At 36.7% G+C, this 72,089-nt stretch overlaps 1 long non-coding RNA gene across 2 annotated transcripts; it reads left to right on the forward strand.

Moving 5' to 3' along the window:
- The first annotated feature begins 32,337 nt into the window (after nt 1–32,337).
- Nucleotides 32,338–56,891, forward strand: LOC147916515 (uncharacterized). 2 transcript variants are annotated; one of them, XR_015553018.1, is made up of 4 exons: nt 32,338–32,547; nt 43,841–43,932; nt 50,529–50,650; nt 54,410–56,891. It is a non-coding gene; the product is annotated as an uncharacterized LOC147916515 (long non-coding RNA). The 2 variants fall into 2 exon arrangements; XR_015553019.1 differs by lacking the exon at nt 50,529–50,650.
- The last annotated feature ends 15,198 nt before the right edge of the window (nt 56,892–72,089 follow it).

A 72,089-nucleotide genomic window follows, 5' to 3' on the forward strand; every position in this document is an offset into this window, starting at 1 on the left:
CTTTAATCTTCCCAAAACTTCTAAGGGATGATATGATATTATCATCAAAAAAAAAAAATTAGATAATTCATTTTAAAGCTCTTGAGCAGTGTTTGGCATAGGATAGCACTCCGTAAAGCATTGCTATTATCAATAATGGTAATGGTAATTACTGTTTCTAGGTTTATATCGTAAACATACCGAGAACACTCAGAAATCTAGAAACAGCAAGTCTAGAAAATTTTGTTTCCTTCATCTTGACTGGAGAGTATGTCAAATAAGGCTTGTATTAACTCGTAGGGAATTGCCATTTTTGTAGGTCAAAATGTTTAAAATCTACAATTTTTAATGGATCCACTACCAAATATTAATCAGAAATTATCATGGCTGATTGAATATATTAAAAATTACATCACAGCACATACATTTACTTTAAAATCTTTATCAGTAATATCCTTCCTTTTATATTGCTTCAGTCTGCCAGTTCATTCAGTGAAGATGTCCAAGTTTTAGAAAGATAGATACGCATAATTGCAAGAGAGAGTGATAATTACACAGAATGATTAGCACAGAACAATTATGTTAAAAGGGAATAAATCAATAAACATAAGGGAAGGTTATTTACATCACTGTAATGTTCCTAAAAATTAGAACATCTCTGAAGGAGTAAAATGTTTGAAACTCAATCACTTGCTTGCCGTAGTATTTTGCAAAGTGTGTTTAGAGAGACGTGCTGCATATAAGAATGTAAGCATTTGTAACTTGAACAGGGTGTTAATTTGCATTCTGCTGAGCTCAAGAGCTGCTTGGGGAACGCTCACCTCCAGGTCTCGCTTGCTTGCTTTCTGTACTATCCTAACAGGAAGTGAGCTCAGTTATTGCCTACATAATAATTTGCATATAATCACTCATATTATTTGGTGATGTTGCTTTTAGATCTATTTTTATGTAAATGAGGAACATGGCAAATCACTCTACAATGAGCCTAAGGGCATTGTTCAGGTTGTACACCTAATTGCTGTCTTTATTACCCACTCCACTTGCACACACTCAGGTAGACTGGGTGGGGCGGAGGCCTGCTCATTTTATCCTAAAAAGCTGTTTAAATTTTAGTCGATGGATGATATGGCACCATGAACAAGCCATGATTTCTATCCTACTGTCCAAGTGAGCTAAAACATGAAAATTGAGTTTATTGACTCTGAAATGAAATAGTTGACTGTAGGTTGCTTTTCCCAGACATCATCATTTACTGTATTAATGATGAGAATTGCCAGAGGGATCAATTCAGTCCACATTTTTTTACACATAGCTAGGATATAATAAATACTCTGTCTGGCTACTCATCTTTGTAGGACAACTTTTGCTTTCTAATAGCTATAAACATGTACATTAATAGTGGCTAAACCTGAATTCAAGTGGTACTTTATTTACTTTAAAACTATAAAAGAAAATTCCCTAGGGTAAATGAATTTCCAGGTATGCAAATATTTCAGAAGAGAAATTTCTTCTCCCTAATAAGGCTTCATTATTCTAAAAATGAGGGCATGTTTTTGCATATGCATAGTGAGGTCACTCTTAGCCTCTTCTATGTTTCCATATATAAAAAGAAAAGTAAACTTGCTCATACTCAAGTCCTGGAAGATGTTTCTTTAAAGACTTTCCTGTCTTAAGAGAATTATTTGGCATGAGTACAAAAATCACTGAGCTTTTATTAAAGTGTCTTTTACACTGCAGTATTTTTAATGTAATCCGGACAGAAGCCAATACATATAGACTAATAAATAACTTAACGTCTTACAGTGGATATCTGCTGTGGTTGCACATAATCAGAATGATTATCTGCCTAGCAGATGGGTGCTTAGCCAGTTGGATAAAACGTCTATTTGAACAGCTTTTGAAAAAAAAAAAAAAAAAATGCCTGAATATCAGAGAACATTTTTTCTTTCGTCATCTATTTCCCATGAAATAACTGAAATAACTTGGTATCTAATTGCAAAGATTCAAACTCACTTAAAGCATACTAATTAAGGAGTAGTTATAATACCTTTTATCTCTTTCCATTTACTCTTCCTCAATTTTACAATTACAGAAATAACACTGAGTGCAGTGAATATAAAACTAACTGCAGAACTCCTCAGGATAATCTTCCCAGCAGTCAGCAGACTTTAGCCATATGGGTTTCACAGTACAGTTCCAAAATGGCTCCTATGCATATACATTTATGAAGAAATTTAAGAAAAGAAGGAAAATATATTTGGGTGATGTTGAGGACAAGTGTTACAACTATGAAATGGAGTTTGCCACAGGCCAGATATCATCCGTTTGTAAACCAGGGGGTATAGGCTTGCCTTGTGTGTGATCAACTGGTGTTAGTTCTTGTTTATCAGCAGCAGTCCTAAATACCAAAAAACTGAGCTTTTAATTTTTTGGTTTGCTTCTTCAATTCAAGCCTGCTGAACGATCTTTCTAGGACAAGTACTGTTTCTCATTAGAATCATGTAGCTGACAGCATGGCAGCCCCGCCTGGATTCCTGGGATCCTCCTTTTAGCCAGCCTGCTCTGTGAACCCCTTCCCAGCGTCCCTGTGTTGCTGCAGGCTTCAGAAGATGGCTGGGAGGGGCTGGCCCCGTGGCTTAGCGGTTGGGTGCGCGAGCTCCTCTGCTGGCGGCCCGGGTTCGAATCCCGGGCGTGCACTGACCCACTGCTTCTCCTGCCATGCTGAGGCTGCGTCCCACATGCAGTAACTGGAGGGATGTGCAGCTATGACATACAACTATCTACTGGGGCTTTGGGGGGAAAAAAATAAATAAATAAAATCTTAAAAAAAAAAAAAATGAAGATGGCTAGGATGCTTGAGTTGCCATGTCCACTCAGAGGGCACAAATGTCTGGAGTTTACTTTCCGCTGATGCAGCCAGGCCAGAAGGGAGTGACTGACAGATGCTTGTGCAATGAATGAATATTAGCAATGTTAAGTAAAGTGGAGAGGGAAGAGATACTTGGTTCAGAGATCTGAGTACATTTGATCGTTTTCTGATTCCTTCTTTTCTCTCTTCCTTGAGGGAATGACTTGTGACGATGCATGACTGCAAATTCTTAGAAACCATACAACCTACCACTTGATACTCAGAAGTGAAATTTAAATGTGAATGCGGGGAGGGGAACGAGGTACATAGAGAAATTTTACCATATTGATCAAATCTTTGTTTCTGTGACTCTACGGGTACATACTCACTTGTAAGTGCTCTTTGCAATTGAGTGTAATGATCCCAGGAAAATCTCTTGGTAAAGGTGACAGCACAAAGGCTAACTTCAGTAGCTCAATGAAGAGAGTGGCAAAAAGATGGTCAACAAGCACTTGAATAAGCAGATAATGCAAATAAAAATATCAAAATCTTGTATTTTCATTTTTAAAGTTTTAATTTTGACTTTAAGTGAAACACATTCATAATTAAAGCTAACTTACCTGCTCTTATAATGAGCCCTGACACTTTTATACTGAATCATTACATTCAGCTTCATATGAGGGTCTAGAAACTTGTAGTAAAATACAAACGTAATTTTAGTCCTAAGAACTTTGCAATCATATGCTATAGAGTTATTAATTTCTGCATGAGAAATAGCATCTTTGACTTTTTTTCTAAGAATGTATTTCATTTGAAAAGAAAACAACACCTTCAAATAACTATGCATGAGATTTTTTAATGATTAAATTGTCTGTCATAATTCTTGACTCTAGTCAGTAAGATACAATAATTAATGAATAAGTTAGTTGCTTTTAATGTTCCACAGTTTAGTGATATACAACTTACAGTGTCTCAGAATCTTTTAGAGCTATGCCTAGATGAGCAGGCCTCTGATATATTGCTTCTTTGGTAAGAGTATAATAGCTGAAGAACAATTACTAGCTTTGTGAGGATGGCATTTTATCAATGGAACTTCCATTAAGTTAGCCTTCCATCTTGTTAATGTCATGCTCTTTTTTCAGGACCTTGACATCATTATAATGTGTCACTGTAGGGGGAAAAAATGCACTTTTTAAGTGCCATAGATATAAATGTGTATTCCTGTCTCTGGCAAATTAGCATTCAGAGCTTTCTTGCTACAGTCATTTTAAGGACTACACAGGAATAATATAGATATAAAAAGTATATCACTTTGACAGGAAAAAATACTAGTTGCCCAACTGCTTGTTAACGTTCTCTCTTTACATATGGCATCCCCAAAAAAGTAGTTTTTAAAAATATTTTTGTGATATTGTCAGCATTCTGCTTCACTTGCCCTAATGGGAAAGCTTAATCTGAATTAAGTTGAATATTCATAAGGATGGCATTTTAAATATCTCTTCCCTGTACACAGAGTCACCTTATTGGTTAGAAATGAAATGCTATAAAAAAATGAAATGCTCTTTCCTCTTCTGTGATTTGATTGTTATTGTATTTTGTGGGGAGAGAACAGATCAGGAAGCATAAATTGTAGTAAGATTAACTGTTATCTTGAATAAGTATAAAATGCTGTTGAAAGTGTTTATGCCTGCATAATGCCAAAAGGAAACATTAAAAATTGAAAATTTCAGGCAAATAGCCAGCTTTTTGATTAATTGGACTACAAGTAACTGATTTGATAGATTACTTTTTCCTGTAAGGAATTGTCCAGTTGTTTGATGAAGCTGTCCAAATCTGTCAACTCTGTAGGTGGCATCTTATTGAATTAGTAAAATATCAATGCCCTCTCAATAAATCTAAGTGCAAAATTCTTTACTAGCTAACCTCAGATATCACCACTCTGGTCATAAGGTGACTACCTCTTGATATCTTCAAAATGGTTAAAAATATTCTCCCACCTATTTGGAGATAAAAATTACAGAAAAAAATATCTTTTCCACTTAAAAAAAGAAATTTGCTGTCATTTTATATTCAGCATATCCGTTCCAACTTTTTACTACCATCTTCCTTGGTTGTCAATAAACATATTAGATCTCCCTACACTCACAAAATTTCTCAGATTTTCTATTATCTTGTAACGTACCAGCCAGGAGTATAAATGAAATCAAATCCAGGAATTGAAAAGCAATGAAGGTGGGATTTTTTCATGTGGAGGAGAGCTATCTAGGACTCGGAGTCCCAATCGTTGTTCCTAAGATTCCTCTCCCTTTTAGAGATGTCTTAGATATTAACTTCTGCTGGGCAATGTGATTGGATACAAGGAGCTATGGGGTTAATCTCTGCTGGATGCCTGACATACAGAACTCAGTAGGGCAATGCTTCTCTAATGTTTTAACGAAAGGAAAACACAGAACGCTTCTCCCAATGCCCTGTAGCACAGCTGAAACCAAACTAAAAGATACCCGCACAGCTCAAGTAAGGATTCATATATTACAGAAGAGAGATACAAAAGTAGAGGGTTCGTTTTTTAGATTTAATAATTCCTTGCTAACAACTCCCACTGGAACACCCCACTTCCTCCCACGCCTCAACTTCTGTTTTTACCCAAAGTGGGAGAAGCCATCTAAACTGTATCACCCAGGACTTCTCAAACATACCTAGGTAGTAGGTTCAATTGAATAAAAAAATAGTAATATTTTCCACCTATTAAAGTCTATCTTCCAAATGTTGCCTTCCTGTGTCATCTTTTATTGTTAAAAAAGACCAACATTTGAATACAAACCAGTATATCTAACATCTTTTCGAGAGAGGTGCATATCCAGCTTCTGGGAAGTTTTGTTTTAAATCTCTTCTAATCCTTTGAGTTACCTTTCTTTCACGTTCCCTTTCCTTTTGTGACTAATTTCTCAAAAGAGTAGTTTTTCTCGCTAATTCCACTGTCTTCTACATTGGGACTGTTTGCAGTCAGGTATCTACTACTGCTTAGCTTGAAATCAACCATCTAATCACAAAATCAAGTGACCATTTCTCAGTCTGAAGCTTTATCAATCTCTCTGTAACTACACATCCAGCTGACTGTCTTCTTAAAACTGTATCATCCCTTGGGTCCAATGACCATACACTGTTCTACTGCTTCTCTCTACGCACAGCTTGCTCCTCTCTTTCATTCTTTACTGACTCGTCCTGTTTCTCTACTGCCTGAGTGTAGTTGGGTTACAAGATTCAAGGTCATGCTGCTTCTAGTCTCTGCTAGTCTCTCTTGCTTGGCAGTCCCACAATTACAACCATCCTGTCTTTGTGAGTGCTTCCTAAATCCGAACAGTGCTACCTCTTGATCAGTCTGGTCTACAATCTACACTATCCTGTCATGATATCTAGCTAAACATTCTAACACACTCCTCGGATACAATGTTTTCAACAATATTCATTTTATTCATTAAAACAATTACTTTTTCTAATTTCTCTCATTTGGTTGATGATAATTCCATGTTTCTCAATTACCTAGTCTTCACATGCCTAAATAATATTGTATTTCTCTCTTTTCTTCACTTCCTAGCATTTTCCAAAACAATTTTGTTTCTGAATTATACCTTGACTTTGTCCTTTTCTTTCAACTCCCTTTTTCCCTATTCAAGTTGTTTTTCTCTTAGTATCTGTCCTTAACTCTTTCATTTTTTTCTTTTTTCATGCTTTTTGGCTATCAAAATAATTCTTATTCATAGTAAAAAAGAAACAATAGTGAAATTTGAAGTTCTCTTTGAGCACAAATACTCCATTCCCTCTACGCCACAGTTTCACGTGTATCTTTCCAAAAATTATTATTCATGACTGCAAATATATTTCCAAATTATCTTCAAAGTAGCTGAAACAATGTACTCTTTAACTAGCAATGTACGAGGACGCGATTTCCCCACACTCTCCTAACCCTGGTGTTATCATTCCTTAATATTTGCCCATCTGTTCTCTTATTGTTGTTTTAATTTGCATTTTATTATTTATGAATAAGATTGAGCATCTATTCATATGCTTACAAGTTATTTGTGTCATTTTTTCCTGTGAAATGCCTGTACATATTGCCTTTTATTTTTTTCCTTCTTCTCTCACTGCCTCAAGCCTCTCTTGGCTTGTAATGATGATTACAAATTGTTTCTAGATGAATCTTACTAACTCACATTTCCAGAATATTTCTCAGTTAAATACTTGAAATTATTGTTTATTTTCAACAGTATAAAATTTAAACCTCTTAGCCTAGTGTACCAGTCAATGTTCTTAGGTACAAGCATTAGGAACCAGAAATCTAAATGATTTTAGCAGAAATGCATTTCCTTAGAAGGCTATTGAGAAACTCACAATTTATGGCAGGACTTGAGAACCATATTTAGAGGTCATACATTTGGGGAAAAAGTATTCAAAATTATGCTACCAAACTCTTCATCAAATGTACCAGCAATGATGCTCTAGTATCACTAATACAGAAAAACTGGATGCTGTCAATGGAGCTACAACCACAGACAGCTTCAGAAAATAAGTGTAGCTGACCCCGCTGCTACCATACTTAGCTGGTCCTTCACTTCAGATTAAAAAATTGGGATGTGTATGTCTGATTGCCCTACGTCCTGTGCCTGATCCCTACATGCCAGAGAAACAGAAAGCAATTATCTAGCACTTTCCACTTCTATAGCTGGATGTGTGCTTTGCTTCACAAGTCAGTGTATTCTCCACACATAGGAAGGGTTTCAAAAGCCATGAACACCATAAAGAATGGCAGACATCTACTAAAGGTGCTAATTCCTTCTCTAATATTCCCTTATCTTTTTTTTTTTTTTGTAAGGAAGATCAGCCCTGAGCTAACATCCATGCCAATTCTCCTCTTTTTGCTGAGGAAGACTGGCCCTGAGCTAACATCCATGCCCATCTTTCCCCACTTTGTGTGGGACGCCGCCACAGCATGGCCTGACAAGCCGTGCGCACCCGGGATCCGAACCCGGGCCGCCAGCAGCGGAGCGCGCACTTAACTGCTACACCACGGGGCCAGCCCCTCCTTACTTTTTTTAAAGGCTATTTGTTTTACTCTTAATATAGCCTATGGTCAGTGTGTCTAGACATACTTTGCTAATATATACCCCGAATTTCCTTCATCCCTCCTTTTTGTTAATGTCATCCTTTCCACCTGGATTACTTACCTTTTGTCATTCTACTCATTTTTAAAATTTCTACTTCAAGCATCTTCTTTTTTTGAGGCTCCCCTAATAATTCCTCTTCCTCTCAACTGTCATACAATTTGAGTCTCCCAAACAATAATACCCATTGCATTCTGCTTAGTCCAGAAATTGTTCTAATATGTGCCATCTTTTCCTATTAATCTGTAAGCACCAATTTTATAGGAACAATGCCTTTTCATTTTTCAATGCATTAAAATATTCAGAAGACTTAAATATCAATTTAAAGAACTCATCAAAAATAGATTTCTAATTTCTTGCCGTTCACTCACTCATTCAGCAAATATGTACTGGATCCCTACTGTATATGCCAACACTCTGCCCAGAGCCACAGATATAATGATGAATAAGGCTGACTTAATGTTTTATAAATTTTAGAAACCAAAAATCAAATTACAACAAAACAAACAAAATACAAGTAAATATTTTAATAAAATTATTTTAATGTTTGAAATATGTTATGAAACCTAAATAATTTCCTATGTAAAGAACAGTTTGGAAGAGTGCAAGAAGGGAATTGGTTTGATTAGTTAGAAGGTTCAATCGGAATGTAAATGAAAGATGATAATTGTGTGGACTAAGATGGTAGCAGTGCCGACGAAAAGAAGAAAAAAGGATTCAAAATATATGTTGGAGAAAGATTGATAGGACCTAACAATGATCTGAAAGTTGCGTACAAAAGCAAATGCCAAAGACTAAACTCTACTGTATTTGAATGGAATTGCTTTTTCCACCAGCACTTTCATCACTATTAACTCCCTGACCTTCCAGCATATCTGCCTTACTCACTTTCCCTACGTTGTACAACCTTTTGTCTTCCTAGGGTGTTGGATATTGCAAAAGATCTTTGTATTGAGAATACTACAAATCCATAATTTTCAATTTCAGTTGATCCTATAACAGTAGAGATATATCAGGAGAAGAAACCACAATTTGAACGGGGAGAGTTTAATATAAAGAATTATTAATTATGAGTAGGGAGCCAATATAAGGGTAAAAAGAACTCTAAAGAATGTCCTAAGGCTGAAGAAGCACAACCAAGGAAGGAACAAATTTGGAAGGGAACCGCCATCCCAAGGCTGGGATTCAGACCTCACTGGAGAAAGCTTGGTTGCAGCACACTGGGTGGCGGAGAACTTCTCTGGGTTGCCCACAGTCACTGAGCAGGCAGGAAATACCTTCTATGGTATATGGGGTAAAGGTGGCAGGCAGGGAACCACGGCCAAAACTGGCAAGTCAGAAATACTTCTCCAGAGTACAAGTGGGCTGAGACTGGCACAGCTATGAGGGTCCAGATGTGCAGGAAAGAGCAGCTGGAACTGGCAAGTAGGAAACAACTTTCCAAGGTGCAGATAAGTTGAGGCTGGGAGAACAATGTGAAGATTTATGCAAAGCACTAGCAGCTTTCTCACTGGCTGGATTGCACAAGGTCTGGGTTGTACACCGTCTTCATAAGTGGGCCACTGTAAATTGGTCACCAATGGTCACTGCGGCTGAGGACTTAAGCTTGCTGAGAGACTGCACACTCTGGGTGCACAGCTGGGACTGAACATCACTGAATGTTCTTCTCCCATGCAATAGGAACAAAAACAAATAAAAGGAAGGACGCCATAACCAGGAAGAAAAACTCATTCTTCTTGTAATGTCCCTCCAGTGTCCCAACTGTCAAAATTTAAAGTCGGACTTGCAGAAAAAAGAAATGCTTACAAGCTGAAGCTCCATTATCACTATGCAGGTAATAAGCATGGGTGAGGAGCTGGAAGGAAATGCACTGATAACTGCAAGAATCCTCCTTTGGCTCCTGGACTTCTGTATGCTGCTATACGTATTTAAACTCCTGTATGCCAATGAAACAACTCTGTCTTCCCACCTAGCAAGATGTAGCTGTCCTTCTTATGAGTGAAATTTTCACCATTCCCTAAATACTAAGATGCACATTCATTGTAACCATCATGTTTCATCACAGAATCCCTGAAAAGTCCATCACCTAAACACTAAATGTTAAAGTTATTCTCCTACGACTTGTATATAAAATAAAAAGGAAGGAAAAGAAGGAAAGAGAAAAATAACATGGTTAGTATACACAATTAAACATGTACCTATCATAAGCAGAGAAAAAATATACAAATACATATAGTTCTTCTTTCTGCAATTGGTCACGAGGCTATAATATTTATGGCTTCCTTCTTCTGCTCCCATACTGTATTTCCCTTGCACTCAGGCGGAACCTTGGTTGTCAATGAAGCATGAAGCACACCTCCCACCTTCAGAGAATCTCTTGGGTTTCAGATACAGTTTTCTTTGCCCCAATTGTATAATAGCAACACAATTTCCCTTGATAATTGAAAACAATTACCCCAGCTAGGGAGAATTCTTTTTTGCTTGTTGCTTGAGTGGCATAAGGTGTTCAGAATGGTCAGAGGGCAGTCTCATCCTCCAATTGAATGTATCCTTTACTTTAACTCTTCCAACACGTAGTACAAGCAGCCACTACCACTTGGGCCATAGATCTAGCAGATACCATGGTACTTGAGTATCTGTGTAGAAAAACATTTTGTGTTGAGCCTGTGACAAATCACCATAAGAGATTCACAGTACTAATCCTTATGATTCTAGAGCAAGTTCATTCCATGTGTAGCAGAGATTACTATTTGAAAAGTAGCTCTTAATAAGTTATTGGATCTTAGTAGGGACTGAGCATATGACAATGAGACATCAATCATGACTGGTAAAACTGCCCATTGTGAGCTGCCTTCTGTAAAACTCACCAAATTGTAAAGCCTAGTGGACACAGGAGGAATACATTGTAAAGTGGAAGTGATATATCAGGGACCAGGCTTGAAGACCAAAGCAAACTGCATGAAGAGGCGGTCTAGACCCCCATGACACACACCGCTAGTGTGTTGATGCCAACTCCCAGTGCATACCTATGGCTTCAAGGCAAAGAACAGGAGAACGAGTCATTCAGGAACACAGAAACAGAGAAACCAAAAGAAATATAGGATGACTGAAATGAAGAGAGTGAGTAGGTGGTAACCACAGATGAGATGAACCTGGAAAGAGGAAGAAAGATCTTTGTAAATCATGTTAAAAGATTTTAAACTTAATCCTAAGGGCCACTATTAAAGGTTTTTAGTCAGGTTAATCCATGAACTAGCACCATGTTTTAGAAAACTTACTCTGGCTTCAGTATAGTCAATGCAGGGTGTGTGGGAGTCAAGAGAGGGAAGAAATGTCTTTTAGGAGGATATTGTGATAATTAGGCATGAGCTGAGAGTAGTCTTTATAACTTCTCATCTTTGCATATGCATGTTTCTTTTGCTAAAAGTTTTCTACAAAAACATCTACTTACTCATTATAAGACTTAACCCCCTCCCCTTAGATTTCAAAGAAAAGTAGCATTTCAAAGAAAAGTTTTTTAACTCAAGGACTAATCTTCCACATATAAACAACTAATATGTCCCAGAATTGGGATTTAAACTCAGTCTGTATGATTCCAAAGCCAGTGTTCTTTCAAAAACATCCATGGGGAAGGTAGACATGTACATTGATAAATTAAAATGCAACATAGGTGAGAATCCCTAACAACGGCAGAAGAAAATGTCACAGAATCATTGTAGACAGACTTATTCCACAAACAGATTAAATTATCATAAAGTCTTGAGAATAGAATTTTGTTAATTTACTTGGGCATTTTTCACTACTACATATTGCTATTTACATGGAGCGCAGTATTTGGAAGACTGCCAATTATAAAAAATTCATTGTTTTGTCTATGCTGCTTAAGTGAAAAATAATACATATGTATATCTACTTTTGTCCTAGGGACAAGATTTTGCTGTCTAGTGTTCATTCCCCAATTTGTGAAACAAATAATATTTGCTAATTATACGATAAACTGGCTTTTAAAAATAGCTGAATTTTATTATTTTCATCTTTATTTTTGTCTTTACTTCTGTTATTTAAAAAGCAGCACAAGCTCATCTGAAAAAAATTTCCATCTACATAGATTTATAGAACGCATATAGTGAAAGAATTTTTAACAATTTGGTGTGTATTTTTCAGACAATGTCTTTGCCAAACGTGAGATTCCATCGTAACCACTATATTTGTAAGACGTTTAAATCATATAAGATAAAATGCTATCTGGAAAAAACAATGACATGTTTCATACACTTCTAGTGGGAATATATAATATTACATTTACTTTGGAAAATTAGTAGAAGTTGTCTAGTAAAGCATAAGCATTCTATAACTCCATGGCAGTTAAATTCTTTTTTTTTTTTTTTTTATAATTTTATTTATTTATTTATTTTCCCCCAAAGCCCCAGTAGATAGTTGTATGGCAAAGCTGCACATCCTTCTAGTTGCTGTATGTGGGACACCGCCTCAGCATGGCCGGAGAAGCGGTTCCTCGGTGCACATGCGGGATCCGAACCTGGGCCGCCAGCAGCAGAGCGCGTGCACTTAACCGCTAAGCCACAGGGCCAGCCCTCCATGGCAGTTAAATTCTTTAGCATATACCCTGAAGAAATTCTTGCAGGTGTTTATCAGGTATATGTATGCTTCTAAAACTATAATTTAATTAGGAAAAAAATCAAATAAACCATTGTCTACACAAAAGAGGATGGGTAAAAAAACTGTGCCATATTCATTGAACAGAATACAACACAGCAGTGAAAAAATGAATGAACTACATCTATCCACATAAAATTGGATTAAATTCACAAAAAATACTGAGCAAAAAATAAGTTGTAGAATATAAAACGTGTTTACATTTATATAAAGTTCAAAGACATACAAATTCAAACACTATATTGTTTAGGATATGCTTATATGAGGAGAAACATAAGTCAAGTCATTATAATCTCAGAAGTCAGAATAGTGTTTAACTCTAAGATGTGGAGGATTCCATAGCATTCTTCCAATTTACTAGAACCATGCTATTTTTTTAAATTTGGGAAAAAGTACACAGGTGCATGTTTTATTATTTTAAAATACATTTTTAATTTATATATTTTTATATAAATAAATAAATTTCTATATAATTTATATTTTAATTGATATATAGTAAATTTGACTCCTTTTGGTGTACTAAGTTTGGTGTACTAAGTTCTAAGTTTGACAATGCATAGAGTTATGACCAAAACACAATCCAGATGTAGTACAGTCCAAACCCCACTGCCTGCCTCCATCAGTGCCCCTCAGTTAGGCCTTTGGAGACAAACCCTCCCTCAACCATTAACCCCTCACACCTACTGATTTGCAATCCCTCCCTAGAGTTGTGCCTTTTATAGCATAAATTGTAAATGGAGTCATCAAGTGTGTAGCCTTTGATTCTGACTTCTTTCACTGAGCATAAAACATCTGGGATTTGCTATATTGTGTCATGGTTCAACAGTTTGATCCTTTTAACTGCTAAATAGCATTCCAATGTATATATGCACCATTGTTGGTTTATCTGCTTTCTAGGTGAAGAACAATTTGAAATGTTTCTAGTTTTTGCCTCATTTTACATTTATTCTTGATATATTACCCATATGATAAATATTTTATGTGTATTCAATACTTAATACAAATTATTTAAAATAAAGCAAAGGCAAACAAAGTTTTGCCCTTTGAAACATCTCAATAATTATAAAATTCATTTAAATTTACATTAAGTATTATAAAACATATTATATGTTGATATTTTAAGGCAAAAAAAAAGGAATTGAGATTTTCTAAGTATTTTGTGATCTCATTGGTACTTATTTTCATGATTTAAGAGAGAAAGGAAAGTATTTCCAATAATACACACTATGGATTGCATTTGGATCCTACGCAAAAACAAAACAAAACAAAACAATTGTACCTCAACCTAAACCTCACACCTTATATGAAAATTAACTCAAAATGGATCATATAGCTAAATGTAAATAATGAAAGTATAAAACTTTTAAAAGAAAACGTAGGAGCAAATCTCCATGACCTGGAATTAGGCAGAGCTCTTAGAAATGACGCAAAAATCACTATTCACAAAAGAAAAAAATATATAAATTAGACGATCAAAATTAAAAGTTTTGCTCTGTTAAAAATACTGTTACAAAAATGAAAAGACAAGCCACAGAGTGGGAGAAAACATTTGCAAATCACAATATGCTACAATAAATTACATCCTGAATATATAAAGAATTCTCAAAACAACACTCAGAAAACAAAATCCCAATTAAAAATAGGCAAAATAATTGAAGAGACACTTCACCAAAGAGTGTATAAGGCTGGTAAGTAAGATGGTGAATATATGTTCAGTATCAGTCACTGGAGAAATTAAAATTAAATCCTTGAGAGATCACTACACACCTATAAAAAGGATTAAAATTTAAAAAATAATAATAATGCTGATACTACGAAGTGCTGGTGAGGAATGTAGAACAAGTAGAATTCTCATATATTGGTGGAGGGTAAAACAGCACAGCCACTCCAGAGGAGTTTTGCAGCTTCTCGTATGTTCAGCAGATACTTGCCATATGACCCTGTAATCCTACTCCTGGTATTACTCTAGAGAAGTAAAAAAACTTTTGTTCACACAAAAACCTGTACGCGAGTGTTTATAGCAGCTCTTTTCATAATGGTTAGAAACTGGAAAGAAATCATCTTTCAACAGATGAATGGATAAACAAACTATGATATATTGTACAATAGAATACTATTCAGTAATACAAAGAAACAGACGATTGATGCAAACAACGCAAAAGCTTGGATGACTCTAAAATGCCTTATGCTGAGCGAAGGGAGCAAGTTTCAGAAGGCTAGACTATACAATTTTGTTTATATGACATTCTCAAAAAGACAAAACTGGAGTAATGGCAAAGACATCAGCGTTTGTTGGTTTTGGGTTTGAGGGGAGGGTGTGATTATAAAGGGACAGCATGAAGTAAATTTTAGGAGGTAATAAAATTTTTCTATATCCTGATTGAGGAGAAGATTATATGAATTTATATACGTACTAAAATTTATAAAACTTTATATTACCTCTTAGTTTTGTTGTATAATAATAAGAAAAAAATTTAGAGTAACAAAATATTTTCATGTATTAATTCCCTGAACCCTTCTCATTTCTTCTCCCACTTGACTTCACCAAAATCGCCTTTATTGACTAATCCTTCCATCTTGACGCCTTCTATTCCCTTGGATTGCAACATCACACTGTCTGGTTTTCCTCTCATCTCTTCTCTAAGTATACTTTGTAGATTCACGCCCCACCTCCCCAACATTAAATGCCAGAGTTTTTCAGAGGTCAGTACTGTTACAAAACCAAGTGGGCTAGCCTCCTGGTGAGTTAAATAAGACTACACCAGTGGAAGTTGTCTGACAAAGTAAAGTGTATTTGCAGCAAATAGGAGGCCACGAGGAATCATTTCCAAAGTCATGGCATCCCAGAACAAAGGAAAGCAGGAACTTTTATTTGGTTGGGGAATGAATAATCAAAAGGGAGAGGCGGGTATTCACTTGCACAGGCTCAGTTGGAGAACATGCTTCCACGTAATGAGGTCTAAGCTCCTCCTGGAGAGCTCTGTGCATTAAAAATAAGGCAAAGCTCATGGGCCTAGCTCTTGTGGTGAGGCTTGGTCAGTTTCAGGATGCCTGGTGGTTATATTTCTTTTGAGTACCTCCCTTGGTCAGTTTCAGGATCACAGGCGGTTACATCGCTTTAACATACAAAAGGAAAAGAAACAACTTGGAAAAACAGTTAATTGCTTCCAAACCCACCTTTGAGTTTCTGAGGCACTTAGTGGTGACAGTACTACCTTTATTTTCCTTTTACTAAATGATATCATCACCTCCCATGCTTTTTCATACCATCAAAAATAACAGTAATTTTCAGTTTTGTATTTTGAGCCCAGACTGATCCTCCATGCTCCATATACCTATTCAACAACTAGGTTGTTCCACAGGCACCATTTTATATAGCACGTTCAAACTGAAATCATAAACTCCCCCAACCCCTTCTTGAAAAGCCTTGTTCTTTCCATTCTGTGGTTTCCTAGCTCAGTGAATCATCCCTCCCCTTCAGATGTGCGAGTCAGAACCGAGGACTTACCTTTGAAATCTCTTTTTACCTTACCTCCCATATATAATGAACCAATAAGTCCTGCTGAATATTTTTCCTAAATAGCTCCTGAAAGCCTCCACTTATCTCCAGCAACACCATCATCTCTCACCAGACAACTGTAGTAGGCTGCTGCTGCTGCTGCTTCTTTTGTTTTGTTTTGTTTTGGTTTTTTTTTTTGGCAGCATGCACAAATAGTTCCTTTCTTTTTATTGTTGAGTATTAGTGATACCAACAGTTTGTTTATTCATTCGCCTGTTGATGGACACTTGGGTTATTTCCAGTTGGGGGCTATTACGAAAAAGCTCCTATGAACATTCACGTACAAGTCTTTCTATAGACATATGCTTTCATTTATCCTGGGTAAAATACCCAGGACGGGACGACTGGATAATATAGCAGGTTTACATTTAAATTTTTAAGAAACTGAAAAACTGTTTTCCAGGATATTTCTATGATTTTACATTCCCACCAGCAATGTATGAGAGTTCCAAATCCTTCTCATCCTGACCAACACTTGGTGTACAGATTTTTTATTTTTATCATTCGATAGGTGTTATTCGGCATTGTGTTCCCCCCCCCTTTTTTTTTAACTGTGTTAGGTTTTTCTATTTCTGTGAAAAATGTCATTGGGATTTGACAGGGATTGCATTGAATTTGTAGATCACTTTGCTTAGTACTGACATCTTAGCAATATTAAATCTTTTGATCCATGAACATGGAGTTGTTGAGTGTTTTTTTTACCATGAAATGGTGTTGAATTTTTTTTCAAATCCTTTTTTGCATCAATTGAGATGGTCATGTTTTTTTTCTTCATTCTGTTAATGTGGTATATTACATTGATTGATTTTGGTATATTGAACAATCCTTGCATTCCAGGAATAATACCTCTTGGTCATGTTTTATAGTTCTTTTAATATGTTGATGAATTTGGTTTGCTAGTATCTTTCTCAGATCTTTTCTGATCCTGCACCTTTCCTTTGGCATGTATGGTCACTTTCTAATTTTTCGCACATATATACGAATATCTTTAATGTCTGGCTCCCAAAAGGGGAAAAAGAGAAAAGTGAAGGGAGGAGGAAGGGCGCTAGCCCTTTAAATCCCCGGGAAATCACTTCCGCTGGAGGTGGAGCTGCGACAATGCGGGGAGACACAACAACAATGGCTGCCCGCCTCTTCGCCTGCACCTCTGTGAGCAGAAGCAGCAATCAGCAATCAGAGCACAAATCCCCAATGTTTGGAGGTCAGGATCCTTTTTACCCACACTAGCTCCCACAAGCTGTGTGTGCAGGTTGCTCCACGAACAGGTGCACGACTGCCTGACACAGAGCTGGGGTGGGGGTGGGTGGTTGCTACTGTGCTAAGAGTGAAATTGATCAAAATTAATCACGATTTACTGACCAAGTCTTGCCCTGGAAGTTGCAAGCCTTCAATAGACTCAGGAGTTCTAAAATAGTTACATCAGACAGATTCTGCCAGTGCAATTGTTGTCTAGGTGGGGAGCTAGATGCCGGGTGCTTCCTCCTCCGCCGTCTTCCCAGAATCCTCTCTCTGCAGTAGCTTTTTAACTCATCTTCCTGCACAAGGTACACTTGTCTGTCTCTAGTCTCTTACCCAAATTATAGTCATAGTAATTATTACAAAATGCGTGCCCTTTAAAATCCTTTCCTGGCTACCACTTTCTATTAGGGTAAAGATAAAATCCTTTGATGCCTACCTTATTGACTTCATCTCATCACTTTTCTGCTCTCTCTTGCTTTTCTAGCCAAATCTACCTTCTTTCTGTACCAATATATCAGTGCTGTTTCCCGTAACTTTGCATGTTTCTTCCATCTTCCCAAAAGTCTCTTCCCCAGTCCCTCTTACATAGTTAATACCTACCCATTCTTAAATTCCAACCAAAATGTCTGTTTTTTGTGGAAATTTTCCAGACACATCACTCTCTTGTGGTACATGTGCACATATATACACACACTGTCAGGGCTGCCTCTGATTTTCTTAATACTGCTTATCTTACTTTAAATTACACACTTATTTGTATGATTAGTTAATTATATTTTCCCTTTCCAGATTTAAGTTCCAGAAGAGCAAAAGCTGCCATGTCTACATTTGCTTTTTGCTGTAACCCCAGGGTCTAGAATAGTGTATGGCACACGGTAGTCATTCAGTCAGCATCACTCAGATATCCCATTGTTTCTGTCATGAGACAGCTGCTGTGGGGAAGGATTGATTTTCCCATTTCTATTTCAACCTGAAGTTAGCTCTGTGAGGGACTCCTATCTTGATCTGTCCTAACTTCCTCATTTGGAGAAAGTCACTGCTGCATCTAACACTGCTCCTCTGCTCCTAATCTCTTACTTCGCAGGTCATTTTTGTCGACTGTGTGTTGTGGCCTGCCACACCTTGGTTTTCCTCACCACTGACCCAACCATGCATGCCTTAGATCCAGGTCCAACCGCTCTGAGTCAGGTATACTGTTTGGGTTTAGCTGGAATGAACTTTTCCTTTGTGTGTGATGACTCTCAATGTGATTTGCCCTTCTCTCACTCACTTTTCTTTTTCTTTTCTTGTAAAGAGTTCTCTAAGTTTCTAGCATGTACGTGGATGACATGACCCCTTGTTTCAGTTATTAACGTATGTTTGTTCCTATTTTCATATTTCTAGAGTAAAGGAGTTAAAGCATCACTTCCTCTTGCCATCTTGAACCAGAAGTCCAGTCTTGTGTGAGTGTATTTATGTAGAGGTGTGTGTGTTGGGGGGGGCATGGTTATTGGTTGTGCCACTTCTTAGTCTCCACTTGTTAGAAGTTAAGTGTTAATGAATTGAGGTATGAAAATATCACTTTTTACCGTAGTAGCTCTCAACAATTTTTGCTCTTCTACATACTTGAGTATCTCCTAAGTTGCAGAAGCTTACCATGGTAGTGAATAACAAAGTAGGAGGGAAGGTTCTTTCCACTCCCCAGCCCCTCAGTAGAATCCTGAGTATGTCAGGTGCTTTCAAAAAGCCCTAATACCAGACACACAGCCCTCCCTCCTTCAAAATCCCTTTTCTAATTCAGGAGCAGCATTGTGGTCATCCCAATAGTTGGACACATAGTGATATCTTATTAATCTTTAGAAAACACTGCTATGTGATCATGTCACTTTCTTTGTTAGACACTATGTCTCTGAATCAATGACTCCCCTTTGACTAGAAGATAATTCCCAGACTCTTGATATGTTGGTACGTAACCTCTCCTCTCTCTCCAAAACTGAACATCCGCGAAACACTGCAATTGATTTGCTCTCTCTGGAGAGTTTCTCTTACCATGTATCGTGCTTGAATTGCCTTCCAATATTCCTGCTAACCCCTCACTAGCCTTCACCCTCTCTGTGGCTTGCCACCGCCACCCACCCAAATCTGTTATATGGTTTCAGACTGCTCGAGTCCCGACTTCTTCTTTAATCATCTCCATACAGTGATGTTTCTGTCCTCTGAATGCCTGATGTGCTCACCACATTTATAGCAATTAATCATGTACTTCTGGTTGCTTCCTCTCCTTCACCTTTTTGTTTTTTTGTTTTTTGTGAGGAGGATCAGCCCTGAGCTAACATCCATGCTAATCCTCCTCTTTTTGCTGAGGAAGACTGGCTCTGAGCTAACATCTATTGCCAGTCCTCCTCCTTTTTTTTCCCCCAAAGCCCCAGTAGATAGTTGTATGTCATAGCTGCACATCCTGCTAGTTGCTGTATGTGGGACACGGCCTCAGCATGGCCGGACAAGTGGTGCGACGGTGCGCTCCTGGGATCCGAACCCGGGCCACCAGTAGCAGAGCGCACGCACTTAAGCACTAAACCATGGGGCCGGCCCGCTTCCTCTCCTAATGGTGCCTTCACTCTCATTTCAACCTATTACTGATATTTAGCTTTCGTACTTATGTCTTAAATTTCCAGATGCATAGATCTTAAGCATTTTAAGAGCAGGAATTGCCTATGTTTCTTTGTATCCTCAAATGCGCCCACCACAGTGGCTTTTCTGTTATGTGTGCTCATAAATTTTATTTTATTTGATTTTACTGAAATTGTTCCACCTTTGCAACTGTGTTCTGCACAATAATTGCTGCTTTTTCAAGAGGAACCATGTCATCTTTTGAGCACAGTATGAAAAGCAGTAACTAAATTGAGGCTTTAGTCAATTATGGCAGAAAGATGAGGGAAGTAAAACCTGGGGAGGGAGGGATGAGTGAGTATAGAATAAAAAGAAAAAATAAGACAGAAAACCAAAATAGACAATTTATCGTATGTCATCATTTCTTGTCTATCAACAGAAAGCAGAAAAGACAATTTTGGCTTGAAGAAGCAGTAAATGGTGATAGGAGGGAGTCAAATTTCTGATGTTAAGGGAAGAAATTAAAAAAAAGGAATGTGAAGGCATGGCTTTTGCTTTTAAAGGTTAACTGTGATTTTTTGTCATTAATGGTATAGTGGGTTTCTTGCACCAATTCCTGAATTGAAGTTAGTAGTGAGGAGGTCATCAATCTGTCTGTCTGTTACTAGCAAAAGCACTGGGCTAAATTCAGCATAAATGAAGAATAAGACAGACATCCTCTTAAAGGTGGAACTGAATGGTAAAACCTGGAACTTTCTGGAATTAAGACTCAAGGAAAAAATTTTTTCTGTTTTATATAAATATGTTCCTACAATTTTTTGACATATAATCCTTTTCCATCCCTCTCTTACCGCTTTATCCTATAGCTCATGAAAGGAACATTATGCAGTTTGAATAAGAAATTATCAGTTTCCATGACCAAAGAAATAAAACACCATATTTTAAAAGCAGTTCTAATAGCCCACTGCCCCACCAAAAATAGAGACAAATACTAAAAATAACCAGTATGCTATATATATATATATAAAATATGATGTATATGGCTAACAGCACCATGTTTAAATATAAGTTTAAAATATTCCAATCTACTCCTTGACATTTTCAGTCATAATGTTCTTTTTCAGTTACAATAATTTAATCCTTTTAATCATGTTTTTTTTCTTTTCCTTTCATTCATTCTAGCTGAATGGAGATTAGTTTCAAATCGTAGGGTGGAACATTAAATGGATATGTTAGCAGCTGATTAAAAATAGTAGATTTCTGGGGCCCGGCCCCATGGCTTGGCGGTTGAGTGCGCGCAGTCCACCACTGGTGGCCCGGGTTCGGACCCCGGGCACGCACCAAAGCACTACTTGTCGGGCCATGCTGAGGCAGCGTCCCACATACAGCAACTAGAAGGATGTGCAACTATGACATGCAACTATCTACTGGGGCTTTGGGGAGAAAAAGAGAAAAAAAAAAGGAGGAGGATTGGCAATAGATGTTAGCTCAGGGCCAGTCTTCCTCAGCAAAAAGAGGAGGATTGGCATGGATGTTAGCTCAGGGCTGATCGTCTTCACAAAAAATAAAATAAAATAAAAATAGATTTCTTCAATAAAAGTTGAACTGAACAGCTAACAAAATGTAAAGTTGTGATCTTTTTGAATTATTAATATGGTGCCATTTTAATGATGATAAGCACAAGGAACCCTCCTATCTGAAGGCATGTAGAAGTTAATACACCTTATTTTTTCCTGCTGTGATGTTTGGCCTCCCTTCTCCTTTGCGTCTTCTTCCCGATTTCCAAAACCAACACCCTCAACGCATACACACACCCCCACACACACATGCACTGCCATTGCCTAATCCTTACCACTTGGTTTCTCGGCTTGATAAAGGTATTTGAAAGCAGCAGCCTCTTTCTTTAGGGTCTGTGAATGGATATGAGGCGCAACTAAGAACAGGTCCTTATCCATGTGCATTGATACCTTTGGCCTTAGGAGCCAGTGGTACATTTCTGACACAAGGAACAGTGTTCAGTGTGCACTGATTCTTCACAGCCACATTTCTACAGCAGCCCCTCTGACCACTGTCCTGATTCTCTGTGAGCAGCAGATACCCTGGGGGAGATGGATCGTGCATACATCCAGCCTGAAGACAGCCGCTAGAAATAAATGCAGAGAAGGCGGCAGAGAGATGCTAACAGGCCCATGAACCCCATCAGTGCTGAGAACCATTATTTTGCCCTAGGGTTTCCCAGGATATCATTATAGACTAAATACGACCCATAAAGTCTTATTGATCATCACATTGCTTTCTTGTGAGCCCTAAGTATCTCCCATAAAAGTGCAGTCTGGCAATCAAACTCCCCAGAGAGGTGGGGTGGTATTTTTGAATCTGAAACTTCAAGGATACTTAATGGAAATATTTATTTTCTTACCTTCTATTTGTTCACCTGTTTCTACCTATGTCTCATAAATTGAACATGACCAATCTTAATGATTTTCCTGACCCTTTTTCCTGTCTCTTTTACCTTCCATGATTTTTTTCTTACAGAGATCTATGTTTTGCAGAACTACCTACAGCATTCCCTGAAACCTACCCCTTCACCCTGACTGTGCAGTGGTAAAACTGCACTTGAAAATATAAACGATGTAAGATTGTGATCTTTCCATTACTCCGGAAATGAAATCATGTTAATCTGAACATTTCTGAAGTCTGGAAACATTAAAATTAATCCAGGTAGAAGACAAATAGGATCAATATAGGAAAAGGAATCTTTCGTCTGTTTCAAATACAATTTAGAGATTATTAAACTACAACAGTATCCAAACCCTTGAATGAGATGAAGAGTAAAGCAAAATTATTTTGTAGTTAAAAGCCATCTGAATTTATTGCACTCTGTATAGAAGTTTATATTCTCTAAGGAAGAAGGTGTACTTCAGAAACTGGTCTTGAGAGCCATGCCTGCATATCAAGTCCTAGACAGAACAATCATCTTCAGCTAAGTTAAGTCCGTCGTTGACCTTCTTTTAAACTAACCTTCCTCTAGGTAGCACCCGTCACATGACTTGAGCTTGCCCTCGACACTCCATCTCTACCATCCTTTTCCTATTGATTATGTCTGGGATATTCTTTACTCTCAATTCTTTCTTCCTATCTGTGTAGTTGTTGATCATTTTGGGTGTTTGTATATAGAAACACAAAAAGAGCCCTGCAAATCAATGGATGTTTTTTGGAGTGCCCCATAGCATAGTAGCTTTGGGGATGCAAATACTAACTATACATGGTCCCTGCCCTTGAGAAACTCACAGTCTGATGGAAAAGTTACCAAAAAAGTGACTTCAGTATACTGTACTATATAAATTAATAGAGACATGCACAAGATTCTATGAAAATTCAGAAGAAAGGTCTCTAACTCAGCCTGAAGGACTAAGGAGTGAAAAAAAAGTTTTCCTGCATTCTGTTTTGAATAACGATTCAGAGTTAGGCATGTGGAAGACAAAATGGTATTTGTTCTGGGCAGAGAGAATTGGGCAAGCAACAACTGGAGAGACAAGAAACTCTACGCAGCTTGCCAGGAACTACAAATAGCTAGAACAATTCTTAAAGTGTGGTCCCTGGACCTGCACGATCAACATCCCAAGAAATTGTTAGAAACGCAAATTCTTAGGCTTCACCTCATTCCTGTTGAGTCGGCCCTAGCAGTCTGTGTTTGAACATGCGCTCCGGGGACTTTGACATTCACTGGAGTCTGAGAACCATTGACAGAAATCAAGCATTATCCAAGACGTGGCTTGATCCTGTTTGTCACAAGGTGCCACTAAATGATTTTACCAGTGGGTGTCACGTAACTAGATTTGAGGATTCAAGAGAAAAGTGTGGTGGGAGCACAAAAGAATGTTGTATCATCTTCAGATTATTTTTAGTCTTATTTTATCTTAAAGGTCCATTCCTCTGAATATTAGTTTTTTCTTCACCTAGCTCAAACGAATATCCAGCTTGACCCCCTGGCGGAAAGTTATTGCTTAAATGCAGTAAAATATTGCTGGTACTGTTTATCTCTTTATGAGAAAAATTCAAAGAGCAAATGAGTATAAACTGAAACTTTTCCCTAAATGTTTATGTATTAACAATACAATTTAAAGAATTTATCTGCCATATAAAAAATATGTAGACTTTATCTGAACTGGTGAGGTAGAATTTGAGGCATTGTTTTACACAGTCAATAGAGCATATTCTCACCAAGTTTATTTCAAAGAATAAAATTCCTGAAACAGTTTTCTACGTGACAAAGTTGTGCTGTTTTGCAACTGTTTATAATATCCAGCTGTGGTCAATATCAATTGTTGGAGTTCACAGATAAAAATGGTAAGTCATAACATGAGGCAGCAGTAGGAGAAAAAAAGATTTTCTTCTATGTCCAAATTAAAGAGCAAGAAATTTGTTTTTGATATTTTCTTCACAGATAAAATAATGCATATGTGATGTGAGACTTTATTTATTGAGTCAATTTTTGTCTTTTGTCAGTATTCAATGAAAAATTTCTCTCTCATAAATTCCCCTCACACTGTTTATTTTTAAGAATATTCTTCCTGTTTATCCTAAATATAAATGTATCTTTGGCTAATATAAATAATCTCTTTTAATCCACATTTCAATACCAATAATTATTTAGTCAGCTCTTTCTTTCAACTAAATTTTTGCTGGTGTGTTAGAAATTAGGCACACTAGAAAATGCAAATGAGTTGAAACTGATAGCAAGCTAGCTTTGCCAGTTTTTGCATAATTTTCTTTGCTTTTCCAAAAGTCACTTTCAGATACTTGCTCCTTACGCATAACAAAACGGTTCCCATTTTGGTGCCTGCTCAGAACCTGTCCTTAGCCTGGAGTCACAACTGAGACAGCCAGTGTGCCACTCTTACATCAGCTAAAACCAATCACAATGAACAATTTATGAAGTGACTTCTTTGTGCAATTGATCTTCTATTTTAGTTTTGTATTATTTAATATATACAAGAAGGCAAATAACAATGTTTGTTAAACATTCTCTATAATTAAAGTATCAGTGATTTTTTCACAGAAATTTTAACTATGCTTCCAGTATTTCTCTGAAAAACAATTATATATTTCTCTAAAAACAATATAAATATTAATGTATTTATTCTTGCAATTATTCAACTCTGTTCATTATGATTCACAATGGGAAGTTATATTTAAAATCTGTCTATAGAATAGAACCAATGGGATAATTACAATGCAATACTGTCTTATTTTATGTTTTAAATAGCATAATGATGATAATAGTGTAGGAATATCAGTAGAGTGCTTTATAAACATTATTTCATTTAATCCTCAGAATTATACTGAGAATTAAGTGTTATACTATTTCATAAATGAATTCCACTGTGGCTCTGAGAATTTAGTCAGCCTGCTCCAAGTCAGACTTACACTTGAGTTTTCACTTTCCTGGGCTGGTCCTCACTTGATTGTGCTACAACTGCAAGTGGTCCAGTTCCAAGGTACTTTTCTACTGTAAAGTAAACTTTAACAAAACTTTCAACCAGATGTTTCCAACATATCAGCAGCATCTTTGGGAGTTTTTTCCACAGAGATGTCAGCATTGTTTTGCAGTGATTGAATGCCACTTATTAGAGGACTCTACATTTACAAGCGCAATTCTGGGCACGAAAGTCATTATTTGGAGAGCCTTCTAGTCCCCCCTTGCATCTAATACAATTGCTGACACATAGAAATACATTGTGAGGACATATGCCTTAATTCTTAAGGTGTATTAACTTCTATAGGCTGGGTAAATACAATATGAGTGGAATGAGTATCAACACATTTCTATAAAAGAAATAATCCATAATCTCTCATTCCATCTATATTTTGCTGTCCCTGCTAACCAATATCACAACTTCATCTTCAGGTAATGACAATTTACAGACATACATACATACACACACACACTCTCTCTCTCTCTAAATATATGTGAATATATATATGCATGCATACATATATATAATTTATTTACTTAGTTCTAGAGCATATTTGTTTATTTCTGCCTAGGAAAAAGAATAGCAGAAGTTTTGGAGTCAGATCGCTCTGGGATACATCCCAGACCCTGTCTCCCATAACTGGTAGTATAATTTTTGGTGAGTTAACAGGACCGAGCCTCAGTTTAACCGTTTATAAAGCCAAGGCAATAATGCCTACCTACAACTGTTGTGAAAGTTGGAAAAATACGTATGAAACAAATGCAGTGCCAGTTAAATGGTAAGTAAACAATATATGGTAGACATAATAAAGCAGCTACTATTATTTTATTAAGATTATCATATTCTAGGATTAATTTCTCTTTTCCATGGAGCAGTCTCATGTGACTTTGTGTTGCCCTTGTCACTTGCCTTGCGTATCACCTGCTCTTCCTCTAGCCATGCCTGGTGAAAAGCTGTGCTAATGTTCCAGGTCTCTAAACAAGCTCATTTACAAAGTGGGTTGCAGCAGGAGGAACAGAGCGATGGGGAGGAGACAAAGCACAGATTTATACCTGCAGTGCCAACACCTTAGGGGCAGCCTAAGGAGTATGTCTACTGACTCCAGAATGTGCAGTTGGCATGGTAATATGCAAAGGCAGTGAGTGAGATTTGTTAGAGAGAAAAAGGCCCCAAATCATCAGGTCAATGTTTCCCAGCATGATTTCAAAGAAAAGTATATAAAAGAAGAGATGTCGTGTTTACTTGCCGTGTTTGGATAGGGATTTAACTCTTACGTGGTAGAGCTGGCACAGCAGAAGGGTAAACAAAAAATATGGTGCACTTGAACAGAGGGTACATAAGGGATATGTACATTACACTAGTTGAGGTTGAAGCAAAAAGTTCCAACAGCAGAAGAGCCCTTGCCAATTACATACTCATAAATCAGGAACAGGTCAGGCCTAGCCTAGAGCACGAGAAGGAGGGTGCAGAAATATTAATTAGCGACAAGACTGGCAGTAGCAAAGTTAAAAAATAACACTAAAAGTGATGGATATATGAAGAGTTTTTATTTGGGGAAAGGCTCTGATGCTATAATAAAGGGCCTGCAAGAAACATCCACCACGTTCCCTGGACTATAGTCCTGTTTTATCTTGGGCCAGAGCACTTGTGTAAAACGGGTGACTTCTAGTTCAGTAGTTTTATAGCTAGTCACTTCAACTTCACAGGAAGGAAAATTAGTAAATCACAGGGGATTCCTATATGTCTCCCAAAGGATTCTCTTCCTTGGTAGCCATAGATATACAAGCAACCACTCAGGACAGACACGGACTTATTTTCTTTGTTATGTAGAAAAAAAAGAACAATATAATTTTCACAGATGATTAAAAAAATAGAAATTATCCATAGAATATAAATTATCTTAGAAAGCATTTCATATATCTCTGCTCTACACTTTGAACACTCTTTCTAATACCTCATTCTGTTTTCCCCTCAGTGACAAAGTAATCATATCTGCTGGCTAACTTAGAACACGTTACAAAATCATCAGAATGGCATTTTGCACTGGGGCTACATTTCAATCCACTCTTCTATATTGTTAGAGAAGTTGGTACCTGGACAATTTCTTACTGTCTCAGTATAAGCAAACTTTTTTACTCGTATGCCTCTTGTACCTGGGAACAAACAAAACATTGTTTTTCTCTGCCCTCCAAGCTGCCAATGTCCTTCAGCACACTTGACGTAGTTGTGATTCTTCTATGTAGGCTGTTGTGACAATGTAATATTCTCTGCATACCTAAGTCCTGCTGCTGTCCTGCTCCAGTTTCCTGAATAGCTATCATAATGACTTGTTAATAGTTCTTCACTGTTAATAATACTGCATGCCTCAGCTCATCTGATCCACGAAGTAAATGTGTGCTGTAGGCAGGGTGGGCCTCTATATCCCCATTTGGGGGATAAGAAAATACAGTTTTATAGAGCATAACTAATTTGCTCAAGATTACACAGCTCATAAATGATGGAATTAAAACTAGAACTCAGGTTTTTGGTTTCTATTCCAGCATCCTCTTCTATAGTTTATTGGTATCCACAACCATGCTAATTTTTACATGATATACAAAGTAAAAGTAAAATATTTTACTTAAAGTCCTAACTAGTTTAGAAGTTATGCTAAAGACATGGAAATTAGATTTTTAAAATTACAGTGCTAATTGTTTGATTCAGTTAACATATGCAAAAAGAGTTGGAGAAAATAGAAATTTAAACATGTTCACGTGCTCAGTAAATGTGTGTTATTTAGGAACAGTGCAGTCATTAAAATGAGGTTGTACTTGACAAAGTCTTATAAAATAAGAAAGAAAATTCAAATGAAACAAAAGGAAGAAAAGAAAAAGGAAATAAAAAAAGGAGATGAAATGTTGGAAGGAAGTAAAGAAAACTAGTAGTTGCTGAGTATTTACTATGACATGTCCTGTCACTTATAGTATCATGTGTAATAGGTAGTGTTATGTTAGGAAGGGGCTAGTTTCAGCAGAGAGTTGACCGGCATCTCAGCCAGGGCAGTTACGTCCGGCCTGGCCTAGGTGGCCATGAACCTGACATGTGCAGAGTTCAAGAGGGAGACTGCTTCACTGGGATGGGGGATTCATGACAGCAATTATTAGGAAACAAGGTTGCATTAATTAGTGTAAGGTTGTACTTGTTCATAAGTTTCTCAAAATTTGCCAAAAACAAGTTTTGTACTAGATAGATATATGTTTTTGTCTTTTTTTTGGTCTGCCCAACATCTATTCCTCCTTTCTTCTGCTATCAGCACCTTCATTTAAGAGTAGAGAATAATCCCTTTCTCATCTCTGTCTGTGTGATTAGAGTGAAGTTGACCGTATTCCCCATTCTGCTCCAAGGAGCTGGACATTTGGAATAAAACTGAAGCAGTAAAGTGGGATCTGAATAATGTTTGGAGATGAACTGTCTATAAAGCTAAAGAGAGAGAAAGAGAATGTGAAGATTTCTATATAAGAAATTTAGAAAAATAATGTTATACTGAAAGATGAGGGAAAGTTATGAAATAGAATCAAATCATTTTGATAAGTAATATCTTTAAATTCCTTTAAAATTTATAAATTCCCTCTAGAAAATTGTGTTTAGCCCACTAATTTTAAATTTTATGTCCAGGACTCAAAATACTTCATTTATTGCCTCTACCTCCTTCCGCTGTCCATTTTTACGCTGTCTGTAAAACAAAATAGATCAAAGTCAGTTAATTTTAATTCTTTTGTTATTTCTTTTTTTATTATTTAAAAATTTATATAGTATTTGCCATGAGAATGATATGCAAGTTATATGTAATTTTTGAATCACCACAAAAAAACAAACTTATGAATCAACCACTGAACTTGAGAAATAGACCCTTCCCAATCTCATAGCAGCACACTGCATTCCCCACGATGCTCTTCTTCACCGCAATTCCTCCCCCCAGACAACCACTATCTGGAGCCTCACCATACTTTCTGAACCTCCAATATGCTTGCTAGGTTGTTTTCTTCTTCCTGGAGTACATCCTTTACAAGTTGTTTTAGAAAGCACAGCAAATTATCTCAACTTTCATTTATCCGAAAATTTCTTATTTGACTCTTGTACTCAAAATATCTTTGGGTGTTCGACTCCTACCTGACGATCATCTTGTCCCAGCAATGTGAATGTATTTTGCCACTCCTCTCTAGCTTACTTTGTTTTTACTATAGAACCCACAGTCAGTCCAAATTTGTTTCACCTATTTGCAGGGATTTTGTCTAAAAAAGAAAAACTCTGGCTTCTTTTAAAATCCTCTGTTCTCTCAATTTTAGTATTAGTCAGCTTTTAATTCTGTTTGTAGTTACATCGGATGTTTTCTCAAATAATTTTTAATATTAATTTTCAAAATTAATTTAGCTGATTTTTTTCTAAATATCTAAGTTAACAAAGCTAATTTTTAATCCTCCTATGAAATATGTTCATCTTTCTCTCTCCTACTTCCCACTCTCCACAGCATTAGTAGTCTAATTTTGACTACTGATACATACGTATATGTGTGTGTGTGTACACATATATATTTTATTTGGCTGATGCATCAAATTCTTATATTATGTTCAATTGGCACATAATATTTCAACTTTCCCCATTATTCGTTCAATACTTTAACTTTCCCATTCCCATATTTTAAATGTTAATTTATTTTTAATTTGGCTGGAGTTTTTCTTGAAGGTGTGTTTTTAAGAAAGACAAGTTGATCTTTCTATGCTTCCATCTATTAGTGGCAACTTATTTGAGTATAGAGTTTTTCATCAAGAACCTTCTTTCCTGAAAATGCCAATAGTGCTCAATCACCTTTTGAATTTAGTGAAACAGAATAGAAGTCTGAGGCTGTTGTTTATACACAAACTTTTATTTCTGCGTGGATGAATATGAATTTTTATTCTTGAAATTAGGTTGCAAAATGAGGGATTGTCAAAAAATTAGGAAAAGAAACTAAGCAGAGTTTAGATCATGGAGAATCTTATTTCTCCAAGATATGGGAGTTTATATTTTAGATTATGGGACATTATTAGTTTTATTATTGTTACTACCATCATTAGCATTATTATTATTATCAGAATACCAGGTTTATGTGGGAGCTCTCCACTTGGCATCCTGTCAGCATCAGTCAGCTATTGCAGTATAGGAAACCACATTAGTGGCCTTAGAACACACACACACACATATTTAGTTCACAGATCTGCAGCTCAGAAATTTGAGTTGATCTCAGCAATGTGGTTGTGTTGTTTGGTCTGGTCTGGAATTGGCTCATCTCAGCTTTACTCATTCAATCATCTGTGGTCAGCAGGTACGTCAACAATGGCCGAGTAATTTATAATGACCTCAGATGAGACAGCAGGGACAACTAGGCCTTCTCTCCAGGTGGCCTGTCATTATTCAGCAGGGTAGCTGGAGCTTGTTCACATGGTGACAAGGTCCCAAGAGCGACAGCAGGGCAAGCTCTAACTTAGAAGCACTTTTCAAGCCTGTTTGCACCATCTTTGTTATGGTTCCCATGGACCAAAGGAAATCACAAGGCTAGGCCCAGAGCCCGGGTGCAGAAAGCACTTCCAAGGAGCCTGGATACAGGGGAGCATGAACAAATTGGGGATATTACTGCATGGATCCACTACACTTGCCTAAATGGTCTTGAAAACACTGGGACACCCTCCTGCAGAACTCCGCTGGGGAGGGAGGTGTGCAGAACCAGTGCTCGTTGAAGCTGCTCTGTGTCTGCCTCACTTCCGGCCTCAGAGTCCCCCTCCAAAAAAAACCAAAAATCAATTCTAGATCTTGACTCATCACAATGCTAGAAATAGAAGTTCTCATTATTATTTATATTTGTGTATTTGTAGAAACATTTAATATATGAGAAGGTTTAAACGGAATGAAAAATACTTGAACTATTTATTCAATATTTTCATACCAGTTTTATTTGATTTCAAACAATTGGTGAAGTTTGAGAAATATTAGCGTTACTGTCTTAGAGCTTCATGACATACGTTGATTTTTCACACTGAGGAATAGAAAGGAGAAATTGTGATGGGAAATGATAATAACAGTAACAACCATTTCCACTTGCTTCCTCTATGCTCAACCATGCTGCTGAGCCCTTTACAGGAATCATCTTCCTTCCTAAGGAGACTGAGTGAGGTATCAGCACGCACAATTCAAGATGCCAGGCTTTGTAGCACAAATAAATGTTTATTAATACATATTACTCAATTATATATTAATATTTAATTAATAATAAAATATATACCTACTTGTAATCTTAAAGTTTCTGTTGTTTGCATTATTAGTTCTGATGGTTCTGTTCAATATAAAGGAATAAAACATTTTTCTTAAACAACTTTAGATGGGAAAGATCTAATTTAATTTACAGGCAAGACAACGTTATTCTTTAAATACGTGCTACATTCTACCTATTTTTAAAACGCCCTTTTGGTAACTAAAGAATGGTTTATTTGTACACCCACCCAGGAGTTCTCGCCTTCCCCCCACCCGTATGTGTTTCTCACCCCTGACTTAAAAGTTAGTCTTTTATAACTAAATGAGTTTTGCTGAAATGAATTATTTTTAAAAAGATCTGTACAAAGTTGAAATTAGTTTTCCAGTTGCCTCATTGCCTTTTGAAATGAAAATTGGCCTAACGAGTAAGAATTAGTGTGCGACATTTCCGAACACGTGTAATTCTCCTCAGCCTGCGGACCGGACCGGCTCTCAGGGAGGGGAACTGTTCTCTATTATCTTTCGCAGGGATCACCTCAGGGGCTTTTGGCATTGTCTTTCTCTTTCCTCCTCCTCTGTGCTCCTGATAACTTGCTGTGGGTATTTCCAGCACGCCACACAGACACACAACTGCTGCTGCGGCTAATGAGAACCATTCGCCTACTTTCTCCCCGCCCCGCGCTCAGAATGCACCGTCTAGAGCCAAGGTCCCGGCGGAAAACGTAACTGGAACAATGACGACAGGAAAAAGCCTGGGTAAGAAGGGCACGGGCAAAATGTGATTAGCACAGCGTGTGTCGCCCTGACCTCGGGGAGGAAGCCGTGTCCCTCCGCGCTCTCCGCCGGCCCTGCCGCCCCGGACGGGGAGGCCGCGGCTCACGGCCCACGTGCAGCGTGGCGCTGGGCCTCCTGGAAGCGCGCCTCCTTAGTGCGTGATAGCTGACCAATGAGCCGCAGGGTTAGATCAGGCCTCCTGCTTCATATTTCGTGTTTTATGTTGGAGAAAGAATGGATTATAATCTTTAAATGGAATTTCTCAGGGCCCTTGTGAACACTGAGAGTCTCTTGAATTTGCTATTGTCAACCAAATTGGAAATTAATTAATTTAGCAACAAGAGTTTAAGAAATGTCTGCATTTAAAGATTATGGGGTGATTTTGTTCCATATGTGTTGAACACTTACTGTGACCAGAGCAACAAAGCACTGTGAAGGGACTTCACAGCCAATAGAAGACTAAGTCCCTTTCCTCAAGGTATGTGGGTCCGTGTCAGACAGATCTTCAAGGGGTGTTTTTAACAGACGTAGAAAATACAGACCTGAGGTTATGAGGCAAGACTTTTACAACTGCAAAAATAATAAGATGAAAACTCTACAAAACATCACAACCTCACGAAGCTGCACACATATGTGTCTTTGGGTTAGATTATGTTATGAATGTCACTTTGTAGTTCACTATAGAACAGTTTCTTTTTATCATAAAAGGAAACATAAAATTCCTTAAGACAATAACTGTAGAAAAAGTAATTTCTTTCACAAATTTATTCCTGACTAAAACAAGTATTTAAAAACTTAAAATCTTCCCTATTGATCTGCTTGCTTCTCCTCCATCCCTCCCATTCTCTTAAATAATATCACTTGCTAACAAGTTGTCTAAACGGGGGAGCTCATGATTATGTTTGATTTCTCCTTTACCCTTACATTCCATATCAACTGGAAGCCACGTTACCACCCCAGCCAGCTCTGTACCTTTGGAGTCCTCTGGCAACCACCTCTTCCTCTCCATCCCCGTTGCCTTATTTTCAGCCTCTTCATGTGTTACACGGGCAATTGGTATGGCCTGTTTGCATTTGACCTCTTGCCACTGCCGCCCACATTCTACTCTGCTATGACCCTGATCTTTTAAAAGACTTCTGATGAATTTCCATTGCCTATAGAAAAAAGTCTACACTTTAGTCATGGTACATGAGGAACAATGGAAACAACATTTATACCGGCTCAGTAGTATGACAGTACTCTGAGGGAGATATTTTTATGCAATTTATTCAAGATTAGAAGAACTAATTACCTTGCCCAAGACACACAGTAAATAAGAGAAGAGCTGATGCTTGTTCAGCTCCATCTGCCTGACTGCAAAGCAAGGCTGTGGGCCACCTCTCCCACCTCATCCCAATCACTGCCCGCCACAGGTCCTTGGCTGGATGGCCCATACATCTTGTTAAGCTCTCTCATCCCTACCCATCTTTCAAAAGTGAAATCAAGTGTATCTTCATTTTGTCAGTTTCCCTGAAACCCTCTCCCAAGAAAGATTATTTAATTATGCATTCGTATACCCATAATATTTCACATATCCCTCTATTGAGCAATTTCAGATTATATCAGAGTTATCTGGTTATTTATTCATCTCAACCATTAGACTACATATCCTTTGAGACCTGGGACCATATGTGAGTCCTTCCTAATATCCATGGTATCTGATATAATTCATATTTCATAGTAGGACTTCAATAAATATATGTTGGATTAATGTGCTATTTCAAAGAATTATAGAGTGATCACTTTCAAAATGCTTTATGTAAGGAGATTGAGAAAGGCATTTTCCGCGAATTGCGTTTGGTAGTTTTGTTTCTTTTTTCTTTGCAGACTCCTTAGTTCATAGCAAATACAGATATAAATATAGTTATTATCTATGTGCAGATACACAAGTATCTCTACATTATATGCATTCATGTATATGTTAAATGCATTATGAACATACATAAAATAATTGCACATATAGTACATATTTATTTTTATTCCAAATAATTTATCAAATAGATGACAGTTAACTTGAACAATTGCTTTCCTATTTTATATCCTATCTTTAACCTGGGAAATTAATTTTTAAAACAATTTCAAAGAAATTGGTAATAATCCACTGATGTTATTCACTTTGTTATGAAAAAAAATATCCAAATCTTGGAAATACATTTTTAAAAGAATCCTATTTGCGCAATAAAGTTTGACTCTAAGAAATATGGTTTTGTTTCACCTATTTACTATTGATTAGGGCCTACATTCTGCAAAGTTATATATTAATTTATAAAAATTGATATGTAGCAAATAATTCCATTTATTAAAGATTCAAATAAATTTCATCCACTAGAAGAGATAAATCCGAATCTTATGGTTTTATTGCCCAGTAATATATTAACCTGTTTTGTGTCTATCTGTGTGAATTTGTTACAGCATTCTTTTTTCCCACAGATTTTATATGTCTCTCCTGTCCCCTTCTGAATTGTATTATTTAGCTTACTAATGAGTGTGATAGGCAGAATAATGCCCCCTCAAAGATGTTCACACCCTAATCCCAGTAACGTGTGACTATGTTACCTTACATGGCAAAAGGGACCTTGCAGATGCATTCAAAGTTATTGAATTTGAGATGGGGAGAGTATCCTGGATTATCCGGGTGGGTCCAATTCTATCAGTCTTTAAAAGCAGAGAACTGTTCCTGACTGGTCAGAGAGGGAGATTCTACAGACAACAGAACGTGTCACAGAAATATCGCAGTGGGAAGGACTCAGTGCCCCGTGGCTGGTTCTGAGATGTAGGAGGCTATGGACAAGTATGAAAGAGAGGCCTCTTGGTGATAAGGGCTAAGGGCGGCCCCCACCTGACAGCCAACACCAACAAAAACAAAATAGGAACCTCGGTCTTGTAACCACAAGAAACTGAATTTTGCCAACAACCCAAATGAGTAGGAAATGGATTCTTGCCTAGAGCCTCCAGAAAGGACAACAGCCCTGCTGGCCTCTTGATTTTACCCAGTGAGACTCATGCTGGACTTCAGTGCTAAAGAACTGCACAGTAATTACTTTGCATTACTTTAAGACACCAAGTTGGTGGTGATCTATTACAGCAGCAAGAAAAAACTAATGTAATGAGTTTAAAAATCTTTGCTATTCAATCTATGTTTGTGTGAGTCACATATTTAACTTTTTGAAAATGATACTTGGGCAATTACGAGGTCTCCTTGAGTGTTCATGCCTCTTTGAAATTGGCTTAAGTGAGCCTCTGAATTATGGATTGAGAAATACTGTTTAATCTTCTCCTTTATCTGGCTTAGAAATTAATGATCTTCTCATAAAATATCCTTCTGCTTAAGGCAAAGATCTCCTGTTTCAAGGATCTTCCGGAAGGAGACCTATTCCTAAGAATCGGCTGGTCCTTGAGAGTGAAAACTGTAAAATATTTCCTAGTGAAGTGTCACCATTTTATATGCCTTGAGAAAAAGAAAGGGAATCCCTTTGTTAGAGCCTTTAGTCTGATAAGACAATATATCCATTGACTACAAAAAAAGGTTTCTAAGCTGAGAGAAAGTTGATAAAATGTCAAGGATCCATTTACAAAATAGATTGAAGAATGCCATTTCTAAGACAGAAGGATGGCGACAACTTTGGGAGAGGCTAGAAGTGCTGATAAGATTCTAAAAGGCTGTGGGAATGATCGTATCTGACTGGCTGCTCCACTCTATGGGGAAGCATTTTACTATTTTACGGAAGTAACTGGGTACAAGTTACAGAGGATGAGAATTTTGTGTCTTTATTTTAATTGGCTGAAGAAAGAATTATGACTATTAGCCAATGTTTATAAAAACTGTTTACTGATTACAAGTATGTAATTTCAGCCAGCTTTTGAGCATTAAGATGGAAAAATACCCTTAGAATATTTGGAAAATTCTTAAAAATAGGCAGATAGTTATATTGTGTTGTTCACTACACTCTCCCTTGAGTATATGAGCTAAATCTTCAATAAGAACTTTGTTTTGCCTAAAGAATTATCTAGAATAAAATTATGTTTATCTTTTTTTCTCATATATCCTTGGGAAAATGCCTTTTATTCGAAATATCATTTTCCCAAAATGCCTTTTATCAAGTGTTTCCATTTTCCTAGAGAGAGACAGAACATACACACACACACACACACACACACACACTTATGTTAATCTATGCTGCCTTGCGCCAGAAACAATGCAATCTACATTAGTAAGAAAATATAGACTGTTTACACATTTAGGCAACTATATAAGATACGTCTTAATGAGGAAATATGTAAGAGCATGGTTATATAAATGTATTCTATTCTAGCCAATGTCTATATCATAGTTTGGCAATTAGTGAAATTTATGAATTATTGGAGCCTTACTTCATATGCTACCTAGAGAATTCTTTTAATCTAAGCCATTTGGAAAAAAGAATTTATCATTGCTAGGAAGTAAAAAGAAAAGGAGAAAAATGATCTTATTTTAACTAACACAGTATGAAAATTTTTATAAAGAGACTTTAACCTTTCTATTTGTACTTTAAGATGTACCATGATTTATTCTAGTGAGTTTGGAATTAAAGTGTAAGTTATTATTTTTGGTCAAATATTGACAATGGGGCAGATTTTAGTTTCATTTTCCATCACTCTGACAATATTTATGTGGAATGCTGATCTTTGTATTCATTTTGCCAAAGTAAAACATGACCATATTCCAAAGGGAAAAATTATAAAGTATTATAAAGTATGTATAATATATAAAGTCTGAGACTTATGTATTTCAACCAGTTGAAGTTTCCCTTTAGAAAATACTTTAATTAAAAAAAGACCAAAATTCTGGCTCTGAGTTAATGATATGTTTCTTTAAAAGGAAACACTGACTAGTCTGTGATTTGGTGCCTCATTTCTGTAACTTGGCGAGGATGAAGTTTCTTAGATCAGTCTAAAAAGAGGAAGGCCCTGATTTAATCTGATTATAGGTTCAAACAATTATACCCTCTCTTTCCCATTTCCTGCCAATCATGTTATCCCTAACATAGAGAAATTCTTCTTTTCCTTTGTCTCAGAGTATATTGAAGATTTAGAGGCATTAATGAGAGCTACAGAGAGAGGAAGAGCCAGAGTGAGAACGAGAGAGAGAGAGATATGCCTGAGAGAGCACCACTAGCTTTGCCCTTCGGAATTTCCCTCTCAGGTTCACAGACAGCAGGGATAACTTTTATTGTTTATTGATTAGCTCTAAAATAATCGTTGAGAATCTGAAATTCACACAAATGTGATTGAAAAATTAGCAGTAGAAGAAAATTTGTCTACATAGGACAAAAGAAAGAAATTATTTTTAAATTAATAAAAAGACTTAAAGAATAAAATGCTCCTGGGAAACACTTTTTCTGTATACAAAAAACTTTAAATTATATACCCTAGGCAGAGAGACAAGCATTATATGAAATTCAGTTGATACTACCAAATAATTAGACATCATTTAATTTTTTATATCATAAACCTAAGAATAGATTCTGTTTTCTTCTGTTTAGCAATTTCTTCAGTCTGAGTTCATTTATAGCATCATTTACCAAATAATTATTAGTTCTCAAGAAAATTCTTCAATAATGTATTGTGCTATTAATTGAAGGTGTATTTCTCAAGAAATATGAAGATGCATCCATGCAATTCAGTCAAGCACAAATCTAATGATATGTACGAGGTAACAAAATTGGTATGTCAGCATTTTGGATATAATTGAAAAGCTTCAGATTGCCATTACCTCTATGCTAAATAACATACATTATCCCCCAGATTACAGACAAGCATATGCCTAATTATTTTATTTCTGCCATGCATTACAGAAGAACTCTTTCTCGAATAATAGAATTAGAGAAAATGTTTCTCTCTGTTTCATCACCCTTTCCTGATCTGTTTGAAAATCATTAACTTCCTAGAGAGTGGAACAAAGAATCAATAGACGTTGGCATAATACCTTAGCACTGTTGCTGATACTTTCCATTTTGTTTCAGAAAAGAAAACTTTCTGATTTATTCAATTTTCCATTGAAAAAAATGTTGCAAGCTAAAAATATGCTCATCTATCTTAAATGTGACTGGGCTAAAAGATTTCTATTCGGTCAAGAAAGTCAGATTTTGGTTCTGTCCATGTTTGTCTTCTAGGAAAGAGATCTATAGCTAGCAAGACGTGTGGAGAACCAAGAATGAATAATACAAATAGATCATATACATGGAGCACTTACATTCCCTTTTCATCCTGATAACAACCCTGTGGGGTAGGGTCTTTTCCCCACATGTTGCTGATGAGCCAGCTTAAGCTGAGCCAGGATAAGTAACTTACCCGGGATCATAGAATTAGTAGATGGAGCAGGACAGGGCCAGACCTGTCCTGCTGCGTCTTTTACACCTAACTACCACACTCAATAACTGCTACCCAACTCAAATTTATTGGCTCTAAAATTTCCACCCTCATAGAAGTGTTTGTATTTATTTGTATTTTTTATTAAGTAAGACTGGGAAAGATGGAGTGGCAGAAACAAAAATCTAAGGAAGTTCTAGAAGGAGAAGAGATTAAAATGAGATATGGGGAAAATTTTTAGATTTTATTTGTGATATCTAATTAAACATAGAAAAATAATGCCATTGTTTTTAAAAAATCAACGGAATGGTTAGGTTTTTCAAGGTTCCATTTCTCTTAATAAAATCTCTACCAAAATAAAAATAGAAGATAGAGTCAGTTCCATGTTTTGAATATAACCATCCAACTTATCACTTATATTTCGCTTGGAATTTCATAACCATAGCAATCACTCAACTTTCTCTGCCACCTAATGATTAAGCACATTCAAGCGAGTCAACAATGGTTGAGCAGCATTACATGTAAGGTGGTGAGGCTGATGTTGTAACATACATGATACATGCCATCAAGATGCTCCCAACCAAGTAAAGGGAATAAAACCTATTTTATTCCCTTTAGCATCTGTCATAGAAGGTAGAATATGAGGAAATCTGTGTCAGGCACGTGAAGAGCACTGATGGCTCAGAAGAGGTCAGTGGAGCCTTAGAGAGGGGACAACTTTTCCACTGGGCCTTGGATAGCAGGCAGACAATATCTGGACAGGGAAAGGAGTAGGAAAGAGAAGCAGGGCATTCCTTAAAGAAAAAAAAACCTGAGAAGCACAGCAGTAGTGAATAATAGAGCATATTTTGTATATTCTAATGTAATTCTCCTGAAGAAGGTGAATGGAAGTGACAGTGGGACCATATCTTGGAGGTCTTTGAATGTCCTATTAAGGAATTTAGATTTAATTACTGCCTTTGAAGGAGATTCAGCAAACAGCTCATATATCCTCTCAAGTTCCCAGCTGGAATCATTCTGTAATGTAACCTAAAATGATGGGTAGATTTATTCAATTTTTGTATTAGAGTCGTAGTGTTAAAAATCACAAGAGATCTGTATCATTAGGTGAGACTGTCTATTTCCATGTCAGAGATCCACAGCTGTTCAGGCTGAAGTTGCACAGTGGCCTTTGGTCTCAAGAGACAAACTCCAGCCATCAAAAAGAAATACTTCCCTTTGTTGGAGAGCTGAATTAATCTGTTTTCCTGTGTAAATACTCATTATAGGCATCTCTCAAATCTACCCATTTTCCCCCTCAAATATGGTTCATCCTCATAAATGATATGAGAAATAGGAGACAAAAGGAAATTTTTTTGCTGATTGTTCTACAGCTTAAAATATCAATAATTATTAGACTGTACTAGACTCTACTAAAACTTTTGAGAAATAAACTATCCCTATGCTAAATATTCTCTATGTGATGAAACAATGTATACTTCATAAATGATGTTTATGAGAAAAGGATAAACATGTTTATAATATAATTAGTGAAAAAGAGTTACAAAAGTATACTGACAGCATGTTCTACTAAGATATATCAAGATGTAAAGAAAAATCTTGAAGAAACTCTGGTGGCATATTAACTTGTTGGGGTTTATACTTGTTTAAATTTTCAATGCTACTTTTCTGATTTAAAGACTTCAATCCAAATGATTCCAAAAGAGCTTTTAGTATATTCTCAATAAAATGTTATGGTAGCATTTTGAAGAAATTCGTCAAGGAGTCCTTTGCTCCATCCTACCATCCCTCCCTATCCCAAACTCTCCGGAACAGACATACATGCAGGTTGGTATTGTATGTTTAAGAGTGTGTCCCTTTTCCCTTTACCATTTAAGTGATGTGAGGTGTTCTCTCATAGTAATAAGCCTCCATGTCCCTTGTCATGCAAACTGATACACACCTCACTCCCTAAGACCTTGATGTGGTGTAAATGTAAAATAGGGTTAATTGAGCGAAAAGTGAGCAGAGAAGTATCAGAACACATGATATCCATGGGCTCTCAGACCAGAGGAGACTTAGACCAGCTATGGCTGCACTGGATGCACCGTGGAAAGAGCTCCTGGTGAGGGAACTTCCTGTTGAAGGAAACAGTGGGCAGAGAACATCAGACAAAGGTGGAACAGCAAGAACTTTCTTGTCAATAAAAAAGTCTTGATAAATAAGGCTGAGTCTCAGGGGCTCAGCCTCTGGTATCAGCCAGTTCTTCACTGAGCTGCTCTAGACCTGCTGAAGGGCTTCTTGCCTTCTTGCTCATTATCCAAAGTGGAGAAAAAGGGCCTCCAAGGTCATTGAATTTGTCTCTTGTCATCCGTATAATGTAGTTTGGTCAAATCCCATGTCAACACAGCTGAGCAGCTAAGTAATAGTGCAGTTAACTAATGTAATATTCGATAGTTTAAATAGGAAAGACATAGCTTAGCAATGATTTAGTCGTAAGCCAGAAACTGGGATGTGATGGAGAGTAGGTGGTAAAAAATAGTACTATCCACTATTTCTGGCTCAAAGAGCCAGTTTCACTATAGTTTGAGAAAGAAAATGTACACATGTGAAATCATTTCAATATTCATGATGCTCCAAAAATCCAAAATGAGTGGCAGAAATAATCATTGGTATATATTTGTTCCTCTAGCAATTCTGTGTTTCAGTTCTATGGCAAAATAAACACTCTCTAGTTGAATAAAATTATAAAGAGTGACTTTTCATGATTTTAGAAAGGTTAACATGAAGTCTGTTGAATGTCATTTGAAACTTCTTTTTAACTTTTCATCTTTTGCTGTGTTCAATATCAAATTTGAAACAAAACAGATACATTAACATCTGGGAGTGTGAGAGATGAATTTTTCTTTTCCAACACTTAATCAGAGTTTTAACAGTTTTATTCAGTAATTAGCTTGCCAATTACTATTTCTATTTTTATTTTTCAGAATGCAGCATTTACTTACCTTATAAGCAACTGTGGCTATTTAGGCTAATAAAGACTTTTGGTACATTATTAATAATTAGTTGTTCTATAACCATGGGCCCATTTAGAGCCAGTTCAAACAGACCCCATCTCTTATCAACAGAGTGATTGAGTTGTCTTTCAGAAAATTTGCAAAGTCACGTAGCCAGAGCATTCACAGAAGAATAAATCTTGACCTGAAATGACTGTGGAACCAGATTCTTCTCCCCATGGAACTAAAGGACTGGGACCTGACCGGAACTTAAAAGTCGGACTCTTATCAGAAGTCAGAAGACTCTCATCAGGGTCTGTCATTCAGGAAGATCCAGTGTTAAAATTTCTTACCCACCTTATCATAAATGTTTAAAACCTTACCATAAATGCTTGAAGCCCACCAACCAAAACCTGCCCCACCAGTGTTTCCTTGTGCCAGCCTATGTTCTCTAACCTCTTAAATTTCACCCCAAATCCTGAATTGGGGAGACAGATCTGAAGGCACACACTGCCTGTCTCCCTGCAGACTGATCTTGTAGAATAAGGCTGATTTCTTATCCCCAAAATTGATGCTGTAATTAATTGGCTTGTTTATGCACATCAAGTAGGAGAACCCCATTTTTGTGCAGTAACAATTCTTGTAGATATTGCCCCTCTACTTTTAGGTCCCAGTTATTGACATGACATCATAAACATGGAACACAAAGGGCTATTTGAAATAATCCCAAAATGAACCATAATAATTCAGCAAGTTGAATTTTAATGCATTTTAGAATTGTTATAAATCTATACAATCATTAATATCCTGAACCTATATACTCAGAGGAGGGTGTAGCTCTGTTCAGGCAGTGCAACACTTTTCCTTGGATCAACAGGGAAATTTTTGTCATTCTTCACAGGAAATCAAACAATATTATATACATATCGAATACAGCGTATATTCAATAAAAATTGTTTCTTAAAATTTCTGACTATTCAATCAATATTTAAAAAACAAAAAATGGGGGCTGGCCTGGTGGTGTAGTGGTTGAGTTTGCGTGCTCCGCTTCAGTGGCCTGGGGTTTGCTGGTTTGGACTCTGGGCGTGGACCTATGCACCGCTCATCAAGCTGTGCTGAAATGGCATCCCACATAAAGCAACTAGAAGGATGTACAACTGTGACATACAACTATCTACTGGGGCTCTGGGGAGGAAAAAAGGAGGAAGACTGGCAACAGATGTTAGCTCAGGGCCAATCTTCCTCAAAAGAAAAAAAAACAAAAATGGACAAATAGATGAAAATTTTTGCAGGCCTTTTCCTGAAGCACTTTTTAGAGTGTCAGAATAATCCTATATCTACACTACTACACTATTCTCCTTAATTCCATGGTACTAGATATTTTTTTGTGTTATTTTTGTATTTTTCCCATTACTGACATTTAACATTTATTGCATACTGATAATCTTCCAAGTGCTTGAACATCATTTTATTTAATAATCATAAAACCTCAAGCATCATACCTTATTCTTACCCCAAACTGAAGAATCGGAAACTGGAGTTCCATGAAATGTGAGAAGAGAAATGTAATAAGTCAAGGAGTTTCAGTCAATTCTCCAGAATTACACAGCTAATGATTATGAGCTAATTCTTATGCCCCCATTCCACTTATCTCAGGAGAAAATGTGACACTGAGAGAGACTTGAAATTAGTTATTATTGTTTTTTTCTTGTAAACTCCTGATATGACCTCATTTTAATCTTGACTTTCATTTAAGGAAAGAATGCTGAGTCCTAGCCTTTGAGGTGGGGGTTATCTTTTATAGTTGCACAATGGTTTAGATAGCTCAAGTTCCCTTACAGACACCTTTAACATCACCTAGATAAAGAGTAAAAACTTTGTCTATTATCTCTTCAATGTGTCATTTCCCATAGGTGCCAGGAACTTTTGAGCCATGGAGAGAGAAGCATTTGAAGTTGTTTATATTTAAACAAAGCCCATCTGGTTATTTACAGTTAGTCACAAGGTAAGTGAGACACCAAGAAAAAAAAAATAATAATGAATTACATATATAAGAATAATTTTCAATTATATTAGTTAAACAAATATTTTAAGACAGGATTTCTTTTTTTTTTTAATTTTTTGTTTATTGCAGTAACATTGGTTTATAACATTGTATAAATTTCAGGTGTACATCATTATACTTCTATTTCTGCATAGATTACATCATGTTCACCACCCAAATACTAATTACAACCCATCACCACACACATGTGCCGAATTATCCCTTTTACCCTCCTCCCTCCCCACTTCCCCTCTGGTAACCACCAATCCAATCTCTAAGACAGGATTTCTTTATTCAGTGTGACAGTATATTAATCAGTCCCCATTGACTAATATTCAGGAAGATGAATCTGGAGAAAAGTACAAAAACCCAGACTGAAAACACACACACACACACACACACACACACACACACACACACAGCAACATTGCATCTAGGGCTGTATGTTTCACGGAGGGGGAGATAGGGTTGATGTGAAGAAGAGGAGAAATCAAAGATGTTGGCCAGCATTGATTGAGTCTACAGCGTGCTTGCTGGTTCACATATCTTATCTACTTTAGTCTTCCAACAACTCTATTATATACTCTACTCAACAAATGAAGAATTTGAAGCTAATAGAAGTTAGTAAATAACTCAAGGTCAGTTCCATGAAACGTGAGAAAGCTAAATTGATAGAATAAAAGAGTAATAATAAAGTGAGAAATAGATTGCTAATTGTTTGGTTGATTGTTTTTAAGCTTAGCCATTCTTTATTAGATTTCTTGATGTTAAAGTGAAATGAGTAAAGATCTATTGTAAATAGTTCAGAAGAAATCAACTAGTTTATTTCCATTTCAACCACTTAATTTCAGACTCTGTAAACTAAAATAGAAATTTTAATGTGAGGATTTACAAATAAGTTGATAACTGAGAGGTTTAACTGTCATAAATGTAAATCCATAAAGTGAAACCCATTATATTTACATAATTTGCAAATTTAGCAAAACATAAAATACGAGTTTTGAAAGCTAGAGTAGGTGGTGGTGGGAAAACATTCATAATATTGTCCAGTGTTTAAAAAATTTTGTGAAGAAGGTATTAGTTCATGAATTATTCATTCATTAACAGAAGCACTTATTCCAGAGGAGAGTTTTCCAGATTTTTGTGCTTGTGTGAAAGAAGGCTTATGTTTGGGTAGGAAGGCAATGAGCAGGCAAGTAAATATTAGATGATAATTATTAAAAGATGGGTAGGGATGTTCCTGATCTGCTTGTTAATAAGTGAATGAATAACAAGCTGATATTTTGCCTATTTGACTGTCTGGAAATTATAGCTTTTGGAGCAGATTTTCAGTTTCAGTATATAATTTCTGGGAATTAGTCCCAGAATGATATATGATCAGACCCAGCCTCCTTATCTTTTTTATTTTTTCCTTTGATAAATATAAACCTATTTCTGAAATATAAGGTATATAAACAAAAAACAAAGTCAGGTACTGAAACGTGTGATTAGACCTGAGAAGGGCTGCACTTCTGTTTGTGTGCTACACATGGTTTGTTGGCACTGTGGACTAGCAACATGTACACAATCCCAGAGCCCCTGAGGGGTAAATTGGCGTGTAGCACAGGCTGTTGATAATCATGCCTGACATGTGCTTCCAGGTATTTGGCATCTAAAAGTACTGTGTGCATTTGTCAGCTGGCTGGCCATATTCAGGGTTCCGGAGGAGGGGGAGGGGAAGAAACTAAGGTGGGAAAAGTTTTAAATTTCAAGAAATTACCTAATATTTGCGTGTTCAGCAGAATCAAATTTTCCTTTAAATCAATCAGTGGTCATTGGCTTTTTGGTTTCACCACCCCTCCCCCTTTTATTGGCTTTATCCAATTTCATTTCTAAGGAAACTAAAACATAGGTGCTCTTTGCTGCCAAAATCTATAGTATTCTGAAGATTAAGCAGCAACTTCTGGTGACATGGTGTAAGTTATTTGATTCTAGTTATCATTGAGCTGGTTTTTTTTTTTTTTAATCTGGCAATAGTCTACTATAACTAAGTGAATGAATGAATGCAAGAAATAATAGATGAAGCTAAGATTATTAACCCTTGCTTCAGACAAGGGCTAATCACGTCAACTAGTGCTCTTTCTGAGGTGGCATGCTGGGAAATTTTATCACATTTCTCAAAGATAGATTTCATCTCCTTTTCTGTGTTTCAAGGTGAAATCATCTCTTTTAATAGCCTTCCCTATAATTAACTTTTAGGCATGCTACAAGTTTTCTCTGCCAAGTACACTTTTTGACTTCATGAAGTATTAATTGCCTTTTCAATGTATTCTAGTAATGTTATGTATATATGCTTAAATCCTCACCACTAGACACATTACAACATTTTTCTATAAGCAATAAAACTATTTCTTGTAAAACAATATTTTCTTATAGTATTGAAAAGAGTGCATGAAAAATTCAGGAGTTAATCATCAAAGATGTATGTCTGTAAGTTTTAAAAAAAGTAGTTCGTGTTCTTGAAGTTCATTGTTCATTCTGCCAAGAAAAGACCATCTTACTGAGCACTATAGGCCACATAATGGGGGCTGTTTTTATTAGTCTCAGCTAAAGGCTTTATCAGGTTTCTGTTTTTCTAGTTGCTGAATGTAATATAAGCGAGGTATTTTTATAGCTTCAAGACATAAGTGTAGTCAGTCAATAATTTCCCATTATTATCTTAGGCTAATAATGTGGAAAATATCTCCTATAGAGTTTTGCATTTATTACATTTAAAAACAGAAGGCTTTCTGTGGAAGCCATTTCCTCATATAGAAGTAGCACAAGTTTTGCTGGGTGAACATCATTTACATAAAAAATGTACTATTTAGAGGTGTAACTCTACAAGATCACTTAGCAGCTTAGAAACTGATGTTTTATACATTTTGGGAGTTTTTAAAACTTTAAATTAATTTCCTCTTTTCTTAAAAAGAATTTCTTGTTTCTTTAAAAACATCCAGAGAGTATAATATGATAAAATTAAAAAGGTAAAATTACCCATACATCTACATTCTGAGATATTCAACCTTAACATTGTGTTTACACTATCAGAATTGGTGGGGTATCTGTATGCATTTATTTTAAATTTTAATAAAATTAAAGTCATATTTAATATTACTATTTTTAACCTGATTTATCTCAGTGATATAATGTTAACATATTTTTATCAATGATTACATTTCTATGATGCCATTTTACATGGCTGTATAGGGTTCCATCTTAAGGATTTAGCTCAATCATTCAAACCCCAATATTATGACCTGAAGATTATTTACCTTCTTTCCACTATATCAAATAATATAATACTAAACATCTTTGCAGAACAATGTTTGCATATATCCTTAATAATTTTCTTATGATTATTACTAAAAGTGGAGTTGCTGAATATTAATAGCTAATACCTATATGTGCCACATACTCTTTTAAGTATTTTACATCTATTATCTTCAAGTGGAGTGTACTGTTGTTATCTTTATATTAAATTTGAGGTAGCTAGGGCATATTAAGTTTAAGTGACTTGACCAAGTTTGCAAGTGGCCCCAGTTTGTACCAGTGAAAATGGATATTCCTTGCTCAATTGGTTAATATCACTAACTTGTTCCCAAGTTACAAAGTACAGTTGATCTTAATTAGCAATGGATGAATATTACCTTTCTATCAAGTTTGCATTGATTCTTTAAGAATTCACAAAATACAATATGCTACTCTGCTAATATGGTTCTACAACTGACAAGGAGTGAATTGACTGATAGTCTACCACATTAAAGTTTGTTAGACTTAACAGTCAGTTAGCATATGTTTAGCATATGTTGTCCTTTCTTTTTCAACTAGGAAGTGAAGTCAAAGTTTCGATGAATGCTTTCTCAGTGTCACTGAAAGATGTGTTTTAAATATAAAGGCTATAGCATAGTGTAGGGTGATATGATCTGGCCAGAGCTTTTCCTCTTCACCTACTGTTGTAATTTCACATAGACTCAGCCTGAGGATGTGTATGCATGTATCACCTGTCTAATTTCCTCAATTACTTAACTAAAGTCAAAGGAATGCCCAGAAGAAGTGTATTATAATAAGTTTGTTCCATTAACCTTGAATTTCTGGCATAATTTTTGGAAAGAAGATGGAAGGAAGCATATCAGTCTAATTTCATATGACTTGTAATCAATATTAGAGATTCCTGTGTAGAATAAATACCATGGTGCCAAGACAAAACTGGATTGATATTAATTTATACACTTGAGTTGTCTGCTTGAAGAAAGATCTAAAGGCACAAGCTCATCCAGTAGCCTGTTGTGACTTGAAATCACTCCAGAATCTATCATTTACAATAGCCAATAATTTCATAGTCTGGTATCTGCAGGTCAGAGTCTTTGACACCAATAACATTTTTAATTATCATATACAAAAACCTTACTCTAGTAATTTGAAAAGTGAGCAAACACCAAACATTTTTATAGGTGGAAAGAAAAGAAGAAAACTAAAAACACAAGTTATTGAAAAAAAAAGATATGAGGTTAGATTTTCAATAAAAGTAATTCTCCGTGAAGCAAAACAATTCTTCTAAATAAATATGTATGCATTTGAAACTCCATATCTGAATTGCTTTAAAAGGAGTTCTCTACCTCTTCTATAGAATATAGTTCCTTATTCTGAGGATGACTTTGCATTTGGGAAAACCCAGATTCATGTACCATTTAAGGACTATGATATAGAATGATTGTTCCAGGGCCGGCCCCGTGCCTTAGCAGTTAAGTGCTCGCGCTCCGCTACTGGCGGCCCTGGTTCGCATACCGGGCGCGCACTGACGCACTGCTTCTCTGGCCATGCTGAGGCCGCGTCCCACATACAGCAACTAGAAGGATGAGCAGCTATGACATACAACTATCTGCTGGGGCTTTGGGGAAAAAAAAAGGAGGAGGATTGGCTATAGATGTTAGCTCACAGCTGGTCTTCCTCAGCAAAAACAGAGGAGGATTATATGATCCAGCCATCCCACTACTGGGAATCTATCCAACGCACCTGAAATCAACAATCCAAAGAGGCTTATGCACCCCTATGTTCATTGCAGCATTATTCACCATAGCCAAGAAGTGGAAGCAACCTAAGTGTCCCTTGACTGACGATTGGATAAAGAAAATGTGGTATATATATACAATGGAATACTACTCAGCCATAAAAAAAGACAAAATCGTCCCATTTGCAACAACATGGATGGGCCTGGAGTGTATTATGTTAAGTGAAATAAGCCAGAAAGAGAAAGACAAACACTGTATGATCTCACTCATATGTGGAATATAAACCAACACATGGACAGAGAAAACTGGACTGTGGTTACCAGGGGCAGTGGGGGTGGGGTGTGGGCACAAGGGGTGAAGGGAGTCATATATATGGTGATGGACAAACAAAAATGTACAACCCAAAATTTCACAATGTTAGAAACCATTAAAACATCAATAAAAAATAAATAAATAAAGCTTCATACCCCTTGAAAAAAAAAAAAAAGAGGAGGATTAGCATGGATGTTAGCTCAGGGCTGATCATCCTCACAAAAAAAAAAAAAAAAAAAAAGAATGATTGTTCCAACATTTAGAAGCTATGAAAGTCATTGTTCCACAAATAATTTGGTAGAATTTTAAGTGCAATTAGATTTCAGTTACTGTCATATTTACTACTTCGTTTTGAGCCATTAGGCTATTTTTTAATCTTTTTCATCTCTTAAATGAAATTGAGAAAAATAGAAGTAGATCATTTTATAATCTGTTTTCCCATGCAATAATTAAACAGCAGTACAATGCATTTTGTGGGAGTTCTTTGGAAAAGCAAAAATTAACAGGAACCCAATCATATCATTTTATATTTGTAGTTTTCTGAATATTCAAATTACAAAAAGTTTGAAACAGGTGTAAAACTGTGGATTCAATTAATGTAGAATACCCTGGGATTTTCATCCATAAATTGCAAAACAAATTTTTTTCTTCTTGTTTTTTGGTTTTAGCTGGTCAATTTGCATGCTAAACAACAATTTCAAATCACCCTTACTTTGGTAAGCCAACTGTACATCGGTTCTGCAGATCCCCATTTAAAACAGAATGGGTGGTATGTTCAATCTTTGCGTGTCTATATGGGAGCAAATCAGACCAGAATGGTGAATGTGAATTTGACCTGTATAGCAGGCACAGCTCTTGCCCTGCTCAGCTCCCAACAGGGGGCTGATCCACCCATCTCCCAGCTGCTGTAGTGCTGGCTGCTAGCAGCTCACAGCTGCCCTTTACCCTGAGGATTCACCTTCGGCTGATGGGAACCGCCTAGCACAGAAATGTCTAGGAAATTATGCTCCCCTTCCACCTCCCAGGCAGTCTGTGACCAATGACTTACTGACAAGGGTGAAAAAAAGGCCGAGTCCTTCTTCAAGGTGGGACAATGAGTGGGACTATTCCCACTCCAGGATTCCCTGTGAAATGAGCCTGAGGCCAGACTTCACCTGCACCCACATCAGCGCCTGGCTTTTCCCTGACGTCCTCTGCTTGCCTCACTTGCTACAGGTGTCATCCCAGACCACCTTTTCAATGCATCACTTGCACAAGAATCCATTTCTCAGACTCTGCTTGTAGTGAACTTGATCTAAGACGATCTGGTATCCTTACTGAAGGAAAAAAACATCAGTGTGAGTTGACATTGAAATGACCCTTTTTTAGTGTAACGTTTGGGAAGTTCCAGGTGATTATGATTTTGTACATTCATTTATAGTAAGAATCTTTAAAAAATGGGTTCAGAGTATTGGTTTGTTTCTTAGTCTTAGTCTGTTTGCATTTTAAATCAATGTTGTGGCCAATCAAAAGTAAAAATGAAATTGTTTTCATAATATACTTTCATAAAAGATGCATTTTTATCTTTAATACAAAATTTATTTTCCCCACCATGAGAGTGAGGAAATTTAAGAGTACTAAATAAGACTGCTAGCTTTTTGTAGAACATGTACAGTTTAGTAGCTAGAATCAACAATGAATATGAAGAAAACCCAAATTATTCCGTAAGCGTGCTGGCTTCCTCACTGTTTTTCTCGGCTTAAATGATATTGACGGTTGTCTTTACTGAAGAGGAAATAAGTATGTGCTTGGAGCCTTGCAGACAACCATTCATCATTCTCACATGCAAAAGATAGAACCCCTGTGCCAGCACACGAAATCCAATGGCAGCTACAGTAGCAGAAAATCAATAGACTGTATTAGAAAACTCAGAGGCTAATCAGAGCCCAATCTCCAGGCGTGATGTACTCCGAGAGAAGCATTTCTTCAAGACATAACTCAATTCTCTGAACACCGCAGACTGCAGTTTAATTCAAGCATTTAGGGGAAAAATGAGGGTCTTTAAAACATACATTTCGTTCTTTATTGCCTCCCAGAGAAGCTTCAGTGCAGTACTGTAATGAATAATGATAACATACATTCTTAAAAACTGATGTCAGCTCAGTCATTATGCCCAAATAGAATGAGAGTCCCTGCTGTGTGCAGCAATGAGATGTCATTAGTAAGCAGCATCTCTGCTAAAAGGAGGACGCATATTGTTACTTGTTAAACACACTATTAGTATCTGTAAAGGTAAATGACAATTGGCTCTTTACTTTCATAGGCAGTTGATTTTGCTGACATATTTTAACTGACCCTGAACTCTAAGTGAAGATACATACCCACATTGAAATTTATTGTATGACAAATTTCACATAAGTTGAAATTGACACTGTATAAAAAAAATGCATTTAGATGAAGTTGTTCAAAAATACTAGGCTTTGAACAATACCTGAATATTTTGCACCGGTGTAATATTTTCCCCTTGGGAACTCAAAGCGCTTGGGAATACATCATATGGCAATTTTTCTAAATTTTCTCCAGAATAAGTAGAACATATTCTTACTTCAGATTTTTTTTTTGCCATTGTGGTAGTATAGAATTTATGCAAGAATCGTATCAGCAGCATAGGTTCATAATTTCATATCCACCTTCTCTTCCATTTGTATGTATTTTTAACATTTTTAAGTCATCAACAAGTCTTTAAGAATAGGTTTGCTTTTTTTGACAAATTTATCATATCTCATCATGATTCTGAATTGCATATAACAAATTCATGTTTCAGTATTAAAGGAACATTTTTGTTTTTAACGAACCTCTGATTTTACCTTAGGTTAACAACTTTAATTTAAATATTGCATAAATATATGCACTTATTGTAATAGATGAAATGTCAAGGTCAATTTGGATCTAATAATCCTAGCAAAATGAAGTAATAACATGAAAAATGAAGCCCTGCTTGGAAACAAAAGCTAATTAAGAGTTTTTTAATGCCCTAGAGAGAGAAGTGTACAGAGAGTAGTCACAGTTGGTTTAATATTGGCAACTCTGTCAGATGTGACAGCATATTCAGCTCATCCCACGCAGACACAATCCGGCATCTGGGATGATAATTATTAGACTTCAGAACACTTCTTGGAAATTGTCCATGTATTAGAGTGCTTACAAAAGCAGGCCTTCTGGAATTACCATAGTTTTATATATTAATAAATGCTTTATCAATATTTATTTATTACTTTACCTCTGAGTTACAGCTATTTTGACATGCAAGAGAGTAGTGTAGATTTAAAGAAATATTTTTTTAAATATAAATATTTTTGTTTTCCTTTTAAAAACAAATCTTATAATTTACCATTCAAAAATTTAAAATTCCAAATGCATTGCCTCTGTGGAATAAGACTGGTGAATAAACTCTCTTAAATAAAATTAGTGAAAGGCTCTAATTTTAGCATAAACTTATAAAATATTTTACCTTTTCTTTACCATTTAGCAATTTTGAGATGTCTTCAAAGGTTTTAAATAAATTTTTCAGACATATTTATATACATAGGATCACAATACAGTATTTATTTTAAAAACTATATTTGATAAGTGATTTTTAAGGTGACCGAGAAAAGATTAATTGGAAGCTTAAATGGATATTTTTCTGGATTGCTTGTACTATACATTGAAAATGGTTGGTTCCATGTTCTTTTCTGTCTGAGAGCTAATGTGATTTATTTGCAGAGGCATAGAACAGGTCCTGCCATTCTGTAAACTTGGGTAAGTCACTTCAGTGTGTTCAATGTAGAATCTTAACACATTTCATTGACTGTAAACATCTTACCAGACAAAAGTCTGAGAAAATAAAACACATTTTTACGAGCACATTTATATGCTACGATATTAGGATGTTTTCTCAAATCTCCTTGCAACTCTATTCTCTCGCATCACGTAAAATCCATTTCCCATAGTCTTTACCAAAGACACAGGCTTACAGTCCCCTTGCTGTTTTATTTTTTGGAAATCTTCAAATATTCTCAATATATTATTAAGAAATCTTTTTTTTTTTTAAGCTTCAGTGCATGGCTGTGTATCCTAGTTGTATGTGAGCTACTGCCACAGTATGACAACTGACAGACAGATGGTGTGGTTCCATGACCAGGAAACGAACCTGGGCTGAGGCAGTGAAAGCACTGGATCTTAACCAGTAGCCCACCAGGGCTGGCTGTGAAAAGTCCTTAAGTTACAAGTAATGGAAACCAAATTTAAAAATTACAGAAAATTTTCTGGCTTATATAACTGGGAAGTCTGCAGTCCAGGGCTTCAGGCACTGCTGGATTCATGAAACTGACGATGTCAAGGCATGTTTGTCTCATACTCAAATTCTCCATCCATATGATTGATCGAAAGCCTGCTGACAGAACCAGGCTCACATCCTAACAGCTTACCAGTGCCAGTGTGAAAGGGACATTGTATTGCAATGAAAAATGCCCTTGGAAGAGCTCTGATTGGTCTAATTTTGTCACAAATATTTATTGAATAAATGGATCCCCTTCCCTCTCCTGTATCGGTTACTGTGACATAGAGTTGGTAAACTCTGATTTGCCACACCCGTATAATGGCCAGAAACGCACAAATGGGGAGTGGTAGTATCAGCTCCATTTTAAGACAAGGAACAAGTTCCACAAAGGTGATTGATTCTGCTTTACAAGAAAAGAGGGTAGAATGGGTGTTGAACATCCCAAAACAATAGATATCAAAACTATGAGATTTCCTAGGACCTAATAATAACATACATGCTGCTGTTTCCCTCATTATTGAGAATCCATGTAGTAAGACAGCCTAATTAACATGGATTTCAACTAACAAACAGGAGAAGAATTAGTTCCTGTTAGAAGAGTTATGAAAATGTATGACATTAAGGTTAATATTCTATGTAACTACAGATCAATCTATCATGTAAACAGCTGTTTTTCAGATTATCACCCGAGTGTGCCTACCTAGATACTGTACTTTTGTCCTTAAAAAAAATGATACAGGTTTTAAGATTAATTTTATCACATATCCCCTTATCTATTCTTTTAATTTCTTTACAGTTTATCTATTGATGAACCTGGACTATTTGATATGAAGAATTTCCCACAGTCTGGATTTGGCTGATTTTATATGGACAATGCAGCAAAATTTGTCCTTTGTGTTTTCAGCATATTGGCAGCTGACTGTAGAGGCCTGATCAGGCTCAGGTTCAGGTCTTTGGCACAGTTATAAATGGTGGTGTGCTCTTTCATCAGGAAAAAATAATGTCTGGTTTTCCCTCATTTTATTTATGCTCAGTGCCTAGATCCATTAACTCATTGGGGCCCTAAATGGTGATATTCTCTTCTATCATTTCTTTTCCATTACTGGTTGGTATACTTTTATGAAGACACATTTCCATGCATCTATTTTTTGCCTATCTAGTGGAATAGTTCTTAAAGAAAGAGAAGTATTAATGCTTGATTATTTTCCTCTATTTACCAGTTTTCAAAATAATAAACTGTTTCTCTATTATGATGGACAGTTTATGTGTTAACTGGAGTAGGCTATAGTCTCCAGTTACTCAATCAAACACTTGTCATTACTGTGAGGATATTTTATAGATGTGATTATGTCCATAATCAGTGACTTGAAGTAAAAGAGATTATTTAAAATAATCTGAGTAGGCATAAATTAATTAGTTAAACAGCCTTAAAAACAGAACAGAGGCTTCCCTGAAGAAGAAATTCTGCCTATGGGTTCCAGCTTCAGTTCACTCCTGAGAGCTCCAGCCTGCCCTGCTGATGGCTAGCCCTAGGGACGTTAGACTGGCCTTACAAGCCCCCACAATTGTATAAGCCCATTCCTTCCCACAAATCTCTTAATATATAGCTCCTACTAGTCCTATTTCTCTTGTTGAACCTAACTCATGCAGATTCAGTAAGAGTAGTGGTTCCAGAGGAACAGTGTGGTAAGGATGAGCTCTCTGAAGTGGTTCTGGGTTTTGTTGAATTGCTTCTTTAATCTGCTTAGATTTATAGAGACTAAAAACTGTATTTGCAGCGGTAAAGAGGGTACTGGTAGTCCATGGCATGATGTGGCAATAGAAATAGGCACCTTTGCATACTCTTAATCAGATACATATAGAAGGGAAAGTCCTAGATGACCATGTATTTGATACTTTCGAATATTTTAGTCAAACTAAGAAGAATAATGATATTTCTCCTGACTATGCTGGAGAAAGTGGGGAAAGGAAAGGATGATCTCAGGGCTTCAGATTCCCGCTCAAGCTGATAAATGACTTGAAAGCCTCTATATCTGCCTTGGAAGAAACCTTTATTTCCTGTTGCCACAAAGTTGAGATTTCTGAAAACAAAAGTCAGAATCTCAGAGAAACAGACAATAGAGTGGTGGTTACTGGGGGTTGTGGGGTGGGAGAAATGGGGAGATATTGGTCAAAGGGTAAAAATTTCCAGCTATAAGATTAACAAATTCTGAGGATCTAATATACGGTATGGTGATTATAGCTAATAATACTGTATTATATACTTGAATGTTGCTAAGAACGTAGATCTTAAATGTTCTCACCACAAAAAAGAAATGGTAATTATGTGATGGGATGGAAGTGTTAGCAAATGCTATGGAGAGCATCATTTTGCAATGTATAACTGTATCAAATCAACATGTTGTACACCTTAAGCTTACACGATGTTATATGTCAATTATATCTCAATAAAGCTGGAGGGAAAAAGTCAGTCTCATCCTGTGAATGGTGGGATTACAATACAAATTGAATTTCCTACCTTTCAGGTTATCTTCTGTTAACATGAGGGCATTGGTTGGGAAGGAATGGGATCCTGAAAATTCAAATGGGGACATAGATGTAGATCCCAATGAAGCTAGGAAAGACAAACCCCTAAATTCCTCTCTGACGGTAGACGCAGACTTTCCACTCCTGCCTAAAGAAGTGAGTCTTGCTTTGCCTGCAGAACCTGTAATGGTCTTCCCAAGGTAGCTGCCCTGCAGGGCACTGCTGATGCTGCTCAGGAAGGACATATCCCAGCCATCCCTCTTTGTTTCTAGGCCTCTAACTAGACTAGACTAGTATAGACTCAGCCTATAACTAGAATCAATTTTTAGCAGGCCCCAAAAGGTAAGGTACAAAGTGTGACCCATGAAAAGGGGCCCTATACACCAGAAGGACTGCATGATTATTTTCCATATATATATACAGAAATCTGAGGAATATGTGTAAGAATGGATTTTAAGGGTGTGGGGTAATGGTATAAAGAATATAAAGTTAGATCAGGCCAAATTTATTGATACAGGCCCACTAAGCAGAGATTCTGGATTCAGTGCTTGACTGAAGGGGTTAGAAAGGGCTCTCACAACTATTTTGCTTGATTGTCTGAAATGTGAACCCTAAGGTGGCCTACACTAATGAAGTTGACATTTCAGAACTGTCTTGGTATACTATAGAGGAAGATGTCCAAAGATTTAGAGAGACTGGAATATTAGGGTAAATTTATCATGTTAAGACCAGCTCAGTCATCCCAGGAGGGTCCATAGGACACATCTTTCACAAAAAATGTGACAAATAAATTTATGAGGGGTAGCCCCAACATCCCTGAAGAGTTCTGTGGTCATTCTTCTATGTAGGTCAGAAATTACGGGGGATAATGCTACCATCAAACGGGGATCTCTAAATGCATGGGGATAGTGGGATACCAGGCTCGCAGGGGCCAAGTGCTGGAAGTAAGTTACAAAGACAAGGCGACTGTGATTGGGAGACAGTTCTCCATGAACATCTCATTTTTCTGCATGTTGCTGATCCTCTTGGCAAAGATACTTACAGCGAAGTTAAGAATATTTGTATAAGGAAACATTTAAGGATAGTAAACTTAAAGAACTCTCCTTCTGCAGAGATATCTCAGGGTAATAAAAATAAATCCTTCCTCCCCTCCCTAGAGACATTTGTTTATATTCCAGAGTAAAGATAAGGTCTGTCTCTCTCTAGAAGGCTGGACAGTGAGGTTACCAACAGACCTCATAAGTTCAGAGTTGCCTAATTTTTAGGTTTCTCTCTTGCAATCCAGGCCACTGTATGTGCAGGTAATATATGTTCCCCATTGTGTCACTCTGTGAAAATTTGGGTTTGAGTAATCAGTGCTAAACATTGTTCTAGCTTCTGCTTTCGCTGTAATAAATGTTTTTTGTTACAGGGAGCTTATGTCTTCTGTGTGTGTGTGTGCGCGCGCGCGCGCGCGCACGTAAAATCAGCCTAACTTGTTAGCTTTCAAGAGTAAGTAGGGTAACAATTCAGACCCCCACAGTTTCTGACTTATTATTCAATACACATAATAAGTTTTAATGAGTGAAAACTATTTTTTTATAAATGTAAAATACAAAAAGAAAAGTGTGATTAAATTCTTTGCTGGCGACGAGGATTTTTAGGGGAATTGCCGGCCACCATTTTACATAGACAAATCAGAATCTATGAGGAGTGGAATTTGTTATTGTTAGTTCCCTCGAGTCAATTCTGACTCCTAGCGACCCTGTGGACAGCAGAGGGGAATGCTGCCCAGTCTTGTTGGGCCATTCTCTCACCCTCTGGTGCTCTATCAGACAGTGCTCCATTGCCATTTGTAGGGTTGTCATGGTGAATTTTTTCAGAAGGGTGTGGTCAGGTCCTTCCTCCTAGTCTGTCTTAGTCTGGAAGCTCCACTGAAGCCTGTCCACCATGGGTGACCCTGCTGGTATTTGAAATATTGATGGTAGAGCTTTCAGCATCACAGCCACACGCAGCCACCACAGTATGACAACCGACAGACGGGTGGTGTGGTTCCCTGACTGGGAAATGAACCCTGGCCTGAGCAGTGAGAGCGCTGAATCTTAAACGCTAGACCACCAGGGCTTATCCCACTGAGGAATGGAATAAGATAATTATATTCATCAAAATAAAATATTGGCTTATAAAATTTAAGAAACTGGTCTACTATGTGTTGGTTATCAAGTTAAGGGTGAGACTCCACTACAAAAATAATGATACCAGTCTATCATAAATATGGAAGAGTTCAAAAATACACAATTAATTAATGATAATTTCTTGTGCATACATTATGTGCTTAAAAACATAGTGTGGCAATATGATTTTTCCTCCAAGGAGTCTTTACTAGTGGTACAGAGTTAAAAGAATCCCCCATGAACCACAGTGGCTAACACATCTAAGTTGCAAGTTCTGGTGCGTGTATGCAGATTTCGGAAAATAGTAAAGACTAGGGGACAGGATAGAAGACAAAGGCTTCATAAAGAAAGGAGATTTACTGAGATTTAAAGAAGATTTTAAGATGATGTTTTAACTGAAGTAAACTTTTAATTTCTTCTCTGTAACTAGATACTTTACAATAATTTTTATTAACAAGATTTCTCTGTTAGCATTATCCTACTTCTGGTAGTTATTTCTAACTTGAGCCTACACAGACATGCTATGGAGTAGTACGTAGATTTCATGTGCATTTTAAGTATCAGGCATGATACTTCAAACAATTTTGGGCTTGAGCAGAACTGATTCAGACACTGAAAGATGTCGATTCTTCAGGATATGAGTCACTTCCTGCTAAAAATTCTTCAATAGATTCCCTGTTCTTACTCTAACTGTTCTTACAGTTAGATTAAATCTCCTTAACAAAGTCTACAGAGCATGGACTTGATTTGTCCCCTACCAACTTTTCCAATCCCATCTAACGCCATTCTCATGCTCCCTCATTAAGTTTCAGCCATGCTGGCCTTTGGACTATTCCAAGAAAATGTTCAACTCTCTCTCACTTCAGTCCACTTGCATTTGCTGTTCTCTTTGCCTGGAAAGAGATAGGACAGATTTTCTTCATTCATTAAGGTCTCTAATTGCGCTCTTGCCCACTGCCTGACACATAGACATTATTTTCAGCAATTTTGGGTCATTCTCAGAAATGTTACCTTTAAATATTGCTTCTTCCATATTTTTTTCTTAATTCTTTTCTACTGCAACTGTGGGAAAAAACTTCATCTTATCATCCATACTATATTTTCCACTTCCTTATCTCTCTGAGCATTTTAGGTAATTTTCTCAGTTCCTTTATTCATACATTGTATCTAAACTGCTCTTTATGTTTCCAATGAATTTTTAAATTTTTAATTACTATTTTCATTTCCAGAATTTCTATTTTTTCCAAATACCTATATTTGTGGTAGTCTATTCTGTCATTATGATTTATAATTTTTCTTTTACTGTTTAAATAATTTTATACATATTTTATAATTCATTTCTGAATAGCCTATCATCTAAACTACTTTGGATGGGAATCTCATTTTTGATATCTGCTGACTCATCCGTGTTTTGAATTGTTTCAAAGTTTTGGTTCCAATGTTTAAATTATGAGTTTATTCCAAGCTGAATCTGGTTTGGGCTCCACATTGTGAGTCTTGGGTCCTCTTAGTTGTAGAAATGTCCTACAGAAAAGCTTGGTATTTACTTCTCCAGGTTGACTTCAGCATACGACAGACTATAAATTTGCGCTCCATTGAAAATATAGTTCAGGTTCTGGGTCTGAGTTTTTCATGGGAAATGCTACTTTCTTGGTCAATGGGTAGATTTTTTTCCAGTCCCCTTTCAAAGGAGCAGCCTTATAAGAGACCCAATTTTATACTAGGGTCTCTCTTCCCGCTCACTGCCTCATAGGGGCCCATAACCACATTGCTTATCATCCTTTGGGCATTAACACTACCAATAACCTATGAAGTTCTATATCTAGCTTTACTTCTCTGAACAGCCACAATATTAGCTCATGAGTTTAGTATCCTGGCTATAGTTTCTATTATTGTTTACTAGATTTATTAGTGGGAGGATCCCATGTTAGTATATTCAACCAAGTTCTAGAATTAGGAATTGCCACCCCCTCAATATTCTCTATTCTTTATCTTAACATCATATATTATTTCTGTGGAACACAGCATTCTCTATGGTTTGTAATTATAGTTTTTATTTCGTTCTTATATATGCTGAGTAAAAAGAAAAGCAATACATATATTATATACTACCAAGATCTTGGCATCTAGGGTGTAGCTTGACACAAAGTAGAGGCTCACTAAATATAGTAATCATAATTACTGGACAATACATAGCAAAAAAGAACACATAACTCCGAAGAAAGGAAAATTTCTACAATAGAAGTTCTGCCTCTGGGATGGACAAGTAAGTGCTTAACAGACTGATCATCTCACAAATAAAAACTATAAACTCTAGTACAGTAAAAAAAGAAAAAAAAAGTAGGCATACTGTGGGGGGATTTTTAATATGAAAGACTGGAACAGTGTTGAGTGAGTTGCCAACATTGATGTCTTTTAGCCTGAGAGTAGGCTACAGTCAGTGTTACTCAGGGCACCTAAAACTTCAGTAAAATATCTATAATCTTTTGGGCCTGAATAGCCATTTAACAGTATAGAGGGCAATCAGAGACACTGGAAATTGGTTGTGGGATCCTAGAAAAGACAGAGATAGGATCCTTATATTCCATGAATAAACTCTTTACAAATCTCTAGCTGCTCCCTGAAGCACGCATGCATGTTACAGACTGCAAGAAGCCCTATTAAGAGGGAAAAAATGACTGAACCGAGTTTTGAGTTGCTGACTAAGAGAGAGTTTTACTCTGAGTCCACCAAGTTAGTTGCCTGCTAAAATAAAACACTGATATCCTTCAAAGGAATATAACAAAATCCACAATCTCCAAAATATAACACTCATAATATCTGGTACAAAATAAAAATTACTTGATATATGATGAATGAGAAAAATTGATCCCTTCTTTAGGGAAAAAAAAGACAATCAATAGAGACTAATCCCAAGATATTGGAAATAGCAACAATGACCTAAAAGCAGCTAATATAACTATGATAAATGAAGTAAAATAAAATGCAAATTTAATAAAATAAACAATGAAAACTTTAACAGTAAAATAAAAACTACAAAAAAGAACCAAGAGGAGATTAAAGAGCCGAAAAATATAATGTCTGAAAAAAACAAATAATGGACTTAGAGTTGACTAAGGAAAGATTCAGTGAAACTTGAAAAAGATCAATAGAAATTATGATTTGAAGACCACAGAGAATAAAAAGATCAAGAAACAAGTCAACATGGGCTTAAATATTGGTTGGATAATATTAAGAACTCTAACATATTGTTGGAGACCGAAAAGAGAGAGAAGAAATATAAGAGGACATGAAAAACATTTTTTAAGAAATAATGGGTGAAAATTTTTACAATTTAGTGAAAGCTATAAATTTGTAAAGATAAGAAGTTCAGAACACCCAAGCTAGATCAATATTAAGAATAACAAGCCTAGACACATCATAGCAACTCTGATGCGTGTTTAAAACTACTTAAAACCAACAATAAAGTAAAATCTTGACAGCATTCAGAGAAAAATAATGCATTATATACAGGAAACCATTGAGTCAAATGATTATATACAGGAAACCATTGATTCAAATGATTCAAATGATTCAAATGCCTTCTTAACAGAAACCATGGAAGCCAGAAAGGAGTTGGATAACAATTTTAAATGTCAAAAGGGAAAAAAATTATTAACCTAGAATTCTTAACCTGTTGAAAATATCCTTCAAGAATAATGGCTAAAGATATTTTTAGATAAAAGTAAACAAGAAAAATAATCACGAGCATACTGCACTACCAAAATGTTATGTGAAGTTACAAAATTTACCAAAATTGATAGAAGATGAAACAGAAAGTCTGAATGGGTCTATGACTATTAAAGAAATTTATTTTCTTATCAAAAACCACCCCACAAAGAAAATCTCATGCCTAGAAGTTTCCATTGTGATTTATATATTTTAAAAACAATATTGTAAAAACACTTTCATACAACAGAGAAGGAAACAAAACTCCCCAGCTTGTTTTATGAAACCGGCATAACATTAATACCAACACCTAATAATGATATTACCCAAAAGGAAAATACAGACAGCATCACTTATGAATGCAAAAGCAAAATCTTTACAAAATATTGACAAATTAGATCCAGATTATATACAAAAGATAATACACCACCACGTGTTTATCTAAAGATGCAAGATTGCTTTAACATTCAAACAACCAATGCAATTCACCATAATGAGAGAATAAAGAAGAACAACTCTATGGTCATTTCAACAGAAACATAATAAACTTTCAACAAAATACAACACCTATTCATAAGCAACACTCAGAAACTAAAAATAAAAAGGAATTCATCAACCCGATACAGAACATCAATGAAAAATCTACAGCTAACATCATACTTAATAGTGAAATATTGAAACATATTTCCCCTAAGATTGGGAACAAGGCAAGGATGCTCACCCTTACTAATTCTTTTCAACAGTTGACTATAGGTACTAAAAATTGCAATAAGTCGAGAAAAGAAATAAAACACATAAATTTTGGAAAGAAAAAGTAAAACAATCTCTATTTGTAGATGACATGATTGTATTCATTCAAAATCATAAAAATTTAACAAAATAACTATTAAAACTAATAATTGAATTTAAGGCAATGTCATCAGATATAGTGTTCACATCTAAAAGTGATTTGTAATATGTAAACTAGCAGCAAACTTAAAATAAAATTTTAAATGTCACTTAGCATTACATTAAATATAAAATACTTATAAACTAAATAAATGATGTATGAGACTTCTATTACTGAGAACAATTGAAGAGCTAAATAAATGGAGAGATAGATACCATGTTCATGAATTGAAAGACACATTATTGTTAGTTTGTTAATTCTTCACCAATTAATCTATAATTTCATTGTAATCACAATTATAATACTAATAGAGATAATTTTTAGAAATGTACAAGCAAATTCTAAAATTTATATGGAAATGAAAAGACTTAGATTCTCCAAAGCCATCTTGAAAAACAAGAACTGAGTTGAATAATTTACATTATATGACTTTAATATTTTCTATAAAGTTATAGCACTCTAGATTGTATGACTAACAAACTGAATAATAGAAAAGAATATAAAGTCCAGAAATTGAGCCCCACTTACATGGTCAGGTGATTTTCATCATAGAAATCACAGCAAACCAATGGGAATGGAATGTCTTTTCAACACCTTATCCTGGAATTACAAGATATCCATGTGGAAAAAAAAAATAATAATTTTATCCCCTACCTCTCACCATACACAAAAATTAAATCGAGATCAATCATACCTAAAACTAAAAGTCAATGTTATAACATCTTTTAAAGGAAAACATGGGGAGATATCTTTATGTTTCAGGTGTAGACAAGGTTTCTTAGATAAAGAAGAGAGTGGTAATTAAAATATTTTTAAAAATCTAATAAAGTTAGTTTAGTTTTTAAAAACTGTATCAAAAATAAATACTTCAACTCATCAAAAGACACTGTTAACAAAATGAAAATGAAAATCTTTTTATCAGGTTAAAAGAAATATTTGCAAAACATATATTCTGGTTTCCAGGATATATAAAGAATTCCTAGAATTCAATAATGGAAATATAAACAACCCCATTAAAAACTGGCAAAAAGATTTAAAGACAGTTCACAAAAGAAGATTTACCAACAGCCAATATGAATGAAAAAATTATTAGCCATTTGGGAAATACACATTAAATCACGATGAAATACTAGTACACGTTCATTAGAAGGACAATAATTAAAAGAAGTGATAACACCAAGCTTTGGTGGGGATATGGAATTACCAGAGCTCTCATATACCACTGATGGGTGGATAAAATGCTACAACCTTTTTGGAAAGAGACTCAATACTTTCTTATAAAACTAAATATACTCGTACTCTATGATCAACATTTTCAATCTTAGTTAAAAACATATATCCCACAACAAGATTTGTAATGTTGCATGATATTCTATTCTTTTCTATTGTTCTATTTGCTGATGTTGAGTAAGCTGTACTTTGAATAGCAGCATTATTTATAGTAGCCAAAAACTGGAAAGAATCCACGTGTCATTCAAAAGGTAAATGGATAAACCAACTGAAGAGTATTCATACAAAGGAATATCACTGAGCAATAAAACGTAATGAATTATTAAAGCACACAATGACATGGATGATTCTCTAAGACATAATGTTGAATGAAAGAAGCCTTTCACAAAGAGTATACATTGTATAATTATATTTGTAAGAAGTTCTTAGAAAAGGGGAATCTAAACTATGGTAGATAAAATCAGAAGAGTGGTGTCGTCAATGGAGAGGAGGAGAGAACTGACTAGGAAGTGATATCAAGGAATTTCCTGCAGTAATCAAAATGTTCTATATTATGATAAGAGTTTGAAGTATATACATTTGTCAAAACTCAGCTAATGTGTAAGGAAGATTTGTGCATTTTATTGTATGTAAATTTTATGTGTAAGGAAAATATCTGTAAAAAATACTTAACTAGTCAACAATATTCATGCTAAAGTGTTTAGGGAGAAGTGTATGGATGTCTGCAATTTACTTTGAAGTACATCCAAAAAAAGATTCTATTTTTCATGAAGAGAGCCAGAGATACGGGGATAAATACATGAAATAAGAATAGTAAATGTTAGTTAAGTTAGAATGTAGGTGATGGGTATATGGGCATTCACTGTAAAATTCTTTCGCCTTCTCGATATATATGAAAATATTCATAATCTTATGTTGGTGGAAAAAAAATACTTGGAACCCCCTATTTCTCACCCAAATACTACAAAGAACCAGAACTAAAGATGCAACACAGAGATTATGAACTTCCAGAAGTCAGGGACCATATTTATCCTTTTCACTAGATACCTGACGTGTAGTTGGTACTCAGAGAACACAAAGAATATTTGCTGAATGAATAAATAAGTTCACTTTCCTCTACCATTAGGCTAATTCCTATTAGTGTTTGATACTTACTTTGTAACAAAAAAGTAATATAATACACTGGGCTGTAGGAATACTTGATGTAATAGATCATTTGATAAATGACTAAAATATATAAGTAGGTTCAGAAAAAAATATTTTTCACAAGTTAATATTGGATATTTAAGCTTAACATCCTGATCTTCATTTGAGGAATTTAGACCTACACCAAATAGTTCAACAGAAATTAAAGCCCACACCAGTTTGGAACTAGTCACCAAAATAAAAGAGCTGAAGGAGCAAATAGGTGAAGAAGAACCTGATATTATGAACTAAAGAAAACTCACTCTACGCTTTGGTCTATTGGATGAAGGAAAGACGTGATCTTACCTTCAGGATCCCAGGCTGCCTGCTTGGAATCTTAGAGGAGGGTCTGGTGGGAGATGGAGCCATCCAGGCAGCTTCGCATCAGAAGCTGGGACCATGAGGGAGGGGCTGCCCAAGGGAGACGGAACCATGAAGAAGAGGCAGCCATCACCACATTGCACCATAATCCACTTGAAGCCAGGAGCCAGGAAGAGAAATGCCAAGGCTCTTCCCTCCTGTTGTCCTTCCAACTCCTGCCAGTGCTTCCTATTGTCCAGTTTCAAGGCAGCTTTGAAAGTATAATCTGTAAGGGTTAGTTCTCTGCAATACAAAGAAGGGCAGAGAACTGTTAGGGATCGATTTGAGGGGAAAGAGGCAAATGGCTGATTCACCTACTACAACACATTTGATTATTTCACATTTGAATTAATAGTTGCAGAAATGTATAATAACAACACCTGATAAAGATATTACACAAATGTAAATTGTTTAGCACAATACTTAGCATATGGTGAGTTTAGGGGAAAAAAGATTATTCTTCTCTTTCTCTATTCTGCCTTAGCCAGAAAGGGAAGAAGCTACTTCCGTAACTTTCTTGCAGCATTTTTATTTGCTCATCCTCAAGGCAGCAGAGATACTAATCTAATTAGGCTGAGCCTGACATTCATTCGACTGCGTGTTACATGTGAGTGGGTTGTTCTGTCTCGAGCATCTTCTTCCTTTTTTAGTACTTATATCAAAGATATGCAAAAAGCATCCTGGAATGCCTGTTCCCCTATGGAAAGCAGCCTGAGTAGGGTCCAGTTTGTATGTTAGACAGTCTTAATTCTCTCCTTTGTGGCAACTGGGCATCTTCAGACCCAGCTCTCCCTAGATACACCTGGGTAAAGAAGACTCAAAGGTAAAGGTTGGCTTCTGATGGAGGAGATACTGTTTCAGACCCTGATCTAAGCCCTTATTTTCTTCTTCACTCCAGCATGTAAAAGAGAGGCTGACATTTCGCATTTGCATTGCTCACACAAATTAATAAAATTGCTACTTGATTCCCATTTGGCTAGAAATCCTCATGTGTGTATTTCTTCAGCCAGAACCCTGGTGTGGAAGAGAAAGGCGTGCTTGGCCTTGAGTTTCAAACAGTAAGCGCTAAATAAGTTGCTGTTTTTGTTGTTGTTGGAACAGCATGCTATAACAGGTTTTAAAGAGCCAGAGAAAACGAAGATTATACATATAATTCCTATCTTTTTGCAAATTTCCATGTTGCATATTTACTTATACTAAATAGGTAAAGAGGGTATCTCCAACACTATCATTAAACAAAATAACTTAGAAATGATGACACCTGTTCATTTTTTAAGACTAAAATCTTCTGACATTATCTTGGATTAGCAGTGTTTATTCACTCTGTGATGCTTCTTCTTGAAGAGAGTGGATGTTATTTTGAGAAACAAAATTAATGGCAAAGGATACCATAGAAACTGCACATAGCAACAAGGAAAAATGGTGTCTGAACAATGCTGAAAAATACGGAGCGATGAAAGCGAAGATCACGCGCAAAGAACACTTACACAACGCAACGATCGGAGTGAGGTTACAAACATGAGAAATTAAAGTGAAGGGATTTAAATAAAAATTAAATTTAATTCAGAGTAAAAGATATAGATACAGGAAAAACTTCTCTCCTCCATGCCCGGTACTGATAAGCTGTCTAGTTCCTCATGAGGCAGGAGAATTTCTGGTAAAATTGTTCACAGATCTAAGCCATCCACTAAGTCACATTTTACTAGTAAGAAGCTGATCCACCCTCTCTATTTCTATCCATGTGGCCAGGGCTCCAGAGGTTGACCTCGCCAAGCATTATTTTACTTTTCCATTTCTTTCTTCTTCTACCCATGCAGCATGGGTAAATAAGTTGAACCAGGGACTATTTTAACCAACCAAGTACTCTTACTGTGCTCTAAATATAGGAAAATATTTTAGGCAGATCACTACTCCCTTGAATTATTTTGATTCCTTTGGATACAAGCATTTCAATATCCCAGTGCTTTCACTTCTGCTGCTTGATGGCAGTGCTTTAGTCATGCATGCATAAACATTCTTCTGAGTTGGTTTTAAATCAATCTTTTTAATCCTCTAAATCTCTATATCTGATATGAAGGATTAACCAATAATGTGTTTGTGTCACATGAAAATTACTTTCAAATTGTGCAAAAGTAATTTGAAATTAATTCTGTACCATTGTTAGTGGATCTTCTCAAAGCACACAGCAAAACTCAAAATGAAATTAAATGTATATTTTAAATATTTTTTTCTAGATATGGTTTTTAAAAAGCCTAAATTTAGGACTTGCTTTTCCAAGTTGCATGTGTGAGAGACTGTCAAACTGACTGCTAAAACCAGTTTCCCTTTTTATACACAGACCTAGACTACATTTCCCAGCTTCCTTTGCAGTTAGATGTGGCCATGTGACTATATGGTAGACAATAGAATGTGGGTGAAATGATGTGTGGCATTTCGAGTTCTGCCCTTAAACCCTTCCACATATGATCCACTGAGATGGTTTCCCTTTTAAGACAACTAGAGTGAAGACCACGCCTATGGCAAACTTCAGAGCCTTGTGTTGAGGATATTAGAGCCACAATATGGAATATGCCAGAATTCTTATACCACTACTTGATGAAGAATTACCCACTTAATAGGAGCTATCATTTTGGACTTCTTGTGTCATACCAATAGATATACTTTATGTAACTGTCGTGTTAGGCTACTGGATTTTGGAGGTTTATTTGTCATCACAGTATTACTTTAACAAAGGTAATATAATAAAAGTAAAATAAATTAAAATATGTTTTAATAAACTCTATACAATGTTAAAATCATCATGTATCTCAAAGAAAGAGACCAATTAGATGTCATTTCAGTCAATGTCCTTTTGGGAGTCCATTCTCAATGGTATTTGTGCACGTCTAGTGTCAGATTTTTGTTTTTGACTACCTTTTCAAGAATATTTGCATAATAAACAGGCTTAGAAAACAGAGATAGTACCTCCCTCCAGGGCAGAGGGTACATTGGTTTGCCGTCCAAAATAATAAAAATAATGTCCCCATCTGAGGCAAAGAGTTGGCAGTTCCTTTATAAGATTGGTGATAGCCTAAGTTTGGATTTCCTCTGTTGGGAAACAACCCACTATGTGTGCAATATCCAAAAGGGCCCACGTCCTCATCACTCCTGTGACTTAGAAAGCAAGGGAGAACCAATGAAAACATGAAGCTCATGCTGCCTGCGGTGCAGTGAGTAATAAAGTCCTTTATCTCTGACCCAGGAGTCTGCTGGCGTGTATGAAACCATGACAGGCTAACTTGTTAGCTTGCAAGTAGGGTAAAATCTCAGAACGTTCACAGTTCTTGACAGCCCGCTCCAGATGCTGTGTGTATTTTCAAGTAGATTTAGGCCCTATGTTTGGATGTCTACATAGACTAAATCATGCTTTTTGCTTTCTTGCCTCTTCTTCTTTACTCCACCAACTGCTATCTCTTGCTCTTCCCACAAGCACACAGATACACTGAGTTTCTCTCAGAGAAGGGTGGTAGAAACAGAAATATTAGGAACAACAATCACATGTACTTAATAAGAGTGGAAATAAAAATAATAATTGCAATGATGGTGTTGATGACTGAAATAGGGAAGACTTTGTACACGATAGTCATTTTAAGCACTTTTCATATATAACTCATTTAATATTACAATACCACTATAAGTAGGTACTAATATTATCCCCATGTACAGTTGCCTGTAACTAGTTATTTTGGATTTTTGTGGAATTGTGTATAATGGTTGTGCTATAGACTAGTGTCTTAGTCCATTTGGGCTGCCATAATAAAATACTGCACATTGGGTGGTTTATAAACAACAGAAATTTATTTCTCAGAGTTCTATAGGCTGGAAGTTAAAGATCAAGTCTCCAGCATGGTTGTGTTCAGGTAAGAGCCCTTTTTGTGGTTCATAGCTAGCGCCTTCTCTCTGTTCTCACATGGTGTAAGGGGTGAGGGGTCTCTGTGGAGCCTCTTTGATAAGAGTACTAATCCAATTTGTGAGGACAGAACCTCCCAAAGGCCCCACCTCCTAATACCATCACCTTTCAGGGTTAGGATTCAACATATGAATTTTAGGGGGACATATTCAGACCATAGCAACAAGACAAGACGCGCTGAGCAGCGCCAGATGCTGCCACAGGCCAGATGTTCACATGCCATGACATACCACAGCTGCTAACCAGTCTCAGAACTTATATGTCACCCCAGATTAAGAATGGGATAAGAAAAAGAAATTTGTATTTATTGTGCTTTTAAACTTTGTAGTCACCTGAAGTTACAGAGAAATCACAGAATCATAAGGAAAAGACGAATTTCTGGGGGAGAGAAGTTAAGATGGCGGCATAGGCAGACTCTGAACTCACCTCCTCCCACGGATACAGCCAATTTACAACTACTTGTGGAAAAATTACCCCTAAGAGAGAAATGAAAACTGGATAAGAGGAACTCCTGCAATAAACGACAATCCTAATTGAGGTGGAAGAAGCAGAAACTCCCTTCTGGAGAGGAAAAACGCTGCCTTCACAAGCCGCAGCACTTCATGGCCGCCGGGGAGCAGCCCAAAGGTCCGCAGCCCTCCCTGGAGGAGCCGGGCCCTCAGCCGGGGAGCGCTCCTACTATAGGCAGTTTTTGGACCCAGCACAATCGAGACGAGTGGCATAATATCTGACTTTGCCTGCTACTAAAACATTGGGGAGTACCCCCAGAAAAGCTGGTTCACAAAGAAATTAAAACCGGTTCTCAAAGGGCCCATGCACAAATTCACCCATTTCAAAAAGCAACCTAAAATCACCAGAAAGAAAGATGCACAGGGCTTTGGTGAAAAGAGACTCACCTGATGGGCTCTGAGTGCATCTCAGTGAGAGGTGAGACCTCTCTAGGGGCTGGGACATTGGCGACAGCCATTGTTGTGGCCTGGAGTGGGCGTGCTGACACAGACACGGGGCAGATGACATTGGAGTTTTCACTGGGGCCTGCTAGCCCAGGGACTGACCCACCCACTAGAGCACCGATTTAATCCAGCTCAGCCAGGGCAGGCAGCCCACACTAGAGACTGGCCCCACCCAACAACAAGCCCTCAGGCAACTTGTGGGCCTGCTAAGTGAGCTGCCTGGATTCTCCACAGCCTGGCAAGTGGGTCCACCTCTGTGGGGCAGGAAGTGTGCAAGGAGTGGGTGGAGAGTGTGGGGCAGTGGTGGAGTGTGTGGGCCTCCCACCTTGGAGAGACTGGGTCCACTTCAGGAGGTCGGGGCGCACACGCAGGGCAGGACTGTGTAGACTATGTGTGTAGACCTGTGGGTGGTGAGGCTTGTCAGCTGCAGAAGACTTGTGCTTCTCAAAGACCCACATGGGGGGTTTACCCCACCTTCCAAATCCTGAAACAATTGGGTGCTCCCGGGCTTGAGGCCAGCCTCACCCAGCTGCAATCCTCAGAGAGCTGACAAGAGACCTAAAGGCTGGAGGCTTATAGCAATTGGAAGCCCCTGAGCCTAACAACCTGGCACTCTGGGGGTCTACTCACTTAACAGAAATACTGCAACAGGAATGTGCTATTAGAACTTGAAGCCCACACCTGATAAAGAGACTGAAGAGACCACAACAACTACAAGCAGCTGAGCATTACAACAGCTGGCCAGGAGCATAGCTCAGCTTCCCTGGGCACCTACAAGGAGAGCAACTAGGCCAAAACAGAAGGGTACACATAGCCCACATAGGGGTCACTCCTGGGACATTCAGAACTGAGGGAAGCACACTACCTAGCCTTATAAGGCATCACTTATATAAGGTCACCTCTCCAAGAGCAGGAGACGTAGCTGACCTACCTAATACATAAACACAAGCACAGGAAAAGAGGCAAAATGAGGAGGCAAAAGAATACATTCCAAGTAAGGGAACAGGACAAAACTCCAGAAAAGGAACTAAGTGAAACAGAAATGAGCAACCTACCCGACAGAGAGTTCAAACAAAAAGTGTTAAGGATGCTCACTGATCTTGGGAGAAGAGTGGAGGAACTCAAAGAGAACGTCAACAAAGAAATGGAAGATATAAAAAATAATCAATGAGAAATGAAGAATACAATACTGGAAATGAAAAATTCACTAGAGGGACTCAAAAGCAGAGTAGAGGATACAGAAGAACGGATCTGTGAGCTGGACAAAAGACTAGAAGAAATCACCCAAGCTGAACAAGTAAAATAAAAAAGAATTAAAAAGACTGAGGACAGTCTAAGGGACCTCTGGGACAACATCAAGCACACCAACATCTGTGTTATAGGTGTCCCAGAAGGAGAAGAGCGAGACAAAGGGTCAGAGAATCTACTTGAAGAAATAACAGATGAAAAATTCCCTAACCTAAGGAAGGAAACAGACTTTCAGGTACAGGAAGCACAGAGAGGCCCAAACAAGATAAACTCAA

This window comes from Ceratotherium simum, chromosome 8, assembly GCF_057802395.1.
Source record: "Ceratotherium simum simum isolate JZ-2026a chromosome 8, ASM5780239v1, whole genome shotgun sequence".
In the NCBI taxonomy this organism is placed as follows: Eukaryota; Metazoa; Chordata; class Mammalia; order Perissodactyla; family Rhinocerotidae; genus Ceratotherium; species Ceratotherium simum.